The sequence below is a fragment of the Palaemon carinicauda genome, chromosome 12 (genome assembly GCF_036898095.1).
Source record: "Palaemon carinicauda isolate YSFRI2023 chromosome 12, ASM3689809v2, whole genome shotgun sequence".
Taxonomy (NCBI): domain Eukaryota; kingdom Metazoa; phylum Arthropoda; class Malacostraca; order Decapoda; family Palaemonidae; genus Palaemon; species Palaemon carinicauda.
The window spans coordinates 153062799-153134887 of record NC_090736.1 but is presented as its reverse complement, the minus strand read 5'-3'; the positions used below and the strand labels follow the sequence as shown (position 1 = coordinate 153134887).

Below are 72089 nucleotides of genomic sequence, written 5' to 3'. Positions count from 1 at the left end.
ATTAGAGCTTAACTGTACTATTCTTTAAGTGGCCTAACATAGGTCTAACACAAGAATAGAACTTAACTGCACTATTCTTTTAAGTAGGGGCGGGTCCGGAGGACCCGGGCCTAACATAGGTCTAACACAAGATTAGACTGTAAAAAATAAAATAAAGTTTTTTTTTTTTTTTTTTTTTTTTTTTTTTTTTTTTTTTTTTTTTTTTTTTTTTTAATAGGGGCGGGTCCGGAGGACCCGGGCCTAACATAGGTCTAACGCAAGGTTAGAGCTTAACTGTAATATTCTTACATAGGGGCGGGACCGGGGGTCCCGGGCCTAAACATAAGTCTAACTTGAAACTAAAGTATAGCCATCCATTCCGGTCAAGCCGGGAGCATAAAAAAGGATGCAATAACAAGGAATTAAGACACATAGTGTCTGATTTCCCGGGGTGGGGTAGACCCCGGGCCGGGAAATAAAGGTATATTCAATACCAATTCCTTTAGAGACTCCGGGGTAGTGATCTGTCATATATAATCATCATAGGAAATGTTATAAAATAATAGGGGGGCGGAACTGTAACTAAGAACTGCCAATTGAACCCGGAGGGTTTCGTATAACATAAGCCAGAATGAAAAGTGAATATAAAATAGGGTGCACCGGGATCCAACTCTGTTGACCGGTGGCCAACCAGACTAGACAGAGACTAAACCGCCGGGCCACCCGGAGGACAAAGTCCATAAACACTTAACTACCCCCTCTAAAAGGAGGGAAGGCAACGGTCCCTTAGTGGAGGGGGGAGAAGCCTAGCCTCCCACCTAGCTAGAGGGGGAGCGTGGGGGAGGATCACGTGATACGAGGCAGCAGGGCTACCAACTGACGATCCCCAACCAGACAGATCAAACGGAGTAATGGCACAAATATTCATTATAAAAATAATAATAGCGTTAAATATATGAATAAACACATAGAAAATTTTTGGGCAAGGCATGCAACATAAATAATTAAATCACAAAAGACACACCTGATGGCTAAAATAACATTGCCGCCTTAGCACGATCGGCAGCCATAGCGATACGTAAATGATATCGGCCCAAAAATTGAACCACGAGGATTCTAAACGCTAAATAATGAATATTCACAATAACAAATAATATTTGATAATAAAAATAATACACATAGTAACACCGCAAGTGAAAATTAAAAGCTCTCAAAAACAGGAGTACCAACTGTAGTGAAATCAAGCAAGATCGGTATGAACGAAGAGAATAAACTCCTATAATATAAATATTAAACGATCTAGGTTGCTCAAAATACAGTAAAACCCAGCTTGATACTTAACTTAGACGGTGTCTCCTGGGAAACCGACGAAGAAGCCATAATTCACTAGAAAATATCCAAAATTCGAGAGCACTAGAAAAATGCGGGTTACTGCACAAGTCGTGCTAAACGGAGTTGAGTTCTGAGCGGATGCATTGTAGTAGTACCGAGTGAGGTTGAACGGCTCTCCTCTATTGGGGTTCTCTGTCGTGGATTAATCTAAATAGTGCGGGACCTCTGGAATATACGCCCAATTTTATACCGACACCAATAGGTGAGCGAGCTAGTTAACCTAGCACTCCTTTACATTTTTTCTCTGGTATATTTAGCAGTAAATTACCTAAGAATAAGTGCTTAAATGGAGCTTATTCACTGGGCGGCACAGGTTCGAGCCCAGAAACATGTTTTTTTTGACGATATATAATTGGGCTCTTCTCTCAGGTGCGAAATCAAGAGAGAAAGAGAGAGAAAGATAGAGACGGAGGGAGAGAGAGGAGAAAAAACGTTCCGTTCAAGCGGGTAACGTGTTCTCGTGTTTCTCTCCTCCCTAGTCGCTGTACGGGGAAGAAGGTAAAACGTTTCTAGGGTTTTATTCTTGTCCCCAGGCTATGTGCGGTGAGAGATTGTAAACGTAGTTTATTTGAACTAGTGTTTAGTCTCTTTCCCAGCCACTGAATTCTTTATCTTTATATATGTTTTCTGTTTTTGCTAGTATTAATGAGCTGCATTATACGACTGTTTTCGCAATTACAGTACTACCTTTTAATGAAGGGTAGAATTGCGTGTTTCAGGTAGAAATCAGTAAAAGTTTCGATTTCAGTGAAATAAGTGCAAAACAGAAAATCGAAGTGATAAAGTGATATGCGCAAAGTGTTACAGTGTTGCGTCCAAGGGTTCGTCTGTTCGTGCCTGTCGTTCACCTAGTCCAGGACCTCTTGCAAGCTCCCAAGCCCAGGGGAGAAGTAATGTCGAACGACTTATGGGTTCGTCAGGCCTTGATCAACGAACAGACGTTTCCCTCCGTGGTTTCGGGCGTATCTACCCAAGATCGCCCCACCCACACAAAGACGAGAGAGCCCATTTACTTCTCGTCTGCGGAAGAGGTTTCTCGTAAGAAACCATGGACCAAGGTCTCGCAGCTTATTAAGCGCAAGTCGGTCCCTTCCGCGCAAGTCCAACGGCCCAGTTGTAGCCACTGGGTCAGTTCGGACTCGCTGCAGTCTTCCGACGACTGCTCACCTCCTAAGAGAGGCAAAGCGGTACCGCAACAGGCAGTAACACCGTCTGTTGCCGCACCTGCTACTGTAGACCCTAAGTGGTCTTTGCTGCAGACCATGCAGACACAGTTAACATCTTTAATGCAGGACTTTCGTGCGGAGAAGGTTGACGCTGCACCCGTTAGCCTACAACCAACCACGGTTGTGCGTTCAGTTGACGCTGAGGCTACCTTCTCCCGCACTCCAGCTGTGAGAGTCCCGCCACCCATGCGCAGTGTACCCTGCCAGCCGCATGTTGACGTTCAGCGACGCACGGAACCCTCCGTTGACGTTCGCGAGTTACAACAACAACCTAAGTTGTTTTGTTTTGACGCGGTGCGTCAGCCTCCGCATTCTAGAGTTGTTTTGACTGCTCAGTATAGACAGTCAAAGCAGTCTCGAGTGAACACTGTATGTCCTCACGCACCTGTTGTGGTTGACAGTTCAGTTGTTGACAGTTCACAGACTGTCAAGCAGTTACATGACGTTGCCTCCTGGTCTGCTACTAATGCACCAGTGCTGTATGTCCTCACGCACCTGTTGTGGTTGACAGTTCACAGACTGTCAAGCAGTTACATGACGTTGCCTTCTGGTCTGCTACTAATGCACCAGTGAGAGACTCACTGAGATAACCTAGCTTTTATCGGACAAGGTTCCTGTAGATGAGAAAGTGCTGTTCTCCCTCCTACTGATATTCCTTTGAGGACTCTGTCATTTGGAGAGGAGCCTTAAGCTGCTTAGCCTCCTATGGACTTTAATTAAATCATGATGATTTTTTAAGGATCTTCGTCCGGATCTTGTAACTGCTGCTCCTCGTTCGCCTAAACGTCAGAACTTACACTAGGCCTAGCTACTTCGAAGCCGTTGTTGTTAAGCTAGTGCTCTCTCGCTCTCCTAGAGAGCGTTACGTTGGCTAGGCGACTGGTTTTTGCACCAGGAGGAGTTTTAGGGATACAGCCTTTGATTTCCCTTCTTTTAAACTGGCTTATAGAGCGAGAGTCTGATAGGACACGAGAGAAGTTCTCGGCTTGGGAGTTCATGCCTCTGCCCAGATAGACTTCTCAATTCTGGTAGACTCGCCCTGGCGCCTAGCCAGGAGACGCTCCAAGTTGTTTACAGGTCAACATCTCAACTTTTGTCGAGCCTTTGAAGTTTTGCTGTACTATTATGTCACACATAACAAGGCTTCCAGGGATGGTAAATGGTTCCGCCTCAGTCGCTAACCCCGTCTGTTGCCACACCTGCTCCCGTAGACCCTAAATGGGCTTTGCTGCAAGACATGCAGTCCAAGCTTGTGTCCTTGATAGAGGACTTAAATGCGGAGAAGAACCTTCTGGCCAACAACCTTCCAACCGGTTGGTTTTGCGCCCTGTTGACGCTGAGGTATCCTACTCGCGTCTGCCAGTTGAGGTGGTTCCTCCACCGATGCGACCCAGTGTGGGTTGCCAGTCGCACGTTGACGTTAAGCGACGCTCGGAGGTGGTTGTTGACGTTCAGTGTGTCACTAGGAAGACGTTCAACAACCAGCAGAGGTGACTTGTTGTGACGCAGTGCGTCAACCTCAGCAACCCGGTAGGGTGTTGACTGCACAGCCCAGACAGTCTAGACAGTTTCGGGTTGACGCTGTACTTCCTCGCGCACCCATGGTTGTTGACAGTTCACAGACTGTGCAGCAGTGCCATGATATTGCGTCCGGCTCCGTCACGCATCCACCAGTGCGACCGGATGCAGCGAGTCAGACGTTGCCCACTCCGTTGCCGTTTCCTCATCAGTTTCGGATGAGGAACCCTCTGATGAGGACGTTGCTGAACAAGACGATCAACCCCCAGCCCTGCTATCCATCCAGAAGATGCTGAAGAAGGAACGCTGCCCAGTCAGGCTGTGGATGAGTCTGGTAGGGACTCTGTCATCCGTGGATCAATTTGTGTCACTAGGAAGACTACACCTCCGTCCTCTTCTATACCATCTAGCTTTTCACTGGAAAAAGGACAAGACGCTAGAAGCGGTCTCGATCCCGGTTTCCGGAAAGATAAAGTCTTGTCTGACTTGGTGAAAGGACTATATCAACCTTAGAGAGGGTCTTCCCCTGACTGTTCAGACTCCCAACCACGTTCTCTTCTCGGACGCATCGGACGTAGGCTGGGGTGCGACATTAGACGGTAGGGAATGCTCGGGATTATGGAACTCGAGTCAAAGGACAATGCATTTCAAGTGCAAGGAGCTACTGGCAGTACGTCTGACCTGGAAAGCTTCAGGTCTCTCCTTCAAGGCAAAGTGGTGGAGGTGAACTCGGACAACACCACGGGTTTGGCGTACATCTCCAAGCAAGGAGGGACCTACTCTCTGACATTGTACGAGATCGCAAGGGACCTCCTCACCTGGTCAAAAGGTCTAGACATTTCACTAGTAACGAGGTTCATCCAAGGCAACTTGAATGTCATGGCAGATTGTCTCAGTCGGAAGGGACAAATAATTCCAACAGAATGGACCCTCCACAAGGATGTATGCAAGAGACTTTGGGCCACCTGGGGCCAGCCAACCATAGATCTCTTCGCAACCTCGATGACCAAGAGGCTCCCAATATTTTGCTCACCAATCCCGGACCCAGCAGCAGTTCATATAGATGCCTTTCTACTAGATTGGTCACATCTAGATCTATATGCATTCCCTCCGTTCAAGATTGTCAACAAGGTACTGCAGAAGTTCGCCTCTCACGAAGGGACAAGGTTGACGCTAGTTGCTTCCCTCTGGCCCGCGAGAGAATGGCTCACCGAGGTACTTCGATGGCTAGTAGACGTTCCCAGAACACTTCCCCTAAGGGTGGACCTTCTACGTCAGCAACGCGTAAAGAAGGTACACCAAGGCCTCCACGCTCTTCGTCTGACTGCCTTCAGACTATCGAAAGACTCTCGAGAGCTAGAGGCTTTTCGAAGGAGGCAGCCAGAGCGATTGCTAGAGCAAGGAGAACATCCACCCTTAGAGTCTACCAATCGAAGTGGGAAATCTTCCGAAACTGGTGCAAGTCAGTATCCGTATCCTCGACCAGTACCTCTGTAACTCAAATAGCTGACTTTCTCTTATATCTGAGGAAAGAACGATCTCTTTCAGCTCCCACTATCAAGGGTTACAGAAGCATGTTGGCATCAGTCTTCCGTCACAGAGGCTTAGATCTTTCCAACAATAAAGATCTACAGGACCTCCTTAAGTCTTTTGAGACCACGAAGGAGCGTCGTTTGGTTACACCTGGTTGGAATTTAGACGTGGTACTAAGATTCCTTATGTCAGACAGGTTCGAACCGCTACAATCAGCCTCCCTGAAAGATCTCACCTTTAAGACTCTTTTCCTGATATGCTTAGCCACAGCTAAAAGAGTCAGTGAGATTCATGCCTTCAGCAAGAACATCGGATTCTCATCCGAAACGGCTACATGTTCTACAACTTGGTTTTCTAGCCAAACACGAGCTGCCTTCTCGGCCTTGACCAATATCGTTCGATATTCCAAACTTATCGTATGGTTGGAAATGAACTAGAAAGAGTCTTATGTCCTGTAAGAACTCTTAAGTTCTATTTAAAAACCTTTACGAGGCCCGTCTGAAGCTTTATGGTGTTCAGTTAAGAATCCATCTTTGCATATGTCAAAGAATGCTTTATCCTATTTTATCAGACTGTTAATACGAGAAGCTCATTTCCATCTGAATGAGGAAGACCAAGCTTTGCTGAAGGTAAGGACACACGAAGTTAGAGCTGTCGCAACTTCCGTGGCCTTTAAACAAAATAGATCTCTGCAAAGTATAATCGACGCAACCTATTGGAAAAGCAAATCAGTGTTCGCGTCTTTTTATCTTAAGAATGTCCAGTCTCTTTACGAGAACTGCTACACTCTGGGACCATTCGTAGCAACGAGTGCAGTAGTGGGTGAGGGCTCAACCACTACAATTCCCTAATTCCATAACTTTTTTAATCTTTCTCTTGAAATGTTTTATTATTGTTTTTGGGTTGTCCGGAAGGCTAAGAAGCCTTTCGCATCCTACTTGATTTGGCGGGTGGTCAAAGTCATTTCTTGAGAAGCGCCTAGATTAGAGGTTTTGATGAGGTCCTGTTGTATGGGTTGCAACCCTTGATACTTCAGATCCTAGGGGTCGCTCAGCATCCTAAGAGGATCGCGAGGCTCCGTAAGGAAGACGTACTTAAAAAGGCAGAGTAATTGTTCAAGTCGACTTCCTTACCAGGTACTTATTTATTTTATGTTTGTTATTTTGAATAACTGCTAAAATGAAATACAAAATACTTAGCTCATAATAATGTAAACATGTAATGCTGGTCTCTACCCACCCCCCTGGGTGTGAATCAGTTATATGATCACCGGCTAAGTTTAATATTGAAAAATGTTATTTTTATTAATAAAATAAATTTTTTAATATACTTACCCGGTGATCATATACTAAAGGACCCTCCCTTCCTCCCCAATAGAGACCCAGTGGACCGAGGAGAAAATTGGTTCTTTGTTTACTTGGAGTACTAAGTACCTGCTCGACAGATGGCGCTGTTGATGTACACCCCCACCTGCATAGCGATCGCTGGCGTATTTTGACCGTAGGTTTTTCTGTCGAGCAACAGAGTTGCAGCTATATGATCACCGGGTAAGTATATTCAAAAATTTATTTTATTAATAAAAATAACATTTTTACAGGTGGATGCAAGTGCTTGTCGCAGAGCCTTATCTGAAGAGATGCTCTCAACCGATGTTGCCTACTACCTTGTGAAGAAAGGGGTAAGGGAAACTCAATTTTATTATACCTTAAACCTTTTGGGGTACCCCTATGAGAGTTAATGTTAGTAGTGGTAGTTTTAAACCATTTATCAGTAATAATCTTAATAGGGTTATTTCAAGGTACATATTTGTGTTACGGTGAAAAGCAATAGGGGACATTTGTTTACCTTTTCATTTTTTAAATCATTTAGGGTAAGCAGGTCATTAAAGTCTATGCCATACCTGCTATGAGGATTGTAGACAAGCTTATTTGGAGAAACGGGAGGCTTATCATCATAGGAATAGTAATGGATCAGTTTTGAATTGGAATAACTACTGTATACTCGACAAAGAGCTGTTGGTCAGAGAGTTTATGCTTCAACTGAAAAGGAATACAACTTGACCATAAAAGAAACCTTTTCTGGTACAATGCAGGAACATAAATGGGGGGGCTACCGTCAAATCTACATTCTCTGGTGTAGACTTCTCAGTTTCTCCTTTGCTTAAACCAGATGACTGTCCCTCGTTGTCCAAAGAAAAGTTAACCATTTTGGCAGATGTGTTTGACCGTAAGCAGAGTAATGTTTTCACGTTTTCTTGAAGGTTAACTAACTAGCTTAGCCTTTCGGTCCCATTAAATTAAAACACGCTTGGGTTTTGAAAATACTTTGGAGCATATGAAGCAATTTTCCAATAATGTACAGAAATCCATTGATTGTTGTCGGGAAGTTTGTACGATGGGCCTTGATATTGTTGCGGCCTTTAACGCTTTAATCAGGAGGCTCTTGTTTTGAAAATTAACAGATTGAAGTAGTCAGGTCTTTTCTTAGTATTATTATTGTATTTTTAGATGGTAGAATGCAAAGAGTAGTAGTTGATGGGCACCATAGTAACAGTAGTAATGTAATGTCTGGTGTTCGTCAGGGTAGTGTTCTTGACCCATTGCTTTTCATACTATAAATGTATGATCGGGGATTTTGGCCTAGAAAACAAGTTCTTTGCAAATGCAGATGATGCTACTCTCTTTGCATCAACTCCATCTCCTGAATGTAGACCTATGGTGTCTGAATCCCTTAATAGAGATTCTGTTAGGATTCAAACTTTATGCCCCATGCACTAATTCTAATTAGTGCATGGGGCATAAAGTTTGAATCCTAACAGAACTCAAAATATTATTGTAAGTAGGTCAAGGACATTGGCTTCTCAACATCCAGATCTTTGCATTGACAATGTCTCTAACTATATACAAATTTAAAATTCTTGGTTTAATTCTTGATTGCAAATTTACATTTGGAAACAAATTGAGATATTAAGAAACTTCTAAGATTTTTGGTGATCAGTCTATCTTGAGGAAATGTATTAATTCTTTCATTCTACATTGTTTTGTGTATTGTTCTCCTGTCTGGTCATCAGCCGTAACTCTCATCTTAATATGTCGGTCAAAAACTTTTAGTCTTAAATTCCTTATTACTGATCTGGATATTAATCTCTAGTACGGTCGTTCAGTTACTTCTGTATGCATGCTGCATTAGATTTTTTATAAGTCTGACCATCGTTTGCAATCAGATCTTCCCAAACTGTACCACCCTGTATTTAGTACTAGATATGCTGTTAATTCTAATATTCATGCTTTCTCTGTCATAAGGCTCAGTACTACACAGTATTCTAGAGGTTTTATTTCAGCTGTGACTAGATTGCGGAATGATCTTCCTAATCAGGCCGATATGAATCGATGGAACTCCAGAAATTCAACATATTGCAAGTTCTTGTCTGTTGAAATTGTAGACATTTCTTTCTTCATATTTTACATACACCAGATCTATTTTAAAGTTATAACTGATTTTGAAATACTTTTCATTAATTACTTTTCATATATAGTTTATTTGTTATTTCCTTTCCTCATTGGTCTGCTTTCTCTGATGGAGCCCATAGGCATGTAGCATTCTGCTTTTCTAACTAGGAGTGTAGTTTGGGTAGTAATAATAATAGCAAACTTCTTAGTTTGCCATTTTATGTGGTGAGGTTGAAATGAATTAAGTGTCCTATGCATTTCCTATCAAACAGTACTCTACTTTTGTAAACATTTCCAAAACCTTTTCTGACCAGGAGACCATTCTGACTGTCATATACTGTATGACATCAGATGAAATGGGTGGTTTTATTCGTGCAAATGAAACCTAGAAGTATCTTGAAGACATAGGGTGACTTTATTCTCTTTCATCACCCGATCCTAGACCAAAGGTTATCAGGTGAAGGAAGGACAGAAAGAGGCAATTTTTTTTTCCAATTTCATTACCTCCTCCCAACATACTTTCTTGACTGCTTCTTGGGCCCATGCATATAGGAGCAGGAGGTATGGTATCCGAACAAGCTGTGAATATGAACATGGCTAACTATACTAAATATCAACTATACCTTTCACAGAAAGGCCTCCGGCATGTCATTAAAAGAAAGCTCATATCAATTCTACTCCTAAATTAAGAAAACTAGGTAATTCTTGCACAAAGAGGAAAAGCTAGTACTCACTTTATTTTCTTACTAACTACTGAGAAATAATTGGTCATATCGGCAAAACTGCTTTCACCTACGCACACAAAAAAATGCAAAATGGAGGATAATAAAAAGTGGTGGTGGGTGATAAAAAGTGAGCAGCCGAATAGTCCTTGGCAAATTTCCTGTGAATTGTGAGTAATGAAGGGGGATGATGAATTGACTAATAGAATTTGTGTTATGAAAGGTTAACCTGGCACTGGAAATGGTTTAGTTAAATTAGTTATCCAGTTCATAAGTAATGACGTAATTCACATTTGAGAATTTAAGAATCTATCCACAGTTATGCATCCACTATTTTTCTAAAGTTTTTCTTTGTCTAGGAATGTTTCAGGTCAAGAAATGGGTACATGTTTTTGGTTTGTACTTAAAAAATTTTGTATTGATGACAGTTTTATGTTAGAGTAAATTTTTAACTAGTACCCCTTAGAGGATAAAGATGAAAAGTGTGAAAAGCCTTCTAAAGCTTTACTCTCCAGGGTTGTAGTGCTATCGGCGCACTATATTTTTTGATAGGGTATTTGGTTATCTCTTCAGTCCAACGGCTGCACCTATTGTTTTTTCTTCTCCTTTACCTCCTTTTCCTTGCTGTCCAACCTCATAGAATTTACTATATGAATGTCTTCTCCTTTACCTCCTTTCCTTTGGCGTCCAATCTTGTAGCGTTTACTTCATGATTCTCTTCTCCTTTACCTCCTTTCCCTTGGTGTCCAACCATATAGCTTTTATTTCATGATTTTCTCCTTTCCCTCTTTTCTCTTCATGTCTAGCCTTGTAGCTTTTTTTTTTATTGCATGATTGTCTTCTTTACCTCCTATATCTTTGTGTCAAACCTTGTAGCTTTTACGTCATAATTGTTTTCTCCTCTACCTCCTTTTTCTTGGTGTCCAACTGTATCGCTTTATTTCATGATTGTCTTCTCCTTTACCTCCTTTCCCTTGGTGTCCATCCTTGTAGCTTGTACTTCATGATCGTCTTCTCCTTTACTGCCTTTCCCTTGGTGTTCAACCTTGTAGCTTTAATTTCATGATTGTCTTCCCTTTACCTCCTTTCCTTTGGTGTCCAACCTCATAGCTTTTACATCATGATTGTCTTCTCCTTTACCTTCTTTTCCTTGGTGTCCAACCTCTTAGCATTTACTTCATGATTGTCTTCTCCTTTACTTCCTAACTCTTGGTGTTCAAGCATGTAGCTTTTATTTCAGGATTGTCTTCTCTTTTACCTCCTTTCCTGAGGTGTCCAACCTTGTAGCTTTTACATCATGATTGTCTTCTCCTTTACCTCCTTTCCTTTGGTGTCCAACCTCATAGCTTTTACATCATGATTGTCCTCTCCTTTACCTCCTTTCCTTTGGTGTCCAACCTCTTAGCATTTACTTCATGATTGTCTTCTCCTTTACTTCCTAACTCTTGGTGTTCAAGCATGTAGCTTTTATTTCAGGATTGTCTTCTCTTTTACCTCCTTTCCTGAGGTGTCCAACCTTGTAGCTTTTACATCATGATTGTCTTCTCCTTTACCTCCTTTCCTTTGGTGTCCAACCTCATAGCTTTTACATCATGATTGTCTTCTCCTTTACCTCCTTTCCTTTGGTGTCCAACCTCTTAGCATTTACTTCATGATTGTCTTCTCCTTTACTTCCTAACTCTTGGTGTTCAAGCATGTAGCTTTTATTTCAGGATTGTCTTCTCTTTTACCTCCTTTCCTGAGGTGTCCAACCTTGTAGCTTTTACTTCATGATCATCTTTTCCTTTACCTCCTTTCCCTTGGTGTCCAACCTTGTAGTTTTTATTTCATAAATATCTTCTCCCTTATCTCCTTTCCCTTGGTGTCCTTGGTGTCCTACCTCGTATCTTTTACTTCACCACTGTCTTTTCCTTTACTTCCTTACCCTTCGTGTCCAATCTTAGCTTTTACTTTGTGATGCAACACCATGTTGCCGAATTGCCTCCTAGCCTGAACCTCAAGGTCATAAGGTCCTGATTCATAAATAATTTTGTTCATAAGTTTTTTTTTTTTTATTTCCTTCATTGGCTTACTTTGGCATAAATGTTATTTTGAAGATTAAGTAATTTGAGATAATTTCTTCAGATGCCTTTTCGGTCAGCCCATGAGAAAGCTGGAGAAGTAGTTAAACTTTCTGAAGATCTCCACTGTTCGTTCTCTTCTCTCCCTCTCAGTGAACTTGTAAAGATAAGGTAAATATGCTTTTCTTTTATTTTTAAATCTATTGGATGGGAGATATAACAATTAGTTTGATATATTTTTAGATTCACAGCTTGAAAACCTTAATCTTGTACTATTTGACATGGATTAGAATGAGCTGCTTATGAATTGCATACGGGATTTGATTTCATTTTTAAGTCTCTGTCTTTACAGCCCCCTCTTCACGGAAGATATATCGTCTGTCTGGAACTTTGAACACAGTGTTGAGCAATATCAAGCAGATGGTGGGACAGCACTGAAGAGTGTGAACAACCAAATAAGCAGAGCTCATAAGTTCATTGCTAACTTTTCGTTATCTTAGTACTAACACATATCAATAGATATGGCACATGTCAATAGATATAGTTTTGAAGAACAGTAGAACCTCGCATTAATGGACTCCATAACAGATTTCGGATATAACGTACCAAATCCAGATAACTAGAGTCATGTCCGGGTAGCATGGTAAATTGCGCCGAAATCAGTACATCCTGTAGTTCCGACATACTTATATTTATTTATAAAAGAGTATTAAAACCAATTTGACCTTATTTATTATTTGCATATCATCATGATAAATAACACATTATAAGAATAGTTATGTACAGTATCTGTGAAACCAACTTTTTTTTTCTATGCAAGCACATCTAAGAAAGTGTAAGCAATTGTCAGCTCCTTTTGTCATCATGTGATCTCAAGCTACCACTATCGAGGATATGTACTAAGCACATAAATAACTCATAGTATTTTTAATATATGAAGAGATGCTTATTACAGATGTTTTACTCATTGTAGCTTTAGAATTAAAAATAAACAAAGTAAAGCTTATTCTACTGTGTATCAAGTTTTTCATAATTACAATGCCTTAAAGAGAAACTATTTTTTTGTTTACATTTCATTGCCAATCAAAACGAACAGATGGACAAATATGCTTTTTCAGTAATATTTGTTATAGAATACCAAAGTTTACTAAAAGATATTAGTATCATTAATTATCAAATGGATATGTAAATGAATTTGTTCACTCACTGTGATTGGTGATGAAACAAACAAAACAATGGTTTCCCTTTTGATGTAGTATGTAGGAAAAACATGATATAGAAGACTTCATTTCATTTATTTTGAATTTCTAAGGATACATTAAGTAAAACATTTGCAATATCATCCTCTTTACATGAACAAAACCTAGCTTATATATAAGATGGTTTGGTAATTTAGCAGTCATCTTATACTACAGATGAGATTAACATATTAAAATTTGCCATAAATTTTGACCTTGTCCTATCTAAAGGTCGTATTATATATGGAAATTATGGTACAGTATTTACATATTCATTTACAAATTAGTAGTCTCGTTTATGATTTTTTAAAAATTTTGTTTGATTTAAAATGTAGGGAAAATACAGTAGCAGCAGTGGTTCTCGAATTGCCTGGTAGTGTTTTCTGGAGTTTCATTTACTGAAATTTATACAGTATTCCTTAATTATGTTATACAAAGGAATAAAACAAATGCGTGGTAATCTCAGCTACTTGTTTTGATATCATCCCAGGTGCTGGGCATATATAGTACTCCTATATACAATTTGGCATTATTTTGTTTGATTTAATGCAGTTGGCAATATCGGATAGCCCTTCCCCTTATTAGTCCATAATTGCAAGGCTCTACTGTGCATTAGAAGCAATACTATAAGGGTCAAGTAATGTTGGGGTTTCACCATTTTAGGGTACAGTATAATGCAAAATCTTCAGAGAATTTTGCTTAGTGATGAGTAATTTGAATTTTTTTAAGCTCCTTACTAGACTTTGACATAGAAATCTAACTTGAACTAAATTGCTGTATACAGTACTATAACCTCATATTTTATACTAATTTTAGTGTACTGCACATGTATATGTAAAATTATATAGAATACTATGTATCAAGTCAACTATGTTTAACCCCATTGATGGAAAATACAACTCAAAAAAGTTAATGATGGCTGTGTATTACGTAAGACGAGGACCAGAGAAATAAATATCCACAAAATACTATCTGGGCCGGTTCCCAGAATAAATATAAAAATTATTTAAACTCTTTCAGAAAGTTCTTCAGTCATCATTATTCAATATTGGAAAAATAACTGGAAATAATTAGATGAAGGTTACACTCCATTTTTTCAACCGATGAATTACATTTGAGGTATACTGTAGTACAGTATATGTCTAAAAGTCAAAAATAATATTTTCAATCAGTCATTTTGTATCAAACGTCACTCATTGTATACCTCAACATCACTGCTTCTCACCAATGAACAACAACACTGAAAGATGTGCAATTTTATAATTGATCACTTGTTGATAAGAATCTTAAGTGTTGAGGTGCAATGTAAAGTGAATGATTCTTTAACTGCTTTGGAGAAAAATTTAATTAGAACAAAACTTACATTTTGATTTATTTTTACTGTAAATTTTCTTATTGCAAACAAGAAAATCCGAAATCTACCTTGTAATTTCAGACATAAATTGTTCGTATATCTGATTACGACTATTTAATAGTAGCCGACACCTCACCCAGCCTCATTTCTGGGAGTTTAATCTTTTGGATATTACTTCTGTTTTTTCCAGCATGTATATTTTACCTGCTTTTCCAGCAGCTCAGTCAGCTCCTCATTAGTATCAGTTTACCTTTATAACACCTCCATTTCATAGCAGTATACCCTGATTACTAGCATTGCCTTTGCCTCTTAAAATAGGTGGTGCTTTAAAGAATGCAGTACACTTCTGAAAAGAAACTCATTTCATCAATCCTTTTTTTTTTTTGTCTAAAGATTTTTAGTAATTATTCTACCTAGTGTTTCTTCAAGAGTTCTGGCTGCTCCCTGCTAAACTTTATCCTATATAAATGATAAGGTTTCGAGGCTATGGCAACGCGGGATTTGTAAGTCTTTGTATATTTAAACGTATTAAAAAGACTACTTTTCCTATATTTATCCAGAAATTTAAGTGACATCTGCACATATCAGGCCCAGCTCATTCTTGGGTGTAGACTATTTCAATACATCAGTGATTTGCTTCATATTCTGTAAGATTGTTGAGATCATCAAATACTAGAGTGCATACAAGATATTACTGATTTGCCGCTTGCAAGTTCTTGAGCCATGTTTCCAGTGTAATTTTTTCTTTTAAACAGAAGTAGGTGAGTCACATGGTTTAGTAGATATGATCAAATGTGAATGTACTGTACCAACTAACAGTATTTCTGTATTTCAGCATTTGTGTGTTTACGCTATTTTGTTTAATTATTAAGATTGAAAGGTTGGTAGGGTTGTTGCTGTGAGTTGCTGCCATTACCAAGAATTAGTTAAATATAACGTCAATAATTGCAAATTATGGGACAAATTGAAATTTCATATCAAGTGAGTATCACCATTATACCATCATAAGTGAAAAAAAAAATTATAGGCAGAGGACCTTTAGTATACTGTACACAGGAAAATAATATTCAAACTGCATGCAAATAATTTATTAATTTTATCTCTTGAGTATTCTTGCTAACCTGTTCAGTAATATAAATGTACAGTACTTACTGAAATTTAGAATTGAAAGTATTTTTTTATTTCTGTATTGTATTTTTTGTATTAATGATAAAAAAAGATTTTATAAAAGACATGCCATGTAGCATTTAAATGCAAAACATTAGCTGAAAAGTTTTGAAAATTAATGATATCTTCTATTGTATCAGAATATCTATTGCAATTTTTCCTCTAAGTACATGAAGTACTATCATTGTACCAAAACTTGATATCAGTGACCAGACAATTAAAAATTATTCATAAATGATGAGGAAGATACAAATATACATTAAGGCTGATATTACAAAATATACACAGTACATATGGCACTTTTTATTGTTGGAATTTTGGCATAAAAGAAGTAGGCCTAAGCATATTTTGCAATTCAATTTGGAAGGTATGCTATGCATGTTGGAAGTATTGTCTTGTTCAATGGATAAATAAATGTTACACAGTATAGTAATAGAGACTTGATCAATTTGGCATTTTATTTGTGAAAATATGAGTAACTTCAATTTTTTAAATAGCTAATGAATCTTTCATCTGCCACAACTTTTCAAAGCATCCAAATGTTTGTAACTGAATGCTTAGCACAGATATTTTTTTGTGTTTGTACGTAGAATTGTTCTTTCATGCCATGCAAACCCTCCTTGAAATTAGGATATCGTTCATCTGATCTGAAATTGGTTGTTAAAGTTGGATAACGAGCAGTTATCCAACTGGTTAGGGAGGGAGTGGTGCCTCATCCTTTACACTGAGAAGAGAAGCCTAACTTTTTAACTTTTGTTTTCAGCTGCTGTTGTGTATAGATGTGCAGACAGCTCATCGAAAGTAAACTGTCTAATTTCTGTTGCCACTTACAAGAAGTGAATTGCCATTTGTGATGTAGTGGAAGCAAGAAGTTCGTGTTTGGCAGGGAAGGGAGGATACTGCAACCGGTTTATGGATAAACAAACTTGATCCTCACTCCTGTGCCTCTTGTAGTGGCCCATGACTGTTTGCAACCATCCTTGTCCTGATTATAGGTTGTGGCCTCCGGTGCAGTGGCAGGCGTACGCCCTGAATAGGAGGAAAGGTGCTAAGTGTTTGTCAGGGTTGGACTGATCAAGCCCAAGAAGACTCCATGGAAGTTTCTTGTCACTTCTGTCTCCTTAGGGGCTGTTGTTGCCATTATTGAGCCTGTGCATATGCCACTGGATTGGTCCGCGTAGAGTACGATGCAGGTATCAGAACGACTCTGATCTAAATTGGCTGAATTTCAGGTATTGCTGGTGCGTGGGGATCCCCTGGCATTTGTCACTCCCCTTCGGAGGTTGGAGAGACCACGACTTTGACTGTGCAGGCTACAGATTAAAGTTTGATCTATGGTATTGCTTCTGTCTTTAAGGTAGGTCCTCCTTGACCTTGTTGAGGGGGTTGGTAGGGTTAGTTCCCCAGGTAACCCAAGTGCATTTATAAACACTCAAGTGTCCCAGGTGAGCCCGTGGTAAAGGGCATGGTGGTTCCTCAAGTGTCAGGGAGTCCAGTGGTTCTCACCTTGAAAAACCTAAGGGCAAGGCTGGAAGGTAGCCCCACCCTGGCATGTAAGATGCAGAGCTGGGAGCCGTGGCCACAGCGGCCGATAAAGGGAAAGATTAGGTAACAAAAGTGTATTACCCATGTTACCCTGATCCAGTTCCAGTGATTTCCACCCCTGTGCCTGTTGCCCCTACCCTAGTGCCAGTGGTTCTCGGACACCTTCCTACACCCACAGCGTCAGTGGTCGTGTCTTCGACCTCACTTGTTGCAGAATCACGGGCCCTTGTGAGTGTGTCTTCCCCTCCCCCCTACGACAGTGTGCCCCAGTGTTATGGCTCCTGTTAAGAGGAACCCTTGAGGTTTCTCCCTCCGTGGGAACTGTAAAGACCTCATCATCTCTGATTTCAACCCTCCAAATCCATGTTTGTTCCAACACGGAGTACTTACCTCGAACTACTTTCTTAGTAGTATCTGGGATCTCCTCCCAACCGACCAGAATTTTGTGTAGTTTACCCTACTCCCGTTTTCTATGCGCGGTAACCTCTGGCGGAGTGATATGCGCCCAGAGACGACCCGGGGTCAGAGAGCATGCTTGCTCAGGTCTCGATCTCCAGTAAGTTTCTGGTCGCGGATAACATCCCGACCCTCTCTCTTACCCAGTGCGACCCTTTGTGTCTCACGCGATTCCCACGTGGTCCCGCACTCCTTGTGTTCTTCGTGTAGGGGCAGTGTGTGTTCCCCTACAGCCACGTGTCCGGAGTGCGAGTCCTGGAACAAGGTGCAGTGGGTGCGCTACGGAACCAAGAAGAAGAAGACTTCTAGACGTTCACCTAGGAAACCCCGCGTCTCTTCGCCTCTCGCTTCACCCGGCGTTTCGTCGGACAGTCTCTCTCTGCCGTCTTCCCCTAACCAGTGTAGGGGTCGAGGTAAGTCTGTTGCGGGGAAGAGGCCTGTGGCCCTTCCCCAGGAGACTGATTTACCTGACCGTGGGATTGTGTCTTCGATCCAGGCAAGTGGGGGTCCTGAGGGAAGGATGGGAGTGTGTTCGGGGGACGGAGCCCTGGTGAAAGCAGGTCCCGTCTCGTCGGACGATCCTATGTGGGGTAAAACTGCTGCAGCCTCTTCTCCCGCCTCTTGGGCAGGTTTTTCAGGTGCGTCAGCAGCCGAGGGTGCCACCGAGAAGGAGGACTCGCCGCTGTCAGACCCCCTCGCGTGGGCGCCTCCGAAGACGCCCTTCAGATCGCCCCTGAGGATGGAGTAGGAGTTTGAGACCTGGTTCCCCAGCGAGGAGCTCCCCCACTCCCCTCCAGCTACATTCCCGTCCGTCTTCCTGGAGTCTTCGTCGCCGACTGAACACCATGTGGACCCACCAGCAACGAGGCGCGACTCAGGCCCTTCAGCGAGGTCCTACAGGTCTTCGGGCTCCTCGGTCGAGGCCTACTCCTACCCATCGGAAGATGGAGTCCCGAGGGACCATAGGAGATGGCGAGATAGATCCTGCAGGAGGCGATCTCGTTCCCGTTCCAGATCCCGCCACGTGAGTGTGAGTAGGCGCTTGAGATCCCCCAGGAGGAAGTATAGGAGAAGCGACTCGCCGGAGGAAGAATGGGTGGGGGTCGCCATTCCCCGTAGCCAACTCCTGGAGGCTTCAGCAGTCCCGAGCACTTCGGGATGGATCCCTAGGTCCCGCTCACCAGTAAGATTTGTCTCCAGCAGCAGGTATGATCGACGGAGGGAGTCGTCTCTTCAAGCCCCAAGGGACAGGCATAAGTCCGCGAAGGTTCCGACCGGAGAGAGTCACCCCCTCGGTCTGGCAGCTGCGTCCCGGGCTCCAAATTTACAACGCATCGTCCGGAACGAGAGAGACTCCTTTTCCTCGACGGGCAAGCCCGCAGACCCCTGTTCCGCCGGAAGAAGAGAAAAATCCAGGACGGAGGTCTCCGTCCCAGCGGCGATGCCCGTCCTACTCCCTGAGACGAGGAGATGGACCACTCCAGGAAGATGCCTCCTCCCCGTGCGGCTTCCCCCGTCGGAGGTCCTCCGTCGCGAGCACTGGAGCGCCCGTCGGAGAATGTAGAGGACGGAGCGGAAGTTTCGGCCTACAGGAGGGTGATAGGCCTCATTAGGCGTCACCACAGGCTGGACGAACCTGAGCCCTCTACTGACGAAGTCGGGCTCTCGAGCCTCAGCAGGCTGGTGGATGCGCCTGTGCAACAGAGGCCCTCACTAGCCCTCCCTCTGGCTAAGGATGTTAGGCTGGGTATGGCGCACGTTGACAAGATCGTGGCCAACCACGCGGAAGCTCCCAAGAACCAGAGCGCCTCTAGACTTCTCCAGGACCTGAAGACACAGAGCCGGTTCTACCTTCCCGAAGGACACCGCGCGGGCTCCGGTTCGGTGGAGCCAGCAGTCGCCATCCTGGGACAAAGAGCGGCAGAGGAGAGGGCTACCATGGTCCCGGTTTGTTTCTCCCCTGCGGAAACTTCCATGATGGAGGAGCTGGCTAAAGACCTAGTGCACGTGTCATCGTGGCTGGATTGGTGGGCCTCCACGCTGGTGGGGTTCCAATCCTCGCACACGACCTCGCAATCCCGGAGAATCAGGCCTTGTTGAAGGAGCCGATTAGCTCGGGAGGTAAGGCCCTGAAGTTCCTCTCCCACCAATCCATCGCGCAGGCCGCCAACTGGATACTGCGGAAGAGTGACACTGTGCTCAGCAAACTAGTAAGGAGGCTCCCTGACAGAGAAGCGAGGTCCCTGAGGAGCCTTCCACTGTGGGACGACTCAGTGTTCCCCCTCAAGGCGGTGGAGGAGACGCTGGAGAGGGTTAGGAAGCTAAAGGATGGGGGAGAACCCAGACCCCCTCCAGCGAGAAGACCTGCCCATAGGACACCCTCCGACGTCTCTCTCCCTCCTCGCGCCTCACCTAGCCAGCCCAGGAGAGACGCCCCTACATCATCTTGGCAGCAACCTTCGCAGCCCTCCCGTAGAGGAACGCCGGCTGCGCAGTCAGCCTTCAGGCCTTCCTATTCAGCCGCCAGAAGAGGTCGTTCAGGCCGCGCCTCTCGAAGGAGATAGGGAGAGAGGCCCCCTACTCCTGCCAAAGCCTCAGGTGGGGGGATGCCTCAAACATTCTTGGCAAGCATGGCGAGACCACGGATCAGATCCGTGGACCGTAACAGTTCTGAAAGAAGGGTACAGGTTGCCCTTCCTGATACCAGATCTGCAGGCGGAATGGCTGGCGCCGAAAGACCCCTTGAGGAGGACGGCCCTACAAGAAGAGGTCTCTGCGATGTTGGTGAAAGGGGCAATAGAACCAGTCAAGAACCAGGGTCCAGGGTTCTACAGCAGACTCTTCCTGGTGGAGAAAGCGACAGGGGCTGGAGACCAGTCATAGACCTCTCAGCCCTCAACAGATTCGTGTGCAAGACCGACTTCAGGATGGACACTCCAAAGTCGGTCCTAGCGGCCTTGAGGGAGGGAGACTTCAAGATGTCCATAGACCTCAAGGACGCATACTTCCAAATGCCTGTTCACCGCTCCAGCAGGAAGTACCTAAGGGTAAAGTGGGATACCCAAACGTTGCAGTTCAAGACCCTCTGCTTCGGTCTGTCCACAGCCCCTCAGGTCTTCACGAGGGTCTTCGCAACAGTCTCAGCCTGGGCACACGAACAGGGTATCCGCCTGATTCGGTACCTGGACGACTGGTTGTTGCTTTCAGCCTCGGGAAGTACTGAGGGAGCAAGGCGCGAAGCTCCTGCAGTTCTACAACGTCCTAGGTATCACCATCAACCTGGAGAAGTCCCAACTGAAACCCTCCACCAGGATGACCTACCTCGGGATGGTCCTGGACTCCCGGTTTGCGAGAGCCTTCCCTTCCGCGGAGAGACTGGACAACTTGGACCAGATCCTACGGCCCTACCTGTCGGATCAGCCCAGGAGAGCCAGGGACTGGCAGAGACTGATAGGCCACCACGTGTCGTTAGAGAAGCTAGTCCCACAGACTCAAACTCAGGGGAGTACAATGGAACCTGAAGGAGAGCTGGAACCAGAGAGACTCCCTGCACAAGGTGGTCCCGATGTCCCCGGAGACGAAGGAGGTCCTAGAGTGGTGGCACGACAGATCGAACACCCTCAAGGGGATGCCCTTCGCAGCCGACCCTCCGGAGATGCTCCTGTTCACGGACGCATCCAAGGAGGGTTGGGGTGTTCATCTCCTCGACAGCACAGCAAGAGGAAGATGGGTAGCCGAAGAGAAGAACCTGCACATAAACGTACTGGAAAGGATGGCAGTGCGAAGAGCGTGCCTAGAGTTTGTTCAGCGGCTCCGGGGAAACACCGTGGCACTGATATGCGACAACCACCGTACATAAAGAAGCAAGGAGGACTGAAATCGAAGGAGCTGTGCGACCTCACGGAGTTTCTGGAAGGGGCCGAAATGGAGCAGATCAAGATCTCGGCCAGATTCATCCCAGTGAAGAGAAACGTCCTGGCCGACGGCCTCAGCAGAATGGGTCAAGTTGTAGGGTCTGAGTGGTCCTTGCACCCAGAAGTGGCCAAGACTCTCATCCAGAAGTGGGGATCGCCAGTGATAGACCTCTTCGCCACAAGACTGAACGCACAGCTCCCCGTGATTTGTTCTCCTGTGCCAGATCCGGGGCGGCGTTCGAGGACGCTTTCCAACACCCTTGGGACAACCTCGACGTTTACGCTTTCCCTCCCTTCGGAATGCTCAGGCAAGTCCTCAATAGGGTGAGGCGAGCGGACAACCTGTGGATGACTTTGGTAGCGCCCTGGTGGCCGGAGAGAGTGGTTCGCGGATCTAAAGGAACTGACGCGCCTTCCACCTTGGCCCCTTCCGGACAGACCAGACCTTCTCCGGCAACCGCACTTTCAAAGGTTCCACGAAAACCCTCGGTCGCTCTGCCTTCACTCGTGGAGGTTATCGAGCGTCTCCTGAGGAAGGAAGGGTATTCGGCGAAGACGAGGATGCCGCCATTGTCGCAGCAAAATACGGCCTCATGGTTCCTTCGGGCGGATGTCCTCTTCAGGGTGGCACAGATGATGGACAGGAGAGCAAAAGCTGACATTGTTCAGGTATCCTTACCAGAGGATGTTTTCAACCAAATCTCCCCCTGGCTGGATACACAGTCAGGACAAGTGCATTACGACCACCTCCAAAAGAAGCTTATTGACTGATACACCTTTTCTGTTTTTGTTGGGGCACAGCAAGTTCTCTATCTGATTAGCCAAGCCCTGGGGGACAACTCACCCGTGGACGCCTGGAATGAACTAGTCGAGTCTTCTGATACTCCCAGAAGTTTATGCGAATGGACAACATTAGGTCAGCTTGTCCCAGCAACGCCTACACCAAGACGTGAGAGCCCTGCTTATCGATGCGGACACTGCCAATGGACGACCTGGTGTACAAGGCTCACAAACTTCACAAGGCTGCCAGGTACGCCGTGTCACCAACACTTATCAACATAGTTGAAGAGGAATCCAGCGAAGCAGATGGATGGGCAAGAAATCAACGCCGTGCATTGGAGGAGACCGCCACAATGGAAGAAGCCTAACCTGGTCTGGTGTTACTATCGCCATATGTTGGGGAAGGAAGCCAAGAGATGCAGGCCTCTCTGCAAGTTTTCAAAAAAAAAAAAAGAAAAACTAGGACGGCGGCCAACCCCATCATCGACCATGGCCGCTAACATCATGGAATCCCAGCAAGTGGGGTTCTACCTCCTTGACACCGTATCGGGCTAGGGATGATGGTAGACACCGGGCGGCCACTTTAGCCCCATCCACCGCTATGGGACCAGGGCCCTAGATATATCTATCATGGGATACTCCTACACCTGGCCCTTCGTCATCGCTGGCATCTGATGTCCTTGGCTGGGAGTGACTTTCCTGGCCCACCACGAACTGCTGATGGACGTCGCCCATAAATGCCTCCTTGACAGGGAACATGGCATTCCCGTCGCCCCTCCAAATGCTCACTCACCCCCCATCAGTATGCCGCCTTTCATCACATTACAACTACAGCCCCTCCCCCGACAAACACATGCCAAGGTTTGCCAGCTATCTCCCCTGAAGCTCCCAGATGCCAAGAATGCTTTCGTTTGACTTGGAACTGATGGCGATCGGCAAGAAAGCAGACAGTCTGTGGGCCTCTCCCCTCCACATGGTGAAGAAGCCTGACGGCGCCTCAACCTGATCAGGATGCCGGACCACTACCCCTTACCGAACATGCTGGCCCTCACCAGTGCCCTTCCTATGGCAAGGATCTTCACGAAGATGGACTTCCTCAAGTCATACTTCCAGGCCCCCATCCACCTGGACGATTTCCCGAAGGCGGCCATCATTGCTCTTTCAGAACGTACACTCACACCTTCTTCACCTTCGACCTCAGAAACATGGGGCGACCTTCCAGCTCCTGATGGATAGCATCTTCGGAGACCTGTCGTTCTGCTACTGTTACGTCGATGACTTCTTGATTTTCTCCAAGTCCCAGGAGGAACACATAGACCACATGCCAGGGGGTGGGGGTCCCAAAACACTTGCAGGTGAATGAATTGGTAGTCTGATTTGACAAGTGCATGATTGATGCAGAGAAGGTGGATTTCCAAGACTAAGAGGTCTCGACGGGCCTTCGTCCGATGACCTCCAAGGTAAAGGTAGTGAAGACCTTCCCGACGCATACAACAATCAAGGCCCTTCAGGAGTTCATCGGCATATTGAACTATTACCGTTGTTTCGTTCAGAACGTCAGCCACGTCATTTCCTCCTTGAACGATGTCCTGAAGGGAAGGGCGAAGAAATTGGGATGGAAAACACCACAGCAGCAGGCATTCAAGCAGACAAAGGCCTCCCTTGCCAATGCTGCCACGCTGGACTACCAGGCCCCCGGGGCCCGCTTCAGACTTGCCACCAACGCCAGTGACATCGCCTACGGGGATGTGCTGGAGCATATCATGAACAGATTGCTTCAGCCGCAAGGTTAAGCCACCCGAAACCTGCTGTGACACGTTTGACTAGGAATTTCTGGCGGTCTACCAGGCCGACTTCAGGTATCTCTTGGAGGATACCGCTTTCACCATCCTAATGGACTATCAGCTGCCTTTACGAAGGTGGACAACGCATGGTCGGCGAGACAGCAACGGAACCTGGCAGCCATCGCCAATTTTGGGTGTACCACCCACTACGTCCCTGATAATTAGAACCTCATGGTCAACGCTCTGTCCCGTATAGAGATCAACTCTCTGTCCACCTGGGAGTAAACTATGCAGACCTCACCTGGGAAAAAGCTGCAGACCTGGAAATGTCAGCATACCGCACAACGCCGGCCTCGCTGGAGCTGAAGACTTTCCACTGGACCAAAGCAGCATGACTCTCCTCTGCGACACCAGCAACCTCGTCCGTGGTTTCACGTGTCCCAGAGGAAGCCAGTGTTTGATATCATCCACATGACTGTCACATCCATCAGCATGGACCACGACACAGTTGATGACAAGAGAAATTCGTCTGACATGGCATCAAGACGGATGCACACAAGTGGGCCAGGACGTGCATGGCTTGCCAGACCAACAAAATTAGTCTGCACCTGGAATCTTGCGTTGGAGACTTCTCTCAACCAAGACGATGGTTCGGTCATATCCACATCGACATCAAAGGTCCCTCCTGATGATCGTTGATCGTTCCAGTAGAGGGCCCAAGGCCACCCCCATGGCAGAGGCCCTATTGTCAAGCTGGATTAGCGGTTTCGGGGTGCCCAATGACATCACGACCGACCGTGGCCCGGCGTACGTGTTAGAACTGTGGGCCTCCGTATCCTGCATGATGGGAATGTCACTAAACAGCACACAACCCCACAGCCAATGGCATAGTAGAAAGAATCCATTGTTTGCTGAAGTCTGCCCTGATGGCTCACTGCACCAATGAGAATGGGAAGGCACAGCTGCTGTGGGCATGCCACAGGATTCGAACAATTTTTCTTAACCGTAATGTTTTAAAGTTTCTCCCCATCCTCCCAGCAGAGTGGGAGGATGACTAAATGTATGCAAACCCATTTATTATAAATGAATAGACATTTGGACATCATATCCCTTGATATAAATTTTTCCATAACTTAGGCTAACAGCTACCACATGTTCATGTCAAAAGTTGTTAGATGGTTGACTGAAGTCACATCTTTTGCTCTAATACAGGACTAAAGTGCTCTGACATTTCCCAGTTAAGTAAACCAGCCAGTGTCATAGGATATACCTTCCCTACTAGAGACAGGTCTTCTAATAAGGGACTAGGGTTTGTATTTGTGTAGGAACAAATTTTTTATTTTTTTAGGTACTGTGTATTTTCATAACTAAACAAACCCAAGTCCTTTAAGTTCCACCTACCTCCGCAAATCATAGGCTGAAGGTTATAGGGAAGAGCTCGGTGGCCTGTCAGGATAGCCGGGCTTCTCCACCACCAGGCAGCAACAGCCACCTTCCAGTTACAATGAGAATCAGTTCCTATTAAAGGACTCTAGTTTGTATACAGCAGTTGGAAAAATAAAAATTGTTTGAAAAAATGCTATATTTATTTTAGATGAGAAGCATACTTAAAATAAGCTAATAAATTTTTTAAATGGATAACAAGTTATGTTCATGGAGAAGAAAGTAAAAAAATAAATCAAGACATACTGTACACAGGTCTCTGTCACTTTGCCATTAGTAAATTTGTCTTGAAGTTTTCTCTGCAGTAAGTGATGAAACTGTAGCCACAAACTACTGATCGTACTGAAGTGGTCAAGCAGGCATGGTGCTAATTGAATTTTCCACTGTTGTGAATAATGTATTTAAATACACTATTTTTGTTGTGATGGATTACATAATCATTTTGTCATCAACTTCAGGTTGTAATTCATGGATTTCCCGTCCATTTCTGCAACATGGAAAAAAAATTTAATTTTGTAAAACAATTATAGTCTACATAAGAAAGAATTGATTGATGGCACAACAGAAAATATTTATACAATACAGGTTTTTTTTTTAAACAGAAGCTAGAAATTGAAGAGTTCAGTGAGAAAGTTGGATTTGTATTTTGAAGAAATTTAAATTTAATCCTTGGTAACCTCAGATTTTTTGTCCTTTGTAAAAATAAAACAATAAAATAATAGCATAACTCTGTATATTTTGTTTCATCCACAGGAGATTTGTTTCAAGATTTTGTTATGTTGTAGAAAAAAAATAATAGTAAAGAGAAAATAGCTCTTTTTTTGTGCTGAAAACTTTTTTTTGTCTTGATTTGCTGTTACAGTATTAGTTTCTTGAGATGTATAACAGCAGTAGTAGAGATGAATATCTAGTGTGAATTTAAGGTATTTTTAGCTTTTCTATGCAATTTTACAACAGGAGTCCAGGTATTGTTGATAGACTTGTAGATTGGAGACAATATTTTAAATTCTGCAGATGTGTATCATTATTAGTGGTGTGATAGAAGAAGACTAAAGGGAGAATAGTTTATCATTATTAGTGGTATGATAGAAGAAGACTAAAGGGAGAATAGTTTATCATTATTAGTAGTGTGATGAGGTTATATGGAGTTGGTGGAAGGTTGTTGCAAGCAGTGAAAAGTTTCTACAAAGGTAGTAAAGCATGTGTTAGAATAGGAAATGAAGTGAGCGATTGGTTTCCGGTGAGAGTGGGGCTGAGACAGGGATGTGTGATGTCGCCGTGGTTGTTTAACTTGTATGTTGATGGAGTGGTGAGAGAGGTGAATGCTCGAGTGCTTGGACGAGGATTAAAACTGGTAGACGAGAATGATCATGAATGGGAGGTAAATCAGTTGTTGTTTGCGGATGATACTGTACTGGTAGCAGACACAGAAGAGAAGCTTGACCGACTAGTGACAGAATTTGGAAGGGTGTGTGAGAGAAGGAAGTTGAGAGTTAATGTGGGTAAGAGTAAGGTTATGAGATGTACGAGAAGGGAAGGTGGTGCAAGGTTGAATGTCATGTTGAATGGAGAGTTACTTGAGGAGGTGGATCAGTTTAAGTACTTGGGGTCTGTTGTTGCAGCAAATGGTGGAGTGGAAGCAGATGTACGTCAGAGAGTGAATGAAGGTTGCAAAGTGTTGGGGGCAGTTAAGGGAGTAGTAAAAAAATAGAGGGTTGGGCATGAATGTAAAGAGAGTTCTATATGAGAAAGTGATTGTACCAACTGTGATGTATGGATCGGAGTTGTGGGGAATGAAAGTGATGGAGAGACAGAAATTGAATGTGTTTGAGATGAAGTGTCTGAGGAGTATGGCTGGTGTATCTCGAGTAGATAGGGTCAGGAACGAGGTGGTGAGGGTGAGAACGGGTGTAAGAAATGAGTTAGCGGCTAGAGTGGATATGAATGTGTTGAGGTGGTTTGGCCATGTTGAGAGAATGGAGAATGGCTGTCTGCTAAAGAAGGTGATGAATGCAAGAGTTGATGGGAAAAGTACAAGAGGAAGGCCAAGGTTTGGGTGGATGGATGGTGTGAAGAAAGCTCTGGGTGATAGGAGGATAGATGTGAGAGAGGCAAGAGAGCGTGCTAGAAATAGGAATGAATGGCGAGCGATAGTGACGCAGTTCCGGTAGGCCCTGCTGCTTCCTCCGGTGCCTTAGATGACCGCGGAGGTAGCAGCAGTAGGGGACTCAGCAGTATGAAGCTTCATCTGTGGTGGAAATGTGGGAGGTTGGGCTGTGGCACCCTAGCAGTACCAGCTGAACTCGGCTGAGTCCCTGGTTAGGCTGGAGGAACAGAGAGTAGAGGTCCCCTTTTTTGTTTTGTTCTTGTTGATGTCGGCTACCCCCCAAAATTGGGGGAAGTGCCTTTGGTATATGGATGGATAGTAGTGTGATAGAAGAAGACTAAAGGGAGAAGTTTATCATTATTAGTGGTGTGATAGAAGAAGACTAAAGGGAGAATAGTTTATCATTATTAGTGGTGTGATAGAAGAAGACTAAAGGGAGAATAGTTTATCATTATTAGTGGTGTGATAGAAGAAGACTAATGGGAGAATAGTTTATCATTATTAGTAGTGTGATAGAAGAAGACTAAAGGGAGAATAGTTTATCATTATTAGTGGTGCGATAGAAGAAGACTAAAGGGAGAATAGTTTATCATTATTAGTGGTGTGATAGAAGAAGACTAAAGGGAGAAGTTTATCATTATTAGTGGTGTGATAGAAGAAGACTAAAGGGAGAATAGTTCTTAGTGTTGTTTATTAGTGAAGAGATGAACATTTGAGATTTATTGTGGGAGTAACTAGATTAGCTTTTGTAAGAAGGGTAATGTGAAATCTTGAATGAAAATTGGAGATGGAGTTAGATAAAAGTGAATGAAATTAGACAGCTTAGAGAAGAAAGAGCAAAGGGAACAAATGGAAGGTAATAGAATCAAGTTAACATTTAAAACTTGTCTTATGTTAAAAAGCTGATACACCATCACCATTTGAATTATAATTTTCCAAGAGGATTTGATATTTTAGAGTACTACTGTAAATGCTTAAAATATTAACCATTGCCATAAAAAAACTTAAATCATAAAATACTACAAATTTTAAAAACTGTATTTACCCTCTATACAAACCTGAATCATTTAAATGGTTACTCCTAGTTCCACTTTCTATAACCAGACCATAAAAGAAAAAGGGTTTAGTTACTTAGCAACTCCACTGCTTGGCAGTGTTACGCAGTAGGCTTCACTCTTCTGGTTGAAGACTTGTGGGGTGGTTGAGGCAGGACCTTTGCTTAAATGACTAAGGTTTGTATAGCTAAAAAAAATACAAATTATATTTTTAAATTTGCAGTTTATTCCTACGCCTATACAAACTTCCAAGACATTAAAACGGGAGTCTTCCTTAGGTGAGGGAGGAGAGTCTCTTAAGAGGTATTCACACACTGTAACAGTTACAAGTACATATAGGTAGGAGCAAAAGTGGATACGTAAAGACAGGCAGGGTTGTAGAATCCAATTCTTTAGGTCCAATCTAAGATATAAAGCATCAAGCATCAAACAAATTCAGTGTATCAAATATGATCATTTATATATGAGAATATGTTATTCTTACCTGCATTAGGGTGTGATCCAAGCAAGCATTTCAGATCCAGCTTACGAGTACAATCAGACTTTATCCAAATTTCATACCCATATAATGCAGAGAATAACTGATGCCTTGATAAATAATTAGGTGTTCCATAAGAGCTTTGCTAGGCCATTTGTTGAGCTGCAACAATAGGGCTTAAAGAAAGTGAAGATCTGCGAGTATAATCTTTCAATATCAGTGAAAGTGTTCTGTCTTTTCCAAATACCAGCTCTTGAGAACTCAGGCTACTTCGTGGTTTTTGCGGAATGCTAGGGTTGCAGCAAGGCCAGAGTTATCATCTACTCTAGGGGAGGGGTTTCCTGGTGACACTTCCCCTGAGGATTTATTTGCTCATAATTGTTTTTCTTAGCCAAAAGGAAATTGTTGGATACCTTCTTTGGCAATCAGGGGAATATTGGCCTTGAGTGGAGCCTCCCCCAACGACACCTATCACAGAAAGTTTTCCACCTGGCTTGGTAGACTGCTGTGGACAACTTGCGGAGGTATGTGGGAAGTTGTTTACCAGCCTGTTCTGAAGCCTCTTTCGGAGATGCTGGATAATCTCCAACCGTGAAGAGATAGGCAGTGAACTGCCTCGTGGAACTTTCTTACATGCGGTTAACACAATTGGTTTGGCCATTCTGGAAGTTCCTTTGGGATTTCCATGAGAAGTTCCACTAGGTCTGGATACCACTCCGCTATTGTCCACTTTGGGGGCTACTAGCGTTACTCTGGCCTCTCGGGATCTTCAGACTGTTCAGCACCTGATGAATCATACAGAATGGCAGAAAGGTGTAAAAGTCTAGTCCACCGCACAGGTGGTGGAAGGCATTTTCCATTGCTGCCCCTGGGTCCGAGACTGGAGAGCAATACACCAGGAGTTTAGTTTCAAGAGTGGTGAACATGACGTGGAACATCGCAAAGTTAAAAGATACTTCACCACTAGAGGAAGCAAAGACCATTCAGAAACAATTGTCGTCCCTAGTCAACTTAGATTGTTCGCAATGACATTCTTCTTCACGGAGATAAACCTCACCGAGAGAGGGTCAGTGCATTGTTCTGTGCCCAATGATGCATCTCCACTGCTAGTTGCCACAGGAGGAAGACTGCACCTCCCTGTTTGGAGATGTAGGTCACTGCCATGGAGTTGTCGCTCATCAATACCACAGAGGGGCTTTTGCAAGTCTCAGAAGTGAAGTAATGCTTTAATTTCTAGGTAGTTGATGTGAAAGGCCTTGAGACCACAGACCTGAAATCTGCTCCCTTCTTAGGTGAATGACCACCCTTGGCATGAAGCATCCAAGAATAGAAGGTACTTTGGGGGAGAGACCAGAAGGGGTGTTCCTGCTGAACAGGTTCTCTTTTCTCAACCACCATCGGAGATCTGTCAATACCTGACAGCATGTTGGTCAGATGTTTTGAGACCTAGCTCTTCAGAGTCCACTGTACCGAGCAAAGATGCTTTCTTCCGAAGGGAACTAACTTCTCCAACAAGGCTAGGTGTCCTAGGTTTCTGGCACTTTCCTGAATCGTTATCCTGTCTGCAAATGGAAATGCTCTGGCCTGGGAAGAGTCAATATTCATGCCTAGATATCTGATGGACTGTTGGGGGATGAGACTGGACTTCTCTAGATTTAGCTGAATACCCAACTCCTTGCATAGGTCGAGCAGGAGATTTCTGTGTTCTATAAGGAGGGTTTGAGAGACTGCCAGAAACCAGTCATCCAGATATCTCGAAAGCCTCACCCCCCTGGCATGAAACAAGGGCAAACATCCTCGTAAAAACCTAAGGTGCTGTTGACAGCCAAAGCATAGCACCTTGAAGGGAAAATACAGACTTGAAAGGGAAACCTTAGGTATTTCCATGAGGAGGGATGTATGGGGACCTGAAAGTACACATCCTTTAGGCCTATGGTCAGAAGGCAGTCGTTTTTCCTGATGGTCTCAAGAACAGTGGCCATAGTCTCCATTTTGAACCTTGTTTGCAAAAACTGCTAAAAATGAGACAAGACTACTGACAGGTCTCCAACCTTCCGTCAGCTTTCCTACTAAGAATAGAGTGCTGAGGAAGCCCTGAGAGTTGTCTAAGACTTCCTTTATGGCTCCTTGGCCAACATCTTGGACACCACTTCTAGTAAGAGGAGGTCCTTTACCGAGCTTTTCAAAAGAATGTTCTGGCAGTCAGAATCTGAGTCAGAGGGGGCAGACAGCCTATGAATGAGACTGGATATTCTGAATGTAGTTCTGTATCTTCAATACTTCCATGGTCCAGGGATCAGCCCCAAAGAGGTGCCACCTGCGCCAGTGGTGCTGGGGGTCTTGCCTCTTAGGCTACTGAGAGTGTAGGAGGAAGAAGTCGTCTTTGCAGGTTGACGTGCTTAAAAGCAGAGTTCCTTTGGGGTCGTTGAGGGGCAGGAATCCTTGGTGCTGCAGCTCTCCTCAAAGAGAAGCCTGACAGATTTTTCTGCCTTCTCAATGGTAGCGGACACATTTGGTGGAGGAAAAGAGAGGGGAAGTTCACCTGGTTCGAGTTCCTCAAAAAGAGACAACTGTCAGTACATCTAGCCAAGATGGCATCACTTCTTTTTAGGTTGCAGTTGCCCCAAAAGGGAGACTGTCTGATAAAGCAAGAACTCAAGAGACTTGGCTCCTGACTTCGAGAGGTCTTCAAATTATTTCTGGGTGCTCTCAGCCTGCAGATTTTCTGTCTAATATTACTAAGTGTGATACTTCCCTTGATCAGTGGTCCAGCCAGGAACAGGCCTGTATGCCAGACATAGGTGCTACTTCCATATTCTGCATTTCGGGACCTGAGAAAGTGGAGGGGAATTTAGGTAATTTGTCACTAGGTACACAGGGTAACAGGTTGGCAAAGTCGGCATCAATAGAGAGTGGACTCAGATGGGTGGGAAAGTGAACATTTAATCTCCTCTAGTGTCAAAGTGTCAAGGGAGGCAACTTAAAAAGACCTGCTTACTCATCGCGAGTTTTCCATGGCCAAGACTTGAGTGTTAAATAAGTCCAGCGTGTCTCAAGTCTGATTAGAGATCGCCACGTTACACCTATGTTTTGGGCTTTGAGATTGAGGGAATAGTATATCAATAACACACCACCTGTTAGCAATTTGCATGTGAAGAGGATTATCTAGGCCATCCAAGCAATGGATTAGGCTCATTATTCTGATGAAATGCTATTCTTCCTTGGCAAACATTGAAACCTTGAAGGATCTACATCAGCTGAGGTGGTGCCAGCTCAGGCAGTGAGGTTTTCCGGCGAGTCATTAATATAGTAGTGATAATATCCTGATCATGAGATGGTTTCACTTTTGGGATAACTGGTGGTTCTCCTTGATAGGTTTGTTAGAAGATTTAAAGTTCCTTCGAACATCCTTCCTCTCTCTCTCTCTTACAACATTCAGTGAATGGAGAGCAGAAGAGGCAGATGGGAGGAGCCATGATTACTTCCAGCATATATTTTTCTACCTCTAGCAGTTTTTGAGGTAATAACATGATATTTTGATTATAAAATAAATTTTTGAATATACTTACCCGGTGAATATATAATAGCTGACGTCTCCGGCGGCTCGACAGAAAAACACAAAAACTCGCGAGCGATCGCTATGAAGGTTGCGGGTGTGCCCACCAGCGCCAACTATCGGCCAGATACCGCATATACATGTAAACAGCTCCAGTTCTTCTCATCCCGCTGGGTCTCTATCGGGGAGGAAGGGGGGGCCTTTAATTTATATATTCACCGGGTAAGTATATTCAAAAATTTATTTTATAATCAAAATATAATTTTTAAATATTTAACTTAGCCGGTGAATATATAATAGCTGATTCACACCCATGGTGGTGGGTAGAGACCAGTATAAATACAGTTTACAGCGTATATGCTTAGAGTTTTTGACAGTTATATCATAACAAAACCCAAATATATATAGGTACCTGGTAAGGAAGTTGACTTAGACGATTACTCTGCCTTGTTAGTCTGTCTTCCTCACGAAGCCCAGCCATCCTCTTAGGATGCTGAAAGACTCCCAGGAGCTGAAGTATCAAGGGCGGCAACCCATACAACAGGACCTCATCAAACCCCTAATCTGGGCGCGCTCAAGAAATGACATTTGACCACCCGCCAAATCAACCAGGATGCGAAAGGCTTCTTAGCCTTCCGTACAACCCAAAAACAAGATTAAAAACATTTCAAGAGACATTAAAAGGATATTGGAATTAAGGGAATGTAGTGGTAGAACCCTCACCCACTACTGCACTCGCTGCAACGAATGGACCCAGTGTGTAGCAGTCCTCATAAAGAGTCTGGACATCTTTTAAGTAAAATGACGCAAATACAGACTTGCTTCTCCAAAAGGTCGGGTCCATAATACTTCGCAGAGATCTATTTTGCTTAAAGGCCACGGAAGTTGCTATAGCTCTTACTTCGTGTGTCTTAACTTTAAGCAAGCATCGGTCTGTTTCATTCAAGTGAGAATGAGCCTCTCGGATTAAAAATCTGATAAAATATGACAAAGCATTCTTTGACATAGGTAATGATGGCTTCTTAACTGAGCACCATAAGGCCTCAGATCCACCTCGTAAGGACTTAGTACGAGCTAAGTAGAACTTTAGAGCTCTAACTGGACACAGTACTCTTTCAAGTTCGTTGCCTACGATCTCTGACAGGCAAGGTATATCAAAAGACTTAGGCCAAGGACGAGAAGGCAGTTCATTTTTGGCTAGGAAACCAAGTTGAAGTGAACATGTGGCTTTCTCTGTGGAAAAGCCGATGTTCTTACTGAAGGCATGAATTTCACTGACCCTTTTAGCCGAAGCCAAGCACACTAGGAAAAGCGTCTTGAGGGTGAGATCCTTCAGGGAGGCTGAATGTAATGGCTCAAACCTGTCTGACATCAGGAACCTTAGGACCACGTCTAAGTTCCATCCAGGAGTTGCCATACGACGTTCCTTAGAGGTCTCGAAAGACTTAAGGAGATCTTGGAGATCTTTATTGTTGGAAAGATCTAAGCCTCTATGTCTAAAGACCGAAGCCAACATGCTCCTGTAGCCCTTAATAGTGGATGCTGAGAGGGAGCGAACATTTCTCAGATGTAATAGAAAATCTGCGATTTGGCCTACAGAGGTACTGGAAGAGGACACAGATGCTGACTTGCACCAGTCTCGAAAGACTTCCCACTTCGACTGGTATACTTTGATGGTAGAAGCTCTCCTAGCTCTCGCAATCGCACTGGCTGCCTCCTTCGAAAAGCCTCGAGCTCTTGAGAGTCTTTCGATAGTCTGAAGGCAGTCAGACGAAGCGCGGAAAGGCTTTGATGAACATCCTTTACGTGGGGCTGACGTAAGAGATCTACCCTTAGAGGAAGACTCCTTGGAATGTCTACCAGCCATTGAAGTATCTCGGTGAACCACTCTCTCGCGGGCCAGAGGGGAGCAACCAACGTCAACCTTGTCCCTTCGTGAGAGGCGAACTTCTGCAGTACCTTGTTGACTATCTTGAATGGTGGGAATGCATACAAGTCCAGGTGAGACCAGTCCAGTAGAAACGCGTCTATGTGGATCGCCTCTGGATCTGGGACTGGTGAGCAATAGATTGGGAGCCTTTTGGTCAACGAGGTGGCAAAGAGGTCTATGGTGGGTTGACCCCAAGTCGCCCAAAGACTCTTGCACACGTCCTTGTGGAGGGTCCATTCCGTGGGTATCACCTGACCCCTCCGACTGAGACAGTCTGCCAAGACGTTCAAGTCCCCCTGGATGAATCTTGTCAACAGGGAGATGCCTCGATTTTTTGACCATATGAGGAGGTCCCTTGCGATCACGTACAGCGTGTGGGAGTGAGTGCCTCCTTGCTTGGAGATGTACGTCAAAGCTGTGGTGTTGTCTGAATTGACCTCTACCACTTTGTTTCGAAGAATGCTCTCGAAATTCATCAAGGCCAAGTGGACAGCTAAAAGCTCCTTGCCGTTGATGTGCATGCTCTTCTGAACTGAGGTCCACAGACCCGAGCATTCCCGACCGTCCAGGGTCGCACCCCAACCCAAATCCGACGCGTCTGAGAACAACACGTGGTTTGGGTTCTTGACTGCTAGGGACAGGCCCTCTCTCAGACTGATATTGCTGTCCCACCAGTTCAGGCATGCTTTTACTGGTTCGGAGACCGGGATTGATACCGTCTCTAAAGTCTTGCCCTTGTTCCAGTGAGAGGCTAAATGGAACTGGAGAGGCCGAAGGTGCAGTCTCCCTAGCGAGACAAACTGCTCCAGGGATGAGAGAGTCCCTACGAGACTCATCCAACTCCTTACTGAACAACGTTCTCTTTTCAGCATTAGTTGGACTTTGAGCAGGGCTTGTTCTATTCGGGTGGCAGACGGAAAAGCACGAAAAACTAGACTGCGAATCTCCATCCCCAAATATAGAATAGTCTGAGATGGGATCAGTTGGGACTTTTCTAAGTTGACCAAAAGTCCCAACTCCTTTGCCAGACCCAACGTCCAATGTAGATCCTGCAGACAGCCATGACTGGACGATGCTCTGAGAAGCCAGTCGTCCAAGTACAGGGAGGCTCGGATTCCCGATAGATGAAGGAATTTTGCCACATTCCTCATGAGCCTCGTAAACACGAGAGGAGCAGGACTGAGGCCGAAGCACAGTGCTCGAAACTGGTACACCACATTCCTGTAAACAAACCTCAGAAACGGTTAGGAATCCGGGTGTATAGGAATGTGGAAGTACGCATCTCGCAGGTCGAGAGAGACCATCCAGTCTCCCTCTCTGACCGCTGCTAAGACGGACTTCGTGGTCTCCATCGTGAATTTTGTTTTCGTAACAAAAACGTTGAGCGCACTGACGTCTAGCACTGGCCTCCAACCTCCTGAATGCTTTGGGACTAGGAAGAGACGGTTGTAAAACCCCGGTGATTGAAGGTCCGAGACTTTCACCACCGCTCCCTTCTCTAGCAACAGAGACACTTCTTGATGTAGAGCTTGTCTCTTTGACTCCTCTCGATACCTGGGAGAGAGGTCTATGGGAGTTGTTACTAGAGGAGGTTTGCGTACAAACGGTATTTTGTACCCCTCTTTGAGCAACAGAACAGACTCTTGGTCTGCACCCCTCTTCTCCCAGGCCTGCCAGAAGCTGTTCAATCTGGCCCCTACCGCTGTCTGAGGCCGTGGGCAGTCAGACTCTGCCACGGGAGGACTTGGTTCCTCTCTTCTTACCTCTCTTTCCCTCGGCACGAGAGCCTCCCCTGTTGGGAGCTCTGCCACGAAAGGGCGGGATAAATCTAGACGCAGGAGTCTCGATTCTGGGTCTCACAAAGGAAGAAGAAGGAGTACCCTTGCGAGCAGAGGACGCCATCAGGTCATGAGTGTCCTTCTGCACAAGCGAAGCAGCTATGTCCTTAATCAGCTGTTGTGGAAACAAGGCAGCCGATAAGGGAGCAAAGAGCAGTTCCGATCTCTGACAGGGAGTAACTCCTGCTGAAAGGAAAGAGCAAAGGGTTTCTCTCTTCTTCAAGACTCCTGACGTAAAGGTGGAGGCGAGCTCATTGGAGCCATCGCGGATGGCTTTGTCCATACAGGACATGATAAGTAAGGATACATCTTGGTCAGCAGACGAGATCTTCCTACTTAATGCTCCTAAAGACCAATCAAGAAAGTTAAAAACTTCAAAGGCGCTGTATACGCCTTTAAGTAGATGGTCAAGGTCCGAGGAGGACCAACAAATCTTCGAGCGTCTCATGGCCAGGCGACGGGGAGAGTCTACGAGGCTTGAGAAGTCACCCTGGGCAGAGGCAGGGACTCCCAAGCCGAGAACTTCTCCCGTGTCATACCAGACGCTCGATCGAGAAGCAAGCTTAAAAGGTGGGAAGGCAAAGGCCGTCTTCCCCAAACTCCTCCTGGTATCCAACCAGTCGCCTAGAAGACGTAAAGCCCTCTTAGAAGAGCGAGAAAGCACTAGCTTAGTAAAGGCAGGCTTGGTAGCAGCTAAGCCTAGAGCAAACTCGGACGGAGGCGAACGAGGAGCAACAGCAACAAAATGATCTGGAAAAAGATCCTTGAAAATCATCATGATCTTCTTAAAATCCATCGAAGGTTGAACAGCCTTAGGTTCTTCTACATCTGACAAAACATCCAAAGGATTATCATTAGGATGAGGGTCAGGAACGTCCTCATCTGAAGGAACCTCGTCCGACAACTGATGAGTCTCAAGCAAGGGAGAGACCTGCCTTGGTGGCAATGCTTGACAAGCAGAGTCCACACGCACAGGAGCATCAGTAGCAGTCCAGGACGCTACGTCATGTAACTGCTTAACGGACTGACTAGCAACAACAACAGGAGCGGGAGGACGCTCGACGTCAACTCGAGACTGCCTTGACTGCCTAGATTGAGCAGTCAAAACAACTCTTGACTGCGGTGCTTGACGCTCAACGTCAAAACAAGTCAAGTTAGCTGGTTGGCGAACATCCTGAACGTCAACACGAGCATGCGGCAGCGGCTGAAAGTCAACACGGGACTGCATCGAAAGAGGCTCTACGTCACGTGACTGACGTGACTTTGTAACGTCAACGTCAACAGGATGAGCAAAGGCTCGTTTGGGCGGCTGACGGCCAGGATCTCGATCAGCTAAACGGTGAGGATCATCGTGAACCTGCTCAGCAGTATATTCCTCCATAAGAGAGGCCAGCTTATTCTGCATATCTTGCAGTACAACCCATTTAGGATCAATGGGAGTGGGTGCGGTTCGAGACGAGGGTAACGTCTGTGACTGCAAAACATTGCCTACACTAAGACTCTCGGAGCCTGTGTTACGCTTCTGTTTAGGCGGCGAGCAGTCTTCCGATGACTGCACAGGGTCAGAGCTGTCCCAATGGCTACAACCAGGACGCTGGACCTGTCCTGAAGGGACTGACTTTCGCTTTAAGGGTCTCGAAACCTTGCTCCACGGTTTCTTACGCGAGAAGCCTTCGGATGACGAGGAGAAAATCGCCTCGCTCGTCTTATGGTAGGGGCGGTCTTGACGAGACACGCCCGAAACCATAGAGGGAACGTCTGTTCGTTGGTTAAAGCCTCTCGAACCCATAAGCCCTACGACATTACTTCTCCCTGGTGCATGGGAGCTTGCAAGAGGTCTCAGACTAGGCGGACGACAGGCACGAACAGACGAACCCTCGGTCCCAACACTGATAACACTTTGCGCACTAATCACTTTATCCCCACGATTTTCTAATGTGGCACTCTGACACTTTAACTCTTTTACATCCGCCATGAGTTGATTACGGTCCGTAGCTAAAGATTCAACTCTCTCGCCCAAAGCTTGAATGGCACGTAACATATCCCGCATTGAAGGTTCATGAGTGCTAGTAGAAGGTTCAGGCACAACTACTACTGGGGAAGGATTAGGTTCAGGGGCATGGGAGGAGGAAAATTCTAATGATCTAGAGGAACTTCTCCTCACCCTATCTCTCTCTAGCTTACGAGAATACTTATCAAACTCTAGCCAGTCGAATTCCGAAAGTACCACGCACTCATCACACCAATCTCCTAATTGACAGGTTTTACTCCGACAATTAGAACACACAGTATGTGGGTCGAGAGAGGCCTTTGGAAGACGTTTGTTACAATCCCTAGCATTACATTTACGAAATTTAGGAATTGGAGAAGGGTCAGCCATTTTGAAAAGTCAAAGAAAGTCCAAAAAACAATCCAAAGTCATCAACAATTAAATCTATCCAAAAAAGAGTTCACATTGAAGATAAAACACCTGCACTGCGAAAGCTCAAAACCAAAAAGAAGTACTTCACCAAGACTGACGAAAAACTCCAGGTTAACAGCGAGTAATGGAATCAACTTGTCGACAAGACCGACAGAGAAGAACTGAAGCTGTTTACATGTATATGCGGTATCTGGCCGATAGTTGGTGCTGGTGGGCACACCCGCAACCTTCATAGCGATCGCTCGCGAGTTTTTGTGTTTTTCTGTCGAGCCGCCGGAGACGTCAGCTATTATATATTCACCGGCTAAGTTAAATATTTAAAAAGGTAATTTTCATTCCAACCTGGACCTGTAAGAGGATAAAGATCTTTCTGAGGCAAGCCACTTACGGTACCTCCTACGTGACTGTGTCTACGGTATCTAATTACTGTGACATCATCTGCTTAAGATGGGGAAACTATTTCAGTCCATTTTTTCCTATCTTGAATCTGAAAAGAAGATTCACCTAAAAAAGAATGTGCCTGTGGTTTTGAAAAACGTATAAAATTTGAAGAATTACGTACATTACGTACGGCTTGGTGAAGCAACCTTTGTCATTTATCTAACCAATGGTTGTTTGTTATGAGACTGAGGTTGTTGGGGATTTTAAGTTGAAGCTACCTGATATACAGTCGAAACTGACGATGGATCATGACCACAAAGGGATCGTGACAGCACGATAAGAACGTGTATTATTATGTGACATGGTATCATAGAAATATCATTATGTGTTGAAATTGAGGTGCATTTAGTGAAGAGCAACCTGACCTGGCCAAAGTTGCAGTTATGGACACAGCCGAAGCAGTCCAACCAACCTTAATGCATTGTAATGGAGATTTCTATTACAAGTCCAGAAAACTTGTAAGAGGAGAGCAGTGCCAAGGACCCTGGGAGTACGAGGCAAGCTCAGCTCGTGTATGAACGTAGAGGGACAAAATGGATCCTCCAACAGGGCTGCCTCCGTACAGGGGAAAATGGCAGTCTCGACTCGAGGATTCCACGTATGGGAACAAAGAGTCATCCCGGATAAAATCACCCATACAGGGCTCACCACTCAAAACACTAGTGGGAGGCGAGGGAGATCTATGCATTTCTGAATAATAAGGGATCAAAGATACTAGGACTGGATTTAGCTCAGAGTGCACAGCATCCATAGTCAAGGGATCTGTCACAAGCATCGACTCGGGATCATCAGACATGTTCAACACTAGGTGGTAGTACTTTTATAAAATTTTGAAGATTAATAATTTAATTATGGTCATAGTGTCCTCTGTAGCAGGAATCTCAGAAGGCTCAAGACATGAAAGAGCAGGATGAGGGGATAACTTTCGACACATTAAAGAGCTTACACTTCTTACTATTACAGTATTTGAGTCAGATGAGGAAGGAGAGCAATCTCTCTTAGCTTGTTTCTTACGCCGAGAAACGAGATGGGAGAACGGCCACTTCCTACAATACTCACGAAGATTCCACAGAACATTGTTTGTCACGGCATGAGGGGCAGAAAGGATGCGGATCAACATCAACTCAATTCATGAGGGTGCCGCAACGGTGACCATCATGGCTGTGGTAAGATCGCATGGCACTATGGGCATTAGCCATTGTTATGCACAAGCATGGCACAGATAATGATAAACACAATTAGTGACAATGACAAATAAAAGACACTAAGCACTATAAGAGTAATCTAGTGTGGATGATGTAAGTCATGATTATGGAGATGAGAGCAGACTTCTTATTCGCAAGAGCGACCAGGATTTCAGTGAAGCCTACCGTGCAACAACTCAACAATGTCTAGCAGGGGAGTTGCTAGGTAACCAATTATGATGCAATCAAACCCTTTATCTTTTATTATTGTCTTGCCGTGAAAAAAGGAACTATAGTAGGAGTAACCATTGAAATGACTGAAGTTTATATCCTCAAAGGAATAATCAAGAATTGTAAGAAAATACCAAGATGGGTACAAATTTTTAAGTGGTACTGAAATTTATTTAAGTGACATCTTTCAGATTTTTCAGTTCTCCAAGGTAAAGAAAATAATTGAGAGCAAACAACGAAGGAGAAATAGTACAGAATTGTCAGTGTCCATCATGTAATATGTTACAGACATTACTTAACCTTCTGGAGCTCCCGGTCCCCCTGTGACAAAATCACTATCAGGCTCATGACTTTCAGCCAAGGGGTAAATTTTTTGCAGTGAGCAATGATGTCATGTCAATCTATTCAAGTTGAATATTTGTTATGTAACTATAAATTGAAAACAGAAAAAAACTTAAAATTTAATAAATTTTACATCTTTATGTCCAACCTCATTTCAACTAACATATTTTACAACTACTTTGTATTATCCAAGGTGCATATGAGTATTGAATATTATTCCTGGGCCAAATTCATACAGCTTATCCAAATTTAACTCAGGATTGCTGAGATTCAAATAAAAGTTTATTCTAGAGCTGGTCTATTGAACTCACTGGAATTTGTAAGACATCTTGAAGAAAATTCTTATGAAAGTACTTACCTTGAGTACCCATCGAGATCAAAGCCATGCCAGTACCGATCATCTCTGTGTGGTTTGAGGAGTGTTATTAGTCTCTGGAAAGTAGAGTGCATCAATTAAAGATAAAGAAGAAAGTTTTCAACATGAGTAAATGACAAATAAAGACATACAGTAATTAAGGCATTTGTTGAAAGTTTTTTCATTGGTAAAAGACAAATAAGGACATTTAAGGGATTTTGTTAAAAGTTTGTTTCATTGGTAAGGGACAAATAAAGACATATGTAAGTCATTTGTAAGTTTGTTTTATTTGCCCTAGAAAATGTAAGTCTCCATTAGTAGGGAATATAATACTTTTAAAATCTTTACACCTTCAAAGATTTTGTAGTGTCTCTGACCCATAGCTGCATCTACTTTTTAGTCTACTGTACGGCACTTCTGTTCAAGATTCAAAACCTGATTATTAAGATCATTCCACAACTTCGTCACAGCTGAAATAAAACTTACATAAAACTGTGTAGTACCGAGCCGCACGATGGAGAAGGTATGACAATTAGAATTAAAAGCATACCTAGTATCACGAACAGGACAGTACTGTATGGGAAGACCTAAATGCAAAGGATGGTGCCAGAGATTAATATCTAGATCAGGAGTAAAAAATTTAATGTAGAGTAAGTTCTTGTCTAACAAATTAAGATGAGAATCGGCAGCTGAAGACCAGACAGGAGAACAATACTGAAAACAAGGTAGAATGAATCTAAAACACTTCAAAATAGATTCATCACATATTTGTGCAATTGAAGAGGAGAGACCTAATGTGCTTCTCAAAAGTAAATTTGCGGTTGAGAAACACGCCTAAAATTGAAAAGTCACGGTTAAAGAAACGTTATCAATGCCGAGATCCAGACATTGAGGAGCCACTGTGCTCGACCTACTTGCAATCGTATTTTGAGTTTTGTTAGGATTCAACTTTATGCCCCATAATTTGCACCATGTACTAATTCTAGCCAGATCTCTATTAAGGGATTCAACAACCAAAGATCTACATTCAGGAGATGGAATTGATGCAAAGAGCTTGTTTTCAAGGCCAAATCACACGTCGCATGTAAATAGTATGAAAAGTAATGGGCCAAGAACACTACCCTGAGGAACACCAGATGTCACATTCCTCTACTGACTATGGTGCCCTTCAATAACAACTCTTTGCAATCTATTACTTAAAAATTAAATAATGATGCTAAGAAGCGACCCACCCACTCCCAACTGTTTGAATTTGAAAACAAGGTTCTCGTGATCAACAGTCAAAGGCAACACTAAAATTAAAGCCAGTCATACGAACTTCCTGACCACAATCAAGGGATTTCTGTACAGCATTGGAGATTGTAAGAGGGGCCTCACGTGTTCCAAGGCCTTTACGAAAGCCAAATTGCAAACTAGGGAACAGATAATTACCTTCATCAAATCTAATTAGACGTTTTGCTAAAAGAGATTCAAAAACTTTAGATAATATGGGAGTTATGGAAATTGAGCACTAGTAATCATCTGGACTTTAACTACCACAATCACATTTATTCCTGCTTCCTTTCTTCCACCTTGCTGTCCCTCCTCTTAACTTTTACTTCATAGTGCAACTAACTGCATACAGAGCTTTTGCAACTGAACAGACACGCAGGCCCCAGTGCCGAGTTCTGTATCACAATTTCCATAAATCCAACCAGTGGCAGCAGCGCATATGACCAAAAATCCATAAATATAAAAAGTAATTTTACAAGGTGCTTGAATACAGGTCAATTTCACTTGGGTATCTCAAAACCATATTATACTGTACTCCAGTGGCGTGATTAAACACGGTATGCCACTGAAGATTTAAATTTATTTTCTACCTAGTTTTTGCTTATTATGTAAAATTTAGTGGATTAGATTTGTCAGGTGGTAGGCCTACTTAGTGTAAATAAAAAATGTCTTGCCGAATTTTTTTTTAAAGCAAGAAAAACATTACGTATATGAAGTTTTTAATTACCAATGCTCATAAAAATTACTTAGTTAATACTTGTGGGTGTCCTTTTTAGGAGTTCTTGAAATTCACCCAGAGAGAGCTAAAGATACCTATATGGAGGAATTTGTAGAACAATTCTCAAAGACTTTCAACAGCAGCAAGGTTCAACTGTTTTGAGTGGTAGGGTATCTCTGTATCAATATTCAAAACAATGTTTATTTTTTAAGCATTTGAACTAATTTCTGATTTACAAAATGGGTACTTCTTTATGAATGGGCCATGACTATCAATTTAATGAATACAGTGAGCCCTCGCTACTTCACGGTTCGACCATCGCGGATTCACCACTTCGCGGGTTTTTTTCATAACCCATATATATAAACATATCGCGGATTTTCCGGAAATTTCGAAAATACCGCGATATCTGAAGACCCCAAATACAATATTTCGTTACCTGTAATTCCATTAATACTGTAATTAGTAATATCTGCTCTTACTGATTGTTCATTGCATTACATATGGCATATAATTCAGTACAGAAAGAAATAAAACACGAAAAGAGAATGTGATCATACGATAATTCAGTACTGTATACAGTACGTAGTAAAATTAAATCGAACATGAAACGCAAATCAGATGCAGTCATACCATATTAGAATGGTGTAAGGCTGCTGATGGCTACTACTGTACTACAAATGTAATGGATGTGCATCTTTTCCATGAATCTTTTGTATGTATACGTACGTAGTACTGCATCCAATAATATTCTTTGTTGCAAAAATCACATCTCGAATAAGCGTACGAGAGAGAGAGAGAGAGAGAGAGAGAGAGAGAGAGAGAGAGAGAGAGAGAGAGAGAGAGACATATCCTACAACAAAACAAGCGTAAAATAGCGTACGTAAAGCTGTATTATTTTTATTATTATTATTATTATTGTTGTTGTTGTTATTAAAATTATTATTGTTATTATTATTATTATTATCATTATTTATTATTATTATTATTATTATTATTACTGTATACGTAGGATACCTTGTACTTTGAATTGGTAACTACGTAGCATATAAGACGGATTGTGATTGGTTCAAGCACTGATAGATGACGAATCAGAACCCAAGTTTTGTAATCTAGCCTGTGATTGGTGTTTTGCCCGCATCTCCCAACTTCCAGCATCTTTTCGCGGTCACTTTCTCTCCCGCCGTATCGCTGTGTAGACGTTGTTAAGTTATTGTGAACTTTAATCTGTGCTGTGCGTGACTATTTTAAGTTGAACTTTTTGTTGAACTTTGTGTTAAACCCTACTGTACAATGCCTCCCAAGCGTTCTGCTTCTACTAAGGCTGGTAGTGAGCCTAAACGCCACCGAAGGATGATGACGATTGCTGAGAAGGTGACGCTTCTCGATATGTTAAAAGACAGTAGAAGTTACGCGGCCGCAGCCCGCCATTTTGGAGTCAACGAATCCACCGTTCGCTATATCAAGAAGGACGAGGTGAACATTAGAAAGACGGCTACCATCACCTTTAGCAGATCAGCGAAGCGAGTCGTTATCACGCGTAATAAAACGATCGTACGCATGGAAGGTGCTTTAGCAGTGTGGATTGCCGACTGCCGGAAGAAGAACATAGCCTTGGATACGAACACCATCCGAACCAAGGCTTTGAGCTTGTATTAGAATTTTGCGGCAAAGGAACCTCAAGACGACGATGGCGACCATGCTGAAGATGATGATGATGTAGATGAACCTCAACCAGGGACATCCACCGATTCCCAGTGTCAGAAACAACGTTTTTCCGCCAGCAAAGGATGGTTCGCGAAGTTTCAGAAACGCTTCGCCCTGAAAAGCATTTCCCTGCATGGCGAGGCTGCTTCCGCTGACACTGCCGCTGCTGAAACTTACGTGAACGAGACGTTCAAGAATATTATCCCCGAAGGTGGATACAAGCCGGAACAAGTGTTTAATATGGATGAGACCGGCTTGTTTTGGAAGAGAATGCCGTCGCGAACTTTCCTGTTCAAAGAAGAAGCCAAAGCCTCTGGCTTTAAAGCATTCAAGGATCACGTTACCCTCGTGATGTGTGGCAATGCAGCTGGATTTTGCTAAAACCGGGGCTTATTTACAAGTCGAAAAATCCTCGCGCTTTGAAAAATAAGAATAAGAATCTCCTTCCCGTGTACTGGATGCATAATCCAAAAGCATGGATTACGAAGATGCTAACCTCCAACTGGTTCCACCACTGTTTCATCCCGCAAGTCAATGAATATCTCTTAGAGAAGGGCTTGCCATTCAAGATCCTTCTCCTTATGGATAACGCTGGTGGACACGCAACTGACCTGTCGCGTGAGGGCGTTCAGGTTGAGTTCCTGCCACCCAACACCACGTCATTAATTCAACCGATGGACCAGGGGGTTATCAGAGCGTTCAAGGCCCTCTACACGAAGAATACCTTGGCAGACCTCGTTGCGTGTGTGGATGCTGCCCAAGAAGATGAAGATGGAGATTTTAATTTGAAGGCGTACTGGCGGCAGTACACCATAGCCACGTGCCTGCAGAACATTCAGAAGGCACTGCAGGAAATGAAACCTGCAACCGTTAATGCGAGCTGGAAGAAGTTGTGGCCCCAGATTGTTTACGACGACGAGGGATTTACTCCGTCTGAAATCCAACACTCTGCAATACGCAAATCTGTGCAGTTGGCTGCGATAATTGGAGGGGACGGGTTTGGCGACATGACGACTGAAGATGTCGACGAGTTGTTGGACTGCCATTCCCAGCCGCTAACTGACGCAGACCTAGAAGACCTGACGAAATCGGCCAGTGAAGAAGAGAGCGAAACACAGGAAGAGACCTAAGAAAATGTCGAAGAAACGGGCTTAACATTAGAACGGCTTGCCAAGGTCTGCAACCATATAAAGGAGGTGAGGGAAATGTTGCAAGAGTGGGACGAGGATATGGTTCGTTCTATGCAATTCTGCAACAAAATCGATGAAGACATGACTCCCTACAGGATGCTCTTAGAGCGAAAAAAGAAGCAGCGGCAGTAACTTCCGATCACAATGTTCTTCCAGCCTCGCAAAAAAGAGCTAGTTCCTCCTGCTAGTACGCCTTCGGAAGAAATTGAAGAAGTTTCCCAGGAAGAAGTTGAAGAGGGGTCCCAGGAAAAGACACCTCCGTCTGAAGAGACGTAAAATACTATCATTGGCTGCACAGTAGAAGACATCATCAGCTTCATCATCATCATTTCTACTGTGCAGCAAATTCATCGCCATCATCATTCAAGTTTTTCTTCAACTTCTTTCGTGGTGAGTACAGTAACAATCTTTATTTTTTACTTTAATATTCTAACATTTTAATATTTATGCCTGTTTTAGTTTAGTATGCATTAAGTTAAAGGGAAGGTTTTAAAAGTCTGAAGAGTATACATGTTGAAACCTATCATATTTTTTTTTTAAATTTACATTTACGTACGTAAAAAAATCTCTCTCTCTCTCTCTCTCTCTCTCTCTCTCTCTCTCTCTCTCTCTCTCTCTCTCTCTCTCTCTCTCTCTCGTAAATTGTTTTCCTGCTTTGCTACGTACAGTATGTACTGTATGATTTTATATAGATACGGTAAATAATATTTGTAATAACATTTTCTAAAAGCTTTTACTGTAATATCATTATTTATCACTTTCATCATGCGCGTTAAATGCCTTCTTTGTTTACTGAGCGTACTTTATGACGCCGTCGTTTCAGGCGGCGTCATAAAGAAAAAAATTTTATTTGGAAGTCTTAAGAAAAATTAAGTAAAACATTGGTAATAACAAAATCAACATACTGTATAATCAATATAATCGATGCAAAAACTAACCTATACACATATGTGTACACTAAATGCGTTTGTTTCTTCATTATGATCAGAGATAAACGTAAACAAAACATTGGTTGCCATTTTTTATATTGCTTTTTGGCGTGTTTAGGAAACGCATGATATAAAATCGCCTTTAATATTTGTGCCTGTTTTAGTTTAGGGTACTGTAGTACATGCATTAAGTGTTCTGTACATTAAAGGGTAGTTTGTTAACAGTACTACGTACAAGGGAAGGTTTTAAAAGTCTGAATATACATGTTAAATAAATAGGTAAATATGGTGTCACTACTTCGCGGATTTTCACCTATCGCGGTCGGGTCTGGAACCTATCTACCGTGATAAACGAGGGTTCACTGTACATCAAACTTTTTTCCTGACTTTAAAACATATATCTTCAGATTTGTTATTCCATTCAATACACATTTAGGCATTTTCAGCCTGAAATAAAATTAAAGGTTTCCTATATGTCAAAATTTATTTGATATACCTTGTGGCACTGTATAGATAGTCTAGGCAAAGCTAGAGCTTGAGCATATAACAGTATTGAAATTAATTTATCTGCATTCTTTATCCTAAAAAAAACCTGAAGTTGAGAGAGAGTGTAACCCCCCCCCCCCACCACCACAATAGGACCTTGATAAACATTTTGTCTTGCCACACTGTTGGATGGCCTTACAGGCACAGTGCCAGGTTATATACCTCAAATTCATAAATTCTAGCTATGCCACTGCTATACAATCATTCCTTAAGAGCTATTTTACCAAGTTTTTATATATGTAAAAGTTACTAATTTTGAATTCATGAAATTTACCACCTTGCACTGCATCCCTCTACTATAGCTCCAATTTAGGAGGCTGGTCTAATCCCATTGTGGTGGTCTATTGGAAATATCCCTGCCTAGCATTATACTGGACTGGGATTCGACTTGTGCTCAAACTCGATAACTTCAGAGCTTCTTGTAGTGTCTGTAACTTAACCATCCTTGTGAGCTAGGAATGGTGGGTTTGTGTGAATATATAGGTCTACCTGCCGAGTCATCTGTAGCCAATGCCTGGCCGACCCTGGTCCTAGCTTGGGTGGAGAGAGAGCATGGGCTCTGATCATTTGAATATGGTCAGTCATTTCCCACCTAGCTAAGGCAATGTTACTGTCCCTTGCCTATGCCATTCATGAGTAGCCTTTAATTAAACATTAAACTTGAGAATATATTAAAAAAATGATTAATTATGAAGAACTGATTATTACCTTTATTCTGGTTCCTGTGGGGCCGCCAAACGAACTAATTGTAGGCAGTCTGAACCCAAAGAAATATCGGGCTGATTCAACGTAGACTATGGTGCTGAGGGTGAACAGTAGAGCCACCATTAATGTTAAGGATGATCTCATCTGTTGGAAGAAAATATTTTCAATGGATCACATTTATTTTTACTTGTAACAAAGTTATCATTTTAAAAAGTCATGGAGTATTATTATTATAATTAATATTATTATTATTATTATCATTATTATTATTATTATTACTTGCTAAGCTACAACCCTATAGTTGGAAAAGCAGGATGTTACAAGCCCAAGGGCTCCAACAGGAACAAAATAGCCCAGTGAGTAAAGGAAATAAGGAAATAAACAAGCTACAAGAAACGTAATGAACTATTAAAATAAAATATTCTAACAACAGTAACAACATTGAAATAAACCTTTCATATATAAACTATACAAATTTAAAAAATGACATGAGGAAGAGAAATAAGAAATAATAGTGTGCCCGAATAAAAATAAATTTCTCCCGGAATGTGAAAGTTTGTGCGACAAAAGATTATGGTCTTGCATATTGTACTTTCGGCATATTTTACAGACATCAAATTTTGAATAAAGTTATGGAGAGGACCCGAATATGTATGTACATTATGCTATGTAGTGCTGTACCCCTTATTCTACATACCTTGTGCTGTACTTATTACATTAATCAATCGTATGTAGCGGTAAATGCGTAAAGAGTACAGTATTCAACTGATGATTTCAACCCAGTATTTTGATTGACCGACAGGAAATACGCTATGGTAAAAATCTTAAAACACATAATACCTTTATAACCTTAGAATTTGTAACGGACCCTTAACATTTCCACGATCTTTAGTCTTCATTTCTTATCACAAAACAGAAACTACTTCTCAGATAGTGGCTTATTAGTAATTTGTTTCTTTTTCATTGGAATTGTTCATTGACCATTATAAAGGGAAAAACCGCTGGTATTATTTCTTTGTCCATTGGCTAAGTTTATGCAAGCTTACTTCCTACTTAACACTAATGGGACATATAGATTCTTGATCGATTCGACAAAATTTAAATCTTATGCTTTTAAAGAGCATTGTCCTATTTTAATTAATTTTCTTGTAATTTTTCATTGTTATTTCCATCCATTCTAGTTACATTATTTCAAAATAATATAATTTAATGTTTAATTTCAACGAAGACATAAGGGCTTTTATTTGAATTCTGAAAAAGAAACGCGAAAAAAAATATCACATTTCTTTGTGAGAATCGTTAGAAAAATCTCGTATTCGCCAATTCACTTGATCACATTAAGTCCTATCGAGAAGTTGTTATATTGGTGAAAACAATTACAAAAATAAGACAAAGTTATAAATATAATACAAAGAAACAGGGTATGTTGAGTACACTACTGCAATGATCAACAAAATAAGACGCCGCACCTTCTTTGTATACACCTGCGAGACGAATGACAGTCGGCCCAGCTTTGGATCTCGCCGTGGACTGGCCCACTGGTATGCTGGGAATAACAATAAGGCCTAGTATAGTATTTGTAACAGCTCTCTCTCTCTCTCTCTCTCTCTCTCTCTCTCTCTCTCTCTCTCTCTCTCTCTCTCTCTCTCTCTCTCTCTCTCTCTCTCCAAATAAGTACGCAGCAATATCATAGAAGAATCAAAGAAGGGTGCGCTGCAAACATGCACCGTAGTATGGCTGTTCTGTCAGCAGGAACAAGAAATAGAAAAAAAATGAAAAATGGAAACCAAAAACTAGGAAAACTGACTGTTTATGTCCAAGTTCCAACAATTAGAAATAAGAAACAAAGAACTCATAGACGATGTTGTAGAAAATGGGATTAGTATCCAAGAAATACAAAATAAGGTTAAATAATAGACAGAACTTAGAAAGGAAATAATTACCAACAAAATAGAGTTCATGAAACCCGCTTGAGTAGGGGTGGCAAAGGCCAAGCCGAAACAACAGCCTAGAAATGTAACTGCCACCAAAAACACATTCTTTCCTCTAGCACAGGAAGAGGATGACGAGACTGTGTTAATTGGAGACTCTGTGGTAAAGACCAAGGGGAACAAGGGCTCATAAAGAGGAGAAAGGTCAGGTCCTATCCAAGCCAACGTACAGAAGATAGTAGAAGTAGTTCGTAAACTACAAAAGAAAACAAGATCATCACTATTATTGGCCAGGCATCAGGAAATGATCTATTCGTTAAAAATGATACTGATGGCGTAAAAGAACCTGTGGTTAAACAGCTAGGGAAAAAAAAACTGTGGAAACGGATAGAAACAAGACCAATAATACTATAATTAGAGGTATTCTCCTACGACTCAATGGGTGGTATTCATAAAGAAAAGGATATGCTTATACTTGCAAAATATGAAGGAAATCCTTCTACTTGTATTCATAAACATTTCAAGCAAAAGCTTCTACTTCTAGAGCAAAAGCATATCCTTATAATCACATAAAAGTAAATGGTTATACACAAAGAAGACCCTTTACTTCATATAAAGAGCATATGCTTCGAAAAAGCTGTCTGGTCAGTAGCAGACTGCAGTTCGAAGAGAAAGGTTATTCTGTCCGATTCTCAGCACGATGGCAGATTTTGTGGATGTGAGGCATGTTAAACAATACATGCCCCGTTTACCCACACTTGATCGTGATTTCAAGCTGTTATTCCGTTTTGAAGAACAAAATGTACAGTGGCTTGCGGACAGATATCTTGTCCACACCTGGAATCTCGATGAAATATCAAGGTTAAGCCATAACTTGGTGATATGCATTTTGCATTTGCTTTTGCATGTATAAACAGTTGGGAGAATACGAAGGCTGCTGTATTTAGGGATGTATGTATATACAAACAGTATATATGTATGTATATATATATATATATATATATATATATATATATATATATATATATATATATATATATATATATGTATATATATATATATATATTATATATATATATATATATATATATATATATATATATATATATATATATACTGTATATATAAATATGTGTGTTACATGCAAATATACTGTATTCATATAATATATAAATGTAGTTTATATATATATACATTATATATATATATATATATATATATATATATATATATATATATATATATATATATATATTTATATATATATATATATGTGTGTGTGTATGTATGTATATATTATATATATGTATATGTATGTATATATTATATATATGTATATGTATGTATATATATATATGTATATATATATATAAATATATATATATATATATATATACATATATACACAGAATATTCATATACTGCAAAAGCTTATATACATGCATGTATATACATATATATAAACTATATATATATATATATATATATATATATATATATATATATATATATATATATATATATGTATATATATATATATATATATATATATATATATATATAAACATATATATATATATATATATATATATATATATATATATATATATATATATATATATATATACATATCTCGATTCGTACCAGAAATAGATTGTTCTAAATCCCAAACCTGAAATAATTTAGCTGAAATCAACTATTTCAATTCGGTTTGCTTTAAACCTCAATTGCCCTTCCTCCGGGTATCTTAAAGTTTCCTTCAAACTGCAAAGTTGAGCGTTTAGCGTCTTCAAAACTTTTCAACTCAAATCCATAAATCAAATCACGTAGTTTATTATTATTATTATTATTATTATTATTATTATTATTATTATTATTATTATTATTGTTGTTGTTGTTGCTGTTGTTTTAGTTGTTGTAAAACAAGAATGGAATTTTTCGCGAGTCCTAAAAGAATTCGGAAGAAAATCTTCTCGGATTTCCAAATGGCTTCAGAAGAAATAGCCATAGACTTAGCATGGAATTCTGAATGCCTCCAGAATGGTATCGGAAGAAAACTTTCCCGGATTTCCAAATGGCTTCAGAAAAAGTAGCCATAGACTTAGCACGGAATTCTGAATGCCTCCAGAACGGAATCTCAGAACGGTTTCAGAAGAAAACTTTCCGGAATTTCCAAAAGTCTTCAAAGGACATAGCCGTATACTTAACATGGAATTCTGAATGACTCCAGAACTGAAATTTCCAGGAGCAGTCCTGAACAACTCCTCCCCGAGCTTCAAATGATTTCTGAAGACCTGATTCTCATTTTTTCAAACGTAGCCTGCAACACCTCACACGATCTGTGTAGCTGGCGAAATCTAACCAAGGAATTGCGCGTCAATAGGAGTAAGAGGAAATGAGTTGATGACTGGGAGAAGGATTTCGCTTAACTCACAGAGATCGCGTTCTGGCGGAATAGGAAGCTGCCGGTAAGAATCATGTGTTACGTCTTCGGAACACCATCAACTACAGATGGTTTTGATTGCTGCCGATCGTTCGTTTTATATCGCCCGAACTATAGAAAGACACCGGATCTTCCGTTGGCAGCTGAGCTTTGAAGATCATAATGTATGCGCCTTGAAGGATCCTTTGCTTGGGCTTTTGCGACGATGTCTTATTAAAGGAGACTCTTGGAAAAAGTACGAGGCTTTGTATCGGTGCAAAAACGGATTGCGGGGAATGAGGGTGGAGGCAGAATGGTTCAACTGAACGGTGAGTGACGTGTAGTTCTTCAACAGGATTGTCCCAAAATTCGCCATTGAAGTAAGGACATATCCAGACGACATTGGTAAATATATCATGTTGCTCGTCATTTACTTTGGCATGATAGTGTATGCGGAGAAATCGATAGTATTCATCTCTTTACTCATTGCCCAGATAGGTAAAGAATAAATGCCTTCGATTTCCCTGAGGAATCTGACGAAGGGAGGACTCGCGGCACTGAAAACTCTTTTGAAATCTAGAAGGACACTGACGAACTAAGGAAAAGAGACAATGAAATCTCGAAAGAAACAGATAATATACTGAAAGAAGATCTTGAAAAATAGAAGACAGGAGAGAACAGCGAAGAGGAGCCTCTAATGCCAGAGGTAAGACACCTAAAAATAGAGGGCCTCTAATGCTAGAAATAAGGCACCTCAAAATATAGATCGAAGACCCTCTAATGTTAAAAGTATGGAACCTAGAAATATATGTCATAGAACTTCTAATGCTAGAAGTGTGGGAGCTAAAGAGAGAGGTCAAAGAACTTCTAATGTTAGAGGTGTGGGAGCTATAAAGAGAGGTCAAAGAACTTCTAATGCTTGAGGTAAGGGAGCTGAAACCAGGTCGAAGAACTTCTAATGCTAGAGGTGTGGGAGCTAAAAAGAAGTCAAAGAACTTCTAATGCTAGAGGTGTGGGAGCTAGAAAAGAGGTCAAAGAACTTCTAATGCTAGAGGTGTGGGAGCTAAAAAAAAGTCAAAGAACTTCTAATGCTAGAGGTGTGGGAGCTAGAAAAGAGGTCAAAGAACTTCTAATGCTAGAGGTGTGGGAGCTAGAAAAGAGGTAAAAGAACTTCTAATGCTAGAGGTGTAGGAGCTAAAAAGAAGTCAAAGAACTTCTAATGCTAGAGGTGTGGGAGCTAAAAAGAGGTCAAAGAACTTCTAATGCTAGAGGTGTGGGAACTAGAAAAGAGGTCAAAGAACTTCTAATGCTAGAGGTGTGGGAGCTACAAAGAAATCAAAGAACTTCTAATGCAAGAGGTGTGGGAGCTAAAAAGAGGTCAAAGAACTTCTAATGCTAGAGGTGTGGGAGCTAGAAAAGAGGTCAAAGAACTTCTAATGCTAGAGGTGTGGGAGCTAAAAGGAGGTCAAAGAACTTCTAATGCTAGAGGTGTGGGAGCTAAAAAGAGGTCAAATAACTTCTAATGCTAGAGGTGTGGGAGCTAAAAAGAGGTCAAAGAACTTCTAATGCTAGAGGTGTGGGAGCTAAAAAGAGGTCAAAGAACTTCTAATGCTAGAGGTGTGGGAGCTAAAAAGAGGTCAAAGAACTTCTAATGCTAAAGGTGTGGGAGCTAAAAAGAAGTCAAAGAACTTCTAATGCTAGAGATGTGGGAGCTAAAAAGAGGTCAAAGAACTTCTAATGCTAGAGGTGTGGGAGCTAAAAAGAGGTCAAAGAACTTCTAATGCAAGAGGTGTGAGAGCTAAAACGAGGTCAAAGAACTTCTAATGCTAAAGGTGTGGGAGCTAAAAAGAAGTCAAAGAACTTCTAATGCTAAAGGTGTGGGAGCTAAAAAGAAGTCAAAGAACTTCTAATGCTAGAGGTGTGGGAGCTAAAACGAGGTCAAAGAACTTCTAATGCTAGAGGTGTGGGAGCTAAAACGAGGTCAAAGAACTTCTAATGCTAGAGGTGTGGGAGCTAAAAAGAGGTCAAAGAACTTCTAGTGCAAGAGGTGTGAGAGCTAAAACGAGGTCAAAGAACTTCTAATGCTAAAGGTGTGGGAGCTAAAAAGAAGTCAAAGAACTTCTAATGCTAGAGGTGTGGGATCTAAAAAGAGGTCAAAGAACTAATAATGCTAGAGGTGTGGGAGCTAAAAAGAGGTCAAAGAACTTCTAATGCAAGAGGTGTGAGAGCTAAAACGAGGTCAAAGAACTTCTAATGCTAGAGGTGTGGGAGCTAAAAAGAGGTCAATGAACCTCTAATGCTAGAGGTGTGGGAGCTAAAAAGAGGTCAAAGAACCTCTAATGCAAGAGGTGTGGGAGCTAAAAAGAGGTCAAAGAACTTCTAATGCTAGAGGTGTGGAAGCTAAAAAGAGGTCAAAGAACTTCTAATGCTAGAGGTATGGGAGCTAAAAAGAGGTCAAAGAATCTCTAATGCTAGAGGTGTGGGAGCTAAAAAGAGGTCAAAGAACTAATAATGCAAGGGGTGTGGGAGCTAAAAAAAAAAGTCAAAGAACTTCTAGTGCTAGAGGTGTGGGAGCTAAAAAGAGGTCAAAGAACTTCTAATGCAAGGGGTGTGGGAGCTAAAAAGAGGTAAAAAAACTTCTAATGCAAGGGGTGTGGGAGCTAAAAAGAGGTCAAAGAAATTCTAATGCAAGGGGTGGGGGAGCTAAAAAGAGGTCAAAGAACTTCTAATGCAAGGGGTGGGTTAGCTAAAAAGAGGTCAAAGAACTTCTAATGTAAGGGGTGTGGGAGCTAAAAAGAGGTCAAACAACTGCTAATGCAAGGGGTGGGGGAGCTAAAAAGAGGTCAAAGAACTTCTAATGCAAGGAGTGTGGGAGTTAAAAAGAGGTCAAAGAACTTCTAATGCAAGGGGTGAGGGAGCTAAAAAGAGGTCAAAGAAATTCTAATGCAAGGGGTGGCGGAGCTAAAAAGAGGTCAAAGAAGAACTTCTAATGCAAGGGGTGTGGGAGCTAAAAAGAGGTCAAAGAAGAACTTCTAATGCAAGGGGTGTGGGAGCTAAAAAGAGGTCAAAGTACTTCTAATGCACGGGGTGGGGAAGCTAAAAAGAGGTCAAAGAACTTCTAATGCAAGGGGTGGGGGAGCTAAAAAGAGGTCAAAGTACTTCTAATGCACGGGGTGGGGAAGCTAAAAAGAGGTCAAAGTACTTCTAATGCACGGGGTGGGGAAGCTAAAAAGAGGTCAAAGAACTTCTAATGCAAGGGGTGGGGGATAGATGTCGCCAGCGAGGCTTTGGGGAAGGAGCGGCGGCGTCTGTGTTCTTTCTGATGCGTAAACTTAATTAAATACAAGTAAAAACAGGGCATTAAATATGTATTATAAATACTAAACTCTTTCTTATCTTGACAGCACAAATGAAATCGTTCCAACATGTAACTAAGCGCTCCCGAAACACAAGTCAACCTTTTACTTCTGCTTGGAGGATATCCACGCAATTAAAAGGTAATCATTATGAATATGGAAAGAAAGATTTGCTTATACTTCTACCTTTTGCTTCAGAGAATTACCTTGTACTTCTACCTTATGCTTACAAGGATATCCTTCATTTTTATGAATACCTCCCAATGTCAGCCACTTCACCCTCAGTAAGGCCATAGGGATAAATGAAAGTCTCAAGTCCTTATGCCAGAAAATAGAAAGTTAAATTTATAGATCCTTGGGATACTTTCTACAGAAGACAAAATTATACAAAAGATATGGAAAACACTTTAGTGAAGAAGGTAAGAGAGTATACAGAAACCAACTTAATCTTAACCTGTACAATTACTTAAGAAACAGTAGACAAAGACAAACTAGACCCTTAAAAAAACCCTCTAACAATAAACAGAGGAATTCGGCAGAAAATTTAGATAGTGCAGATAAAAGTAAAACTAAAACACTAGTAAATCGGGGGAGCTAGCAAAGCCACAGAGAAAGAGAGAAAAAAAAGAAGAAAGTAAAAAAATTCCTCAGTGACACAATTCAATGATCAGTCAGTTAGAAACAAAATGGAAAACTTCAGGGCAATAATAGCTAGTGAAGAACTAAATGTCATAGGCATTACCGAGACCTGGATTCAAGAAAAAAAAATATAGGAGAGCACGAAATCCCAGGTTTCATGCTTTTTCAAGAAGGATCACCTTATCAAAAAGGTGGAGGGCTAATGTTCTATGTTAAAAATCACTTAAACCACATGGAAATTAAATTAGAAACCGAATATGAAATGTCAGGTGGAAATATTAACACCACAGGAAAAACAAGTCCATACTAGTAACATACAGACCGCTACATCAATCGAAAGAACAGGACGAATAGTTTTACAGGCAATTTGGACAAGAGGTTAACAATAAGCTAGCTGTCCTAGTGGGAGACTTCAATGCAGCAGTAAACTTGGACACTGAATTCTGCAGCATACACAGAGGGACACAGGCTAATAGAATTTGTCAACAATGAATTCCTCCATCTAGGAGGAAACAACATACTCGATATTGTGCTAAAACTGCTAACAAAAGAAAATTTAGTATCCAGTATCCCAGTAGGCGAAAATATTGGCAGAAGTAACCACATTAATAGTTAGGTTCCAGATAAATATTCCTTAGCTGAAAGAAATGAAAATTATAAAAAAAAGCTAGACAACAGACGGGATAACTGGATACAACAGGAGTAATACATCAAGAATATAAAATACGACGAAAAATGGAACATCGATAAACAATGAGACTCTTTTGAAGAAATATATATAAAAAAGGGCTAAATGTATACCGCATAGAAAAATTTTACCAAATGTAACTCCACAACCCAAATGGTTCAACAAAGAAATAGCCAATGCAGAGACACGAAACAACTCGATGGGGCCACAACCTTCAATTTGTGAAATTTCCAAGCACAAAAGTTCAGCAGAAATATACATAAACTAGTCAGAAAATCTAAGATCAATGAAGAAACAAGAGTAGCTTCATCTAGTAAAGAAAACACAAGATAATTTTTTTCGGGGGGAGGGTAATCTTACAACAAATAATTTGGAAAAAGACGAACTGATAACTGCATACTGTATTTCACAACCGTATTCACTTGGGAAGAATCAACGACCCTCCCTGAACCAGCTGTCAAATATGAAGGGTTACAACCACTACAACAGAATCACCTTCACAATGGAAGATGCCAAAACGAAAATAACGGGAATCAGTAAGTCTAAGGCACCAGGGCCAGATGATATTCATCCAAGAGAGATTATAAAACTAGAAGAAGAGATAACCCCACACTTTTACAAAATGTTCCGAAAGACAGCCAACGAAAGAAAGGCATCACATGGATGGAAACCAGGCAATGTTCCTCCAATCTACCAGAAGGGACCAAAAGAACCTGGCAACTACAGACCTGTGTGTATATCTTCAGTGTCTTGCAAAATTTATGAATAAATTATAATTGATTCAATAGTAGAACATATAGAGAAAAACAATCTTCTGATAGACAGCCAACATGGTTTTAGACAATAGAGATCCTGTGTGACAAATCCACAACATTTTGGCAATAATTTCATGTAAATCGGATAGAAATTGACAATGACATAGCAAAATGAAGTTTTTCTTTCCTTTTTGTGACCTTGACCCACTCACTCCCGAAGTCTAATCAAATTGTCCTTGGAAGATGCTACAATCAAAGAATTGTATAAGTTATAATGAAAATGTTTCGTTAGATGATTGATATGGACCCGCCCGAGAAGTAGTTCACTCGACTTCAGTGGAGGGTTGGATTTAAACCTAAAACAAGTAACAAGTAAGGATGATGGCCAATCACCTCACAAAAATTCTTGAGATTTGAATACGATATAACAAAAAGACGTTTCTTACCTTGTCGTGTCCTTGACCATTTGTATATAAAAAATAAACAATTAAATTAAGCACATTTTGCACTAGTGTCATGCAATTTGAAAAAAAAAATGGACCACGATATAGCTTTAAAACGTTTTTACCCTGACCTTTGACCCAATCACTCAAAAGTACTAGATAGACAATTGAATCATGCACATTTTGGCAATAGTTTCATGCAAATCGGATGAAAATTGACCAGGATTTAGATTAAAGACGTTTTAACCCTGACCTTTGACCCAGTCACTCCCAAATCACAAGTTAGGCAATTGAAATGTGCACTTTTTGGCAATAGTTTCATGCAAATCGAATAAAAATTGACCATGATGTAGATTATCGATTTTTTTTACCTTGACCTTTGGCCCAATCACTCCAAAATCACTAGATAGGCAATTGAATTATGCACATTTTGGCAATAGTTTCATGCAAATCTGATAAACATTGACCACGATATAGCCAAAACACTTTTGACCTTATCGTGACCTTGACCTTTGACACAATCACTCCCAAAATCTAATCAAATTGTCCTTGGACCACGGCCAATCATACCACTAAATTTCATGAGATTCGGTCGATAAATATTTGAATTACGCGAATCACAAACAAATAAATACACGCCTATCAAAATATAACACTCTGGCGAGGGTAAAACCAACAACAACACCAATAATAATAATAATAATAATAATAATAATAATAATAATAATAATAATAATAATAATAAACAGTACATACTCCCCATGGTTCTGAATATAACACTCTTACGAGGGTAAAACCAACAACAACACCAATAATAATAATAATAATAATAATAATAATAATAATAATAATAATAATAATAAACATACAGTTCATACTCCCCATGGTTCTGATTTCCATGGATTTGGGGTACCAACTTTAACTTATTCTATGCAGTGTCCCCTAAGAATGTAAGCACTGCATGATTAGTAACAATAATGTCAAACCTCCAGGGAATACGGTAACGGGACAGGTACTGTATTCAATTGGTTATTCATGGCATACGGAAGCACCTTCGGCGTTGACAAAGCATATCTAAGAAGTTTCGAGATAAACAATGCGCAATTGAGCCCTTCGTCTGACGAAAGCGACTTTCACGTCATTATCTGTGACGAAAATGTACACTTCTTGATAAGGATTTCTTGAAGATTGTAATCAAAGAAATGCGCAGGTTGACCAAATTGTGGAACGGTCTTCCTAATCAGGTAGTTGAATCAGTGGATTTTCAGAAGTTCAAACTTGCAGCAAATGTTTTTATGTTGAACAGGCTGACATAAATCTCTTTTCATAGCTTATGTATGTAATATTATTTTTAATGATGTTACTGTTCTTAGAATATTCTATTTCAATTGTTCATTACTTCTCTTGTAGTTAATTTCATTCCCTCACTGGGCTATTTTACTCTGTTGGAGCCCTTGGGTTTATAGCATTCTGCTTTTCCAATTAAGGTCGTAGCTTAGCTAGTAATAACAATATGAAAAGCAGTTGAGAAATAAGACACCCAGAATATTTGAAAACCAGTGGCAACTTCAGACGTCAGAACAGAAGTTTAGGAAAAAACCAACTGATCCCGAAACTTAGGAAAAAAAAAATAAATAAATAAATAAAAATAAAAAAAAAAACTATGTAATGAGGAAATTGCAAGAGCTTATATCCAGGGACCTGCATTCGAATTGTTACCAGAGATAAGGAAATACTCGATGATTGGAATGTAAAAAAAAAAAAAATACAAAATAAATTCGATTAAAAATTCAAACACCTAAGGGGCATAAGCTACAACCCTAGTTGGAAAAGCAGGATGCTATACGCACAAAGTCTCCATCAGGGAAAAAATAGCCCCGTGAGGGAAGAAAATAAGGAAATAAATAAACAAGAGAAGTAATGAACAATCAAATTAACCTATTTCAAGAATAGCAACAACATTAAAATCGATCTTTCATAAATAAACTATAGAGACTTACGTTAGCCTATTCAGCATGAAAAGATTCACTGTAAGTTTGAACTTTTGAAGTTCCACCGATTAAATTACCTGATTAGGAAGATCATTCCACAATCTGGTCACAGCTGGAACAAAATTTCTAGTATACAGTTTAGTGCTGAGCCCCATGATGGAGAAGACAACTATTTTAATTAACTGCATACGTAAAATGAAGTTATTTTTCTAAAGAAATTCCTTTTTTTCTACGTCAGTGCTTAAAAAAATAAAGAAACAAAATATATAGAAAACGAGTGGGTGAATTTTCAACATTTACTGAAAACGTTATTTTTTTTAATATTAAATTAAAGAAAAAAAGACAGAAAACGAGTGGATGGATTCTTAATATTTACTGAAAACATTATTTTTCTAAATGTTTAATTACATTCTTTTACTATTTTTCCCCATTATAAATTTCTGGGTACATGTTTAAGCAATTTGACAGTGTCTATGAAATGAAAACTTAAACTCTCCATGACTATGTAATAAGCTCCCACTAAACATCCGAAAGACTGAAGATATTAAAGCTTTCAAGATGGAACTGAAGAATTTCTTGTTTTATAAATGCAGTTGAATTAGTATTACTTCAAAAGTTCAAAGTTGCAGCAAATATTTTTATGTTCAACAGGCTGACATAAGTCTTTTTATAGTTTATATATGACATATCTGTTTTGACGTTGTTACTGTTTTTAGAATGATTTATTGTTAATTTGCTCTCATCATTTATCTATTTCCTTATTTCCTTTCCACACTGGGCTATTTTTCCCGGTTGGAGCCCTTGGGCTTATAGCATCTTGCTTTTCCAACTAGGGGTTGTAGCTTGGCTAGTAATAGTAATAATAATAAAATAATAAATAAAATAATAAATAAATAAAATTAAAAATAAAAATAACAATAACAACATTAACAATAACAATGGTAATACCAAAAATATCAACAACAACAACAACAATAATAATAATAATAATAATAATAATAATAATAATAATAATAATGTGGATTTGACAATAAACCAGCAATATGCGGCCTGAGGGTCCTGTAGAGAGTAGGATTCCCCTGCAGTATAGGACCAAAGGAGCAGCCCTTAAAGTAAAGAAAGTAAAATAATATTCAAATACATTATAGACTTTCTACTCTCCATCCCTCGAGAAACGGAAGGTGTCACTCCAGAGCCGTGTCTTCCATTAACCATGAATGAAGCATCAGAAGGCGCAACACAAACTATATCTGCGAATGTATTATCATAAATATGTCGTCATTAAAGAGAAACCTCCATATATAAGTGTCATTGTTCCCAGAGATCATTGAGGTTATGTTCAGAAGTTAGTATGGAATTCCGGTCTCTTGCTTGAGGGTGCACTCGGGCACACTGTTCTATCTCATTTCTATTCCTTTTTCTGTTAAAGTTTTTAGTTTATTCATGAAATATTTATTTCAATGTTGTTACTGTTCTTATATTTTATTTTTCCTTGTTTTCTTTCCTCACTTGGCTATTTTTCCTGTTGGGGACGCTAGGCTTATAGCATCCTGCTTTTCCAACTAGGATTGTAGCTTAGCAAGTAGTAGTAGTAATAATAATAATAATAATAATAATAATAATAATTATAATAATAATAATAATAATAATAATGGGCAGCTACCTGATAAGAATTTTAAGAAGTTTGAAGTTGGCCTATACCAATTTACTACCGCGTACAAAAAAAAAAAAACGCATTTTTTTCCCATTTGAGTCTTCACATTTATAATAGTTGAAATCACACATTGTGGATTTGTTCGAGTGTAAGATATTCCTAGATTTTAACATTAGCAATATATTTATTTGATTAACTCGAAACAGAGGTGGGTTCTGACTTATGGGTTGTTCGTTTGTAATACCAAGACAAAGCACATTCTTTATAAAAGAAGATATAATTAATATTTAAGGTTTAGCAAATACTGAAAATAGTAAGGGACGTTTTCAATAACCCACCACGAGCATGTACTGTATATATACATAAACGCACATTTACATATATTTACACGACTATATATATATATATATATATATATATATATATATATATATATATATATATATATATATATATATATATATATACTGTATATATAATATATATATATATATATATATATATATATATATATATATATATATATACTGTATATATAATATATATATATATATATATATATATATATATATATATATATACTGTATATATAATATATATATATATATATATATATATATATATATATATATATATATATATATATATACATATATATATATACATACATACATATATACATACATATATATATACATATACATACATATATATAATATATATATATATATACATACATATATATAATATATATATATGTATATATATATATACATACATACTTATATATATATATGTATATATACATATATATGTATATATATATGTATATATATATATATATATATATATATATATATATATGTGTGTGAATATATATAAACATACATATATGTATATATATATATACACATATATGTATATATATACACACATACACATATAAATATATATATATATATATATATATATATATATATATATATATATATATAGACATACACATGTATATATATACATACATATATGTATGTATATGTACATAATTATATATGTATACATACATACATACATACATACATACATACACACATATATATATATATATATATATATATATATATATATATATATATATATATATATATATATATATATATATATATATATAGACTCTGATTAATGTTAGCACTTCCTTTACATGCATTAATCCATACTTTGGACACCTTGGGGTTTTTGGAGAACCTGTGAAAACAATCCACCTACAATCGTGAGGTGCAACAATGCAACTGACTGTATGACACTGTGACAAGTGCCATCGATCAGTCGACGTACTCGACTGACGTCACTGGAAAGGGAAATTAGCGATCTGACCCCTTGGTGAACACACCTGTTGTCCAGTCTTGTTTTGGGTCACTGTAGCGTGTCATTGGTCTTTCGGATAATAATAATAAGAATAGGGAAGTGGGGAATATGGGGAAAGGAAGAGTACCCCTGGATACAATCCAGTTTATAGCTCAAAGGCAGGTACTCGGGATGGGAAAGATTAAGGAAATAGGAAGAAAGAGAAGTACAGGAGAAGAATAAAAGAGTGGGGCAGACCCTCTTGCGATATTAGGGAATTGGTATGAGCTAAGAACCTCCTGGTCTTTCGGATGTCTAGTGGGAGTTTGTTATCTACTGTAGTCCTGGGGCCGCATACTGTATTCGAAAGCGCTAGAACCCAACGAAAACATATCTTGGCTCCAATAATTTGCAACCATCTGTAACTATTCTCTTATCTATAATTCTCTTAGGTGTTTTGGACATCTGGCTCTGATCACTCGATGGGTTATTATACTGTTCATCCACGAAAACTGAATTTTCTCTACTATTTTTCACAAACGACACAATTAGAACAAATAATGCTGCTGAGGGGTGGCATAGAGCAGATGAGATGAAAGCCGTTGTAGTCAGTTTACAATTGATGAACAAGAAAAGACTAGCCAGGCATCAACGCAAGAAATATAAGCATGTGCAAGGAAGCTATTCAAATGATTATTTGCAAGAGGAAAGGGTGTTAAGGAATGCCAAACTGTCGTTAAAATTGTACTCTGCGATTTTCTTTTTTTTAACTTTAAAATAGCGTTCTCAATTCTTATTTAGTATATTATTATTAATACTAGCCAAGCTACAACCCTAGTTGGAAAAGCAAGATGCTATAAGCCCAAGGGCTCCAATAGGGAAAATAGCCCAGTGAAGAAAGGAAAGAGGGAAATAAATAAATGATGAGAACAAATTAACAATAAATCATTCTAAAAACAGTAACAACGTCAAAACAAATATGTCTCATATAATCTATTAACAACGTCAAAACAGATATGTCATACATAAACTATAAAAAAAACTCATGTCAGCCTGGTCAAAATAAAAAAAAAAATTGCTGGAACTTAAATAGTCCCTTAATTGTAAAGGGAGATTCAACGAATAAATTCTTTAGGAGTATCAACATATGTTAGCATAGCTTATATATATAGTAATAATAGCTTCAATATAGGGTAAGATACAGTGTTAAAAAATAAAGCTATCTTCAAGATAAAACTTGATACCCCAAAGAAAAAGAAAAAGACAAGAGATACCTTGCCTTTAAAAGAAAAAAAAATGTCACCTTTGAACATTATATATATATATATATATATATATATATATATATATATATATATATATATATATATATATATATATATATATATATATATATATATATAAGAATTTACAGAACAGGAAAATGCGTGGTGTAAAATTTATTCAAATAAATTATACACTAAACGCGCTGTGTACAAAATTAAGAATAAGAAGAAACAAAGAAGTTAGTAGAACGAAAAGACGAAACTTAATAGGCACAACTAAACAATAACAATTAAAAAATAAAAAATAAAAAAAAACTGAAGACATCTTATTTCTACCACAAACCCGTTGCATATAACGAAAACGGCAGCATACACACACACACACCTCTAAATCATTGTCGGCAAAATGACGAACATTGAAACAATTTCAATTAGCGTGTCGGACAACGTTAATAAATCTCACATATCTGGATCTGAGACCGTGAATTCCTCCAGATCAATCAATCAATTGAATAGATCAATGAGCATTTCAACATAAAATATCAGTAAGATTATAGAACACTCAATCACACTTTCGAGATTCGTAAAAGGCAACAGAACCTAACGAACCCCACCTAACCTAACTTAGTAGTTCCCAGGTTATAGACCTAACCGGGGGGGGGGGGGGGGGTTAAACCCCATAGATCCTCATTCCCAGGTCACAGACCTCGTCGGCCCCTGGACCAACTTTCCCAGGTTTCATCCCTAGGCTGGGGGGGGGGGGGGAGTCCTCGGAACCCCCTTTTCTAGGTCACTAATCTGCCCCAGTCAGAGACCTAAACGGGGCTTGGACACCCCCTTCCTATGTCACTAACTCAATAAATTACAAATAATTCCTTACCTTATGATTGATACCCAAGTGATTTGTAAAATATAAACAAAAGTGAATCCAATATTTCAAGGGGAATAGGATGTCACTATTTTCGAGTGATTTTTTGTGGATTTATTATGCGTCCCATGGAATGATGTATTGAGGAAAAATAAGTTATGTCCACCATTATTTATCGATTTGCCAGTAAATTGTCCCCACCCAATACCACCCTGTGACCACGAGGTGGCGCCCATTACCGTAGGATATATCTTATCAACTATTTATTTGCAACGGAAATAAAGTTCATTTTCGAGGAAAACTGGAGTTTATCTATGTAAAACCGCATTCCTTTATTAATAAAGCTTTTTCCGTAGTTTCCTATAATCATGTCAAAATATCAAGGGGAGCCCTTACCTGAATACCATGGATCATCAAGCAGGAACACTGAAGTCATCCATCAAATAACAAAAACAAGTCGGAAACAGCGATTAGGTAACGTCAACAAGAAATCTGACATACGGCAAAACATCATTGCCTCGGGGCAGTTATTGGTAGAGTAAATTACATCTTCTGAGACACTGTTAATGTGATACCTTACAGTCAGTCTTCAGTCAACTTCCTTCACAATTCACTACACGGAGTTAGGTGACCTAGCAAGTCAGTATCAGACTGACAGTAATGACTCGTCACTAGACTCAGAGTTGCCATGTTTTCAAAATGAGAAAAGGCCAACGTCTGATCAACTGCAGCTTTAAAGGGCCAACCTAATAGTAGAAAAAGCCCAAAAAATATAGCATTTAAGGCTAAAAAAATTTCGAAAAGGCCAAATTTAGGTATCTAGCACGAAAATGGCCAAATTTGGATTTTTTGGTCTGAAAAAGGCCAACCTGGCAACTGTCACTAGACTAGACTTGCTACACTCTGTCTGGTATCTCACCGTCTCACGATAACAATTCAATAAGCGCTCTCATAGTAAACTAACTACCTAATCATAAACAAACGAAAAGTAGAAGAAATGCGATTATTATTATTATTATTATTATTATTATTATCATTACTACAAGCTAAGCTACTGTATGGGTCTTGGCTACAACCCAAGTTGGAAAAGCAGATGTTATAAGCCCGAGCTTCAACGGAGAAAAATAGCCCAGTAAGGAAAGGAAATAATGGAATACATTAACTAAAAAAGAGGTGTAATAAACAGTTATAAAAATATATCTTAAGAACAGTAAAACCATTAAAAAAAATAAGAGGAAAAGGACGTGAAATTAAGAATTATAGAAAATCTAGATGAAACTAAGATTAAAGGGATTATATCAAATTAATAAAAATGGACAACACAATCCTTATAATTAGAGCGAGGTTAAACATGCCCGACATTAAAGCAAATATCAGGGAGAAATACAGTGATGATAAGCACTAAACATTTATTTTCATGCGAAAAATTGGGACAATTAAGAGAACGGTATAAAAGTGTAGATGTGTAGCAAAATCCTAGCGGAAAATTACCGTAGTACATAAGACAAATAGGGTATTATCCTAACTTACTTTTATTATCAGAATAATCACGTAGGCTGTACTTGCTTCGTTAGTAGCCTAAATACTGTACTGTAGGTTACATACTCATTTTTTTTAATGAGGCGCATTTGCATCGACTCGCAGCGGTACCCTTTTAGCTCGGAAAAGTTTCCTGCCATCTGATTGGTTAGAATTATCTTGTCCAACCAATCAGCGAGTAGGAAACTTTTCAGAGCTAAATGGGCACCCCTGCGAGTGGGTGCAAATCTGCCTCACTAAAATGAATTGACGATAGTTTACCTAAACATTATCATTGAATATTGGATTCTCTTGCATCTCTTCTTGGTGTAAACAGATCACTATTTAAATATAATACTTTTAAAGTAGCTAAAGATAAAATTTAAAATTTTAGATATTCCTTAAAATTGATGCTTGGAGTTGTCCGTTTTCTATACTGTACCGCATTGCTGTCCCCCGCACCTTCTAATTCTAATTCATTTCCCTTTTCATCTTCAATGTTCTTGTCCTTCTTGAAATTTCTTAACGGCAGCACTTGACATACGATAAGATGCCTTGCATCTTCTCAATTAGTCCGTCGCTTCTGCTAGAGGGTCCTCGTATGGGGCCACATAACAAGGTAGCTTCTTGTTGTCGCTCGTGGCGAAGAGGTCGATCTGCAGTTCCGGGACTTGACGTAAGATGAAGGAGAATGAGTCTGCGTCTAGGGATCATTCTGACTCTATCGGCGTGAGCCTGGATAGAGCGTCCGCTGTCACATTGCAGAACCCTTGGAGGTGACCTGCTGATAAATGCCATCTTTTCTTTTCCGCCAGGCGGAAGATGGACAATATCACGTGGTTGATTTGGGGTGATCTCGAGCCTTGACGATTCAAACATCTCATTATCACCTCGCTGTCAAGGATCAGTCTTATATGGGCCGATTTGCAAGGGGAGAGATTCTTTAGTGTCAAAAAGACTGCCATGGCCTCCAGAAAGTTGATGTGGAAGGACTTGAATAGAGAAGACCAAGTCCCTTGAACTTTCCGTTGATGGGAGTGACCTCCCCATCCTTCCTTCGAGGCATCCATATGGATGGTGACTGATGGTGGAGGTAGTTGCAAGGGCACGGTCCTCTTCAGGTTCTTGGCCTTCGACCATGGCTTGAGAAGTGATCCTAGTAGGGTCGGTATCGGTCTTCTTAGATCTCTTCGACCGTTTGATGCGTATTTTCTCCAGACTCCTAACACATCTTTTAGCTGTGCTCTTAACACTGGGTCTGTCACTGATGTGTACTGGAGAGAGCCCAGTACTCTTTCCTGTTGGCGTCTTGAGATCCTGTCGGATTTCAGCAGTCGACAGATCCTGCTATCTCCCTCCTCTTCCCTGGGGGAATGGAGAGACAGTGTGACTAAGTTCCAATGGACTCCAAGCCATTGAAACTCTTGAGCTGGAGATAGTCGAGACTTTTTGACATTGATCTTGAATCTCAGACGTTCCAAGAAGTGGATCATTTTGTTGGAAGCTTGCATACATTCCGTCCTGGATGCTGCCCACACCAGCCAATCGTCCAGGTATGCTACTACCTGGACACCTTCTAGGCATAGTTGTTGTACGACTGCATCTGCAAGCTTTGTAAAGATCCTTGGGGCTATGTTTAGACCGAAGGGCATGGCTCTGAAGACGTACTTCTTCGTCTGTAGCTTGAATCCTAGGTAGGAGAGAGGGCGGTTGACTGGAATATGCCAGTAGGTATCTGCCAGGTCTATCGAGACCGTGTACGCCCCTTTTGGTAGCAGGGTCCTTATGTGTTGAAGGGTTAACATCCTGAACTTGTAGTTTTCTATGAACTTGTTGAGTGGCGACAAGTTCAGGATGACTCTGAGTTTGTCTGAGTCCTTCTTGGGAACACAAAACAGCCTTCCTTGGAATTTGATGGACTTTGCTCTCCTTATCACCCGCTTGCTCAAAAGTTCTTGGGTGAATTCTTCCAGTACGGGGGTAGAGTGTTGGAAGAACTGAGGGAATGGTGGTGGAACCTCGTTCCAGCTCCATCCAAGTCCGTTCTTGATTAGACTGTGGGCCCAAGGATCGAAGGTCCAAGGATCCTGAAACTGTTGGAGTCTCCCTCCTACCTGAAGCAACTCATTGCTTCTGGTCTCCGGAGGATTTACCTCCTTTACCGCATCCTCCCTTACTACCCTTACCTCTTGGGGGGTATCTAGAGGAGCCCCGTTTAGACCCTCTACCTTTGGGGTGAAAGGTAGTGGTCTCCCTCTCAAACCCAGGGTTGAACGCTGGTGACTGGGCAACCAGCTGCTGAGGCACCATCTGATATGTTGGTTGGGGCTGAGCCACCATCTGGGGCATCGCGGTCATGGGAGCTGCGGGAAGTTGTCGCTGTTGTCTGAAAGGGCAAGAGGGCAACCTAGGTCGTTTAGTCTTCCTTTTAGGTTGGGGACCCTCATCCAAGGAAGACTTCCTCTTCTTCGACATGCCCCACTTCTGGAGAAGATTTCTATTCTCCGTGGCGGCCTTGTCCTCAACTCCTTTGACCACTTCGCTCGGAAAGAGGTCCTTACCCCAGATATTGGAAGCTATCACCTTCCTGGGTTCGTGCTTTACTGCTGCCGAGGCAAACACGAACTCCCTGCATGCGCGTCTGACTTTGAAAAAGCCATACAGGTCCTTGACCATAGTAGCCAAATGTGTTTTGACCATAACCATGTTCATATCTGGGGTTCTACTGTTGCTGGCCGTCGTCTCAAGACAAATTTGTAGAGACAGAGATGCAGCCAGTCTTTCTTTGGTCTCTTGCTCCCTACGCAAGAGAAAGTCAGACAACTTAGGGAGATTTTCATTGAACTGACGTCCAGCGATATCTGCCTCCAACTTCCCGACTGAGAAGGTAAGGTGGACTTCCTTCCAGTCATTATTTTCCGTGGGCAGGGCCAAGGATAATGATCTACACTCCTCGAGTGTAGGGCAAGGTTTGCCTGCCTCTATTGCCTTCATTACTGACTTAAAACCTTTATCCGTACAGGGAAAGGCTAATGAGGCTGGAGCAAGAAAGGTGGGATGTTTCTAGCTAAGGGCTGACACTTCGGAATTAGTGAAGCCCTTCTCCTTCAGGCTGCTGGATAGAAGAGCCTGAGCTTTACCATGGTCAAGTACTATGACCTCCTTAGGTTCTGTCTCCTCCCTCAATGTTGGTTCCGTCTTCAGATGGACGAAGCAATCTGGGTAAGACCGGAAGTTTGGCCAGAATTCAACTTCCTCAATAGGGATGGTCCCCAACTTCTCTGATATAAATATATTGCCACTGGTCATTGGCATGTATTCTGCATACCTCCAAGGATTTACATCAGAGCAAGATGGTAGATCTTGAACCTTAAGTCTCTTGCGAGACCCTTGAGAAGCGCAAAGTTTGGCCATCTGCCTTTCCATTTTCGCCTCTCTTTCTTCGCCTTGCTAGCGAAGGCTCTCCTACATCGCCATGACACTGGCCATTGCCTGTCTCATGTCATCTAATGGAGGGGCAGAAGATGTAGAGGGTAACGGCTCTTGAGCCGGAACTGACGGAAGGGACTCTGCTTCGACGTCATCCTCTTCTTCTTCTTCTTCAGGAGCCAAGGTGGACTCCTCCTCGGTACCTCCAACTAGGAGGTCCTTTTCGGTGTCCTCAGACACCTCCGACATCCTCTCATCTAGGTGGATGTCCTGCATCGCGTCGGAGACGTCCGTGTCTACGGCAATCTGGACGCAAGGGATCTCAGGTCGTGATTGGGGTATGACGGCTTCCACACCCGCATTCGGGAACAGCAAAGCGCGCATCCTTTAGCTGGGAAGGTAGGGTCCTGTGGTGTTTTTCTGGAACCCACGAACCCATTTGCGCAGCTTCTCTCAAGCTGCGTCCCTTGACTCCGCTGTCTTGGGGTCATCAAACGCCTCGGTCACCAAGGCCTTGCAAGTCTTGCAGTCCTGGGGGTCACAGTACCAAAGAGATCCCTTAGTAGCTGTGCAGAGGGAATGAGCTCTGCACTCCACATGGCCACAGAAGTCCTTGCTCCTCACGTTGCAAAAGACGACTTGCACTTAGGAAGGTCCTCCTGTAAAGAGAGGAAAATTAAATGAGTATGCGGTAGTTTATCTCACTCGGTGAACTATATAAATATTATTGTTAATATCATTGCATTATTACTTAGGATAGACAAGCTAGAAAAGAACTAGGAAAGACACATACTTCTATTTCCTGTCCAGCCAATTGCTGTGACCTTCCCCAAAATTAAAACCTAGAGTTTTCCTATTCAGGAAACCCAAGGGAAGGGTTCTAACCTCTAGGGGTAGAAAAGTGTAACTTACCACTGACTTTTCCCAAGGTTTTAAAAATGTGGGTCAATGGTAACTGATCATCTATCAGTTTATTGAAAAAAATCTGTCTTACAATATATAATTGGTCTCAACAAAAGACTGTGCAAGGATACACAGAGTATGTTGGAAAATAACTACTGTATAATATATACTATAGTTTTCTGTCTGCAGTATGATCTATACTGCAAATATACTGGCTACTGTATAATCCGGCTAGGCGGTGGGGTATTGCCCGGCGGCAACAACCTGGCCGGCAGCACCGACCCAGTGGGGTAGTGGCCGGCGGCGCCGATCCGGCC

At 41.3% G+C, this 72089-nt stretch overlaps 2 protein-coding genes across 3 annotated transcripts in view; one reads left to right on the top strand and one right to left on the bottom strand.

The window, feature by feature from the left end:
- Nucleotides 1-14030, top strand: part of LOC137651336 (argininosuccinate lyase-like) — a 113189-nt gene extending 99159 nt beyond the window's left edge. Inside the window, exons 9-11 of the mRNA XM_068384626.1 lie at nt 7246-7326; nt 11944-12050; nt 12232-14030. Coding sequence (XP_068240727.1) covers nt 7246-7326; nt 11944-12050; nt 12232-12379 — 336 coding nt within the window. The 3' untranslated portion in view covers nt 12380-14030. The remainder of the gene's footprint in view (nt 1-7245; nt 7327-11943; nt 12051-12231) is intronic.
- Nucleotides 14031-25681: 11651 nt separating this feature from the next.
- LOC137651335 (uncharacterized) lies at nt 25682-66568 on the bottom strand. Of its 2 annotated transcripts, XM_068384624.1 has the most exons (5): nt 66319-66568; nt 50036-50112; nt 48570-48710; nt 41503-41576; nt 25682-26047 (listed from the first exon to the last, which is right to left on the bottom strand). In XM_068384624.1, the coding sequence occupies exons 1-5, from the start codon at nt 66356-66358 to the stop codon at nt 25990-25992; spliced, it is 390 nt and encodes a 129-aa protein (XP_068240725.1). In that variant the 5' UTR covers nt 66359-66568; the 3' UTR covers nt 25682-25989. The 2 variants fall into 2 exon arrangements, with proteins under 2 accessions (XP_068240725.1, XP_068240726.1); XM_068384625.1 differs by lacking the exon at nt 50036-50112 and having other exon boundaries at nt 66319-66562.
- Between the last annotated feature and the right edge of the window lie 5521 nt (nt 66569-72089).

Coding starts and splice junctions, on each gene's coding strand:
- LOC137651335 (XM_068384624.1), bottom strand. CDS start 66,358: ATGACTTCAGTGTTCCTGCTTGATGATCCATGGTATTCAG. Junction 41,577..48,569: donor CCACAGGAACCAGAATAAAG/GTAATAATCAGT, acceptor TCTACTTTCCAG/AGACTAATAACACTCCTCAA. Junction 26,048..41,502: donor GATCTCGATGGGTACTCAAG/GTAAGTACTTTC, acceptor TCCATGTTGCAG/AAATGGACGGGAAATCCATG.